This window comes from Dermochelys coriacea, chromosome 14 (genome assembly GCF_009764565.3).
Source record: "Dermochelys coriacea isolate rDerCor1 chromosome 14, rDerCor1.pri.v4, whole genome shotgun sequence".
Taxonomy (NCBI): domain Eukaryota; kingdom Metazoa; phylum Chordata; order Testudines; family Dermochelyidae; genus Dermochelys; species Dermochelys coriacea.
In genome coordinates, this window is record NC_050081.1 from 7919904 (window position 1) to 7980851 (window position 60948).

The 60948-nt window shown below is 44.0% G+C and overlaps 1 protein-coding gene across 5 annotated transcripts; it reads left to right on the top strand.

Moving 5' to 3' along the window:
• Positions 1–17683: 17683 nt before the first annotated feature.
• Positions 17684–47367, top strand: CACNG5 (calcium voltage-gated channel auxiliary subunit gamma 5). Of its 5 annotated transcripts, none has more exons than XM_038372669.2 (7): positions 17684–17974; positions 22767–22849; positions 39196–39431; positions 40814–40900; positions 41792–41932; positions 43218–43363; positions 44551–46997. In XM_038372669.2, exons 3-7 carry the CDS (start codon positions 39236–39238, stop codon positions 44806–44808), a joined length of 828 nt encoding a protein of 275 aa, XP_038228597.1. In that variant the 5' UTR covers positions 17684–17974; positions 22767–22849; positions 39196–39235; the 3' UTR covers positions 44809–46997. The 5 variants fall into 5 exon arrangements, with proteins under 5 accessions (XP_038228597.1, XP_038228595.1, XP_038228600.1 ...); XM_038372670.2 differs by lacking the exon at positions 17684–17974 and adding an exon at positions 19783–20240; XM_038372667.2 differs by lacking the exon at positions 22767–22849 and having other exon boundaries at positions 17690–17974; positions 44551–47367.
• The last annotated feature ends 13581 nt before the right edge of the window (positions 47368–60948 follow it).

Here is a 60948-nt window from a genome sequence, read left to right on the forward strand (position 1 = left end):
CTTCCAGAATGGCATGCACTTGCCTGAAACCATCTGCACTGCATGAAAAGGAATACAGAGCTTATCACAGACCATGTACGATGTTGATTCTTGCTACCCACCACTGTTTAAATTACTGTAAAGTGCAGCTCTTTGACGGGGGCTCAACAGAACTCTGGCTCCTTGAGTTTGGAGCTGGTAGCAGCAGATGAGAGCACATCTAGAAACGCAGTATGGTGAGAATCAGAAAACTATCTTCGGCATCCATAATTAATTTCTGAGGAGCTCTTCTCTCCCCACCCCCGCACCCCAATAATCTCAAGGAAATGTCCATAGTATGCCCCCTCACCTTACAGCTGATAGGGCTTGGGTGCTACCATTTCATCGCTCCTAAATCATATAGGAAGGTCACCCCTGAGTGCCATGATGCATTTCAATCTCCATCTAACCCATGAAGCCAAAATGGAGCCCAGGGATTAAACCTATTTCCCCAGGATGGTAGTATGGTTAAACTGAAATTTCTCCCCTGTGCTGACAGCCAGCAAAAGATCCAGGCACCATTTAAGCCCTCAAAATAGTGGACTCGAGATGTTTAGGACTTGTGCTGACCCCCTGCACGGGGGTGAATTTGATCTGCGGGGAATACTAACCACTAAGTCAGTCTAAGGGTTAGGCTGATATCCTCTATGGCTTTTGAAACAAAATGTAAGGAATAGAAACTTCCAAATGAGGGGCTGAAATTACCTGATTGTCTGTCTCCTTTGGTACATAAGTTCCTCTATATTGTGTACAATGCCAGGCATGCTCAATAAGTAACCAAGCAATACAGAACAAAGCAATTAGACTTACTTTCTTCGAATGTCAGCTGACATAATATTCCCTCCCCCCTCCTCCATCTCACACACACACAGTTTTTTAAACAAGTATACCACATTTTCACACACCATCCACACCACATAAGCAAAAATAAGCTTTAACAAGCACCCAGTTGAATGTATAAAATAGTCACTGGAGGAGATTGCCCAGGAGTAATGATAGACCAGCCTACATTATCAATGGCATCCCTATGGCACTGAGAAATTGGCCTGAAAATCACTGGAAAAAAGATACAAAATCATGGTCATTTTAGTAACCTGCACTGCCCCCACTCTCCACCCACGTGCTATGAGCAATGTGCAGCTAAATAAATATAAACACAGAGTGGGCCCAACTCAGAAAAGTATTTCAAGCATATGGTTACTTGATGTGCTATAAAGGGTTGCTTTCCCAAGCTCAGTTACTACAATCTAATATCGCTGTCTAAAAGTGCAAGTACATCAAAAGAAATGATGCAGGAATGTGAGAAGGAGAAGGGAACTGACAAGTAAAACTGAACAATTTTATTTTATTTTATTTATTTATTTATTTTGGTTTGGTGGCCAAACCAAAAACTCCGCAGAACAAATGGATTTGTTTCAAATAGAAACTGAATTTTTTTTGTTTTTCTCTGTGGGACAAAAAACCGAAAACATTGTCAGGTTGAATGAAATGTTTTGAATGTTGATTTAAACCAATATTTTGTTTTGAAAATGTCCTTTCAAAATAAAACACCCAAAGGGTTCATTTTGACATTTTTGATACGAACCTTATTCGACACTTCAGAAATTTTTTTTCAGGTTTTTTTTCCTATTCAAAACAATTCACAAAATTAAAATTGAATTCACCTAGTTTTGATGCCCTGAAAAATGCATTTTTTGGCAAGTCTACCATTTGCCAGAACAAATGTTGCTCAATTCTAGTGACAAGGACAGGCCCAAGAGCCAATTGGTCTAAAGAAGCCTTGAAGAAGAAAACACTGAAGACTTTCTTTCAAAGCAGGGAGGGCTGAAATAAGGCAGAATTCATGAGGAAATGTGTCAACAGCATCTCCATCTCAGGGGGTTTGCTAGGGTCAAACTCTAGCTGCCACTTCAGTTGTTCATAGCTGGTGATGGAATCAGCTTCTAACATGCCATCTAATGGAAATCTTGCTGCCCAATCCTTCAGGACTGAAGAAGAAGGCTAACTTTCTAAGTGCGATATTGGAGTGAGGAAAAAAACTACAAAATGAAAGCTGCTCAGAGGGGCTTTAAAATCCAAATCTCATCCTCCTTCTTAGCAAGGCCGACAAAAATTCACCTGTCTCTTATCTTGACGCAAACTGCAAAACTAAATGGAGCAGAGTCTGTGATCAATGGGCTTGGTATGAATATAGCCTTCTGCTGAGGAAGCTGAGTCCATCTTAAAGCGCAAAGGCTGATGAGAAATTCAGCTGCCATAACAAGTAAGTATGATCGATTTTTTTTAAATGCCCTTGCACAGAGCGTATGTGTTCCAATTTGTCCAATGGAGGAGTTGTCTATACCTGATAAGGGTGACAGAAAGAACCACATGCTGAAGGCAGATCACTCAGTGGTGAATAGTATATGTAGGGCTGCTTGAAAATATTCTGTCTCAACTGTTTTAGACAAAAAATTGGGTCTTCAAGTAAATGAAGTTTTTCAGACTGTGTCTGCTTTGTACAGAAAATGTTGGGTTTTTTTCACTCAAGACTGAAGAAGCAAAACCCATAATGTTTTTGATTTGGATATACAGCTGCTGTGCATCAGGGGAGTGTAGCTGAGTTCCCTCATGTCCAGTTAGGGTCAGGTTCCTCGGCCAGTCTCTTGGACCCCCCATGATCCACAGTGTCCCCTCATCAGGAAGGGAGGCTGTGTTACAGCGTGGGAAGTATAGTCTGACCAGGGAGCATGAGGCACCCTAATTACAATTCCCAGGAGGCGCTGCGGGAGCGTTTCCAAATAGAAATATTTTAGTGTTTAATTTTTCACCAGAAAGTTAGTATTCCTATCATTTTGGACTGACTGTGTTTTGTTGTTGTTAGCAGGGGTAGTTTTAGCTTTTGTGTGCCGCCTGGGTGGAGAGAGAGATATAATGAACAGCTAGGACAGTAACCTGTACCTGAGTAACGGACCAACATGAAGGGAACTGAGTGAGAAATAATAAATGAGGCTGAACTGCAGAGCCAAGCCACTAAAGGAGATGTGTTCATTTAATTGCTTGGTGCTCATGTGAAATCAAAAGGAACTTCAGTGTAAGAAGCCTCCCTGGAGTATAGCGTAGGCTAGGTACCCTTTGAACACCTTGGGGACACCATGAGCTGTCCCTATTATTAATACTTTGATGCTAAAAATGATTTTCGATTCTGCAACAACCTAATGTAAATGTGTCTTTGGCAGGGGAACTCAAAGATTGCCATAAACATTGATGCATACAACAAAGCAGCAATAACTACTGAAGCTCTCTTTGTCTTCAATATATATGTTGGATTGTTTTTTTTTTTCAATTGAAAGTGCCTCATGCTTTAGACCAGTGAGATTGTTACTTAGTCAAGTATAAAAGTTCAATTTCTTACAGAAAACATATCTCTGATCCATAGGTTTTTTTGGCAGAAAAACAAAAGCAAAAACCAGAATTGTCAGGTGAAAACTGACAAATTTCAATTCAGAAATGTTGCCACAATGCCTCATGGAATTAATATTTCAGGTGCCTCATGCCTCCATTATTCTCTGGGCCAGGCTCTCTGGCCAGACTACATCTCCCACAATTCACTATGGTATACCCTCTTGCTGAGCCACTGTTGATGCATCATAGGATTGCCTATCCATAGTGCATCATGGGAGATACAGTCCAGCTGGGGACATGGCCCATAGAAGGGTAGGGGTGTGTGAAGCACCCAAACTACAACTCTCACGAGGCACTGACAGCATTTCTGAATTAAAAGTTTTCAGGTTCTCCTTGAAACATCTTAATTTTCAGGCTTTCAGGTTCTTGAGAAAAAAGTCAAAATTTTCTACAGAAAGCAGACGCTTTTTGCAAAATAAAAAAAATCTCTGAAAACTCTGTGTTTCCTTGAAAAGTAGTTTAAATGGAAAATTTTCTATCAGCCCTACTGCTAGCATCGGAATATGTATGTTGCATCTTTGTTGGAATATGTATGTTGCATCTATAAATATCAACGGGCCAAATTCTGATAAGCTTACTCATGCTGCTTAGTTCTTTATTTTATGAGCAGTCCCATTTACCTCTGTATAGTAAGGGTATCATCAAGTGTTAGTGGTGAAGAATTACAGAAAGTATAAGAAATAAATATATAAATCATATGAAGAATGGTTCGGGATAGCTTATTTTCTAACATTTTGATGAGGACTCTGTCATTTATTAATCCAAGTTTGCTGGCTTTATCAAGAATATAAGGAGTTTAACTTAATTTTAACCTGAGTACAAAGAATTGCAAGGCCTTTTATGGAATGTATGGCATTTAGTAGCTTCTGCTACTGCACGTCATGGTGGAGTTTGGCTGAGGGCTTGTCTACACTGGGCATCAATGTGCCCTAAGGGGGTGCAAATTCTAAAGTGCACTAACATGTTGCTCATTAATTGGTCTGTGTAGACCCTGCTGGTGTGCAGTAAAGTGCCCTAGTGTTCTTCAACTGATGTAACCCTTCTGCCAGTCAGAGTTGACATCAACAAGGGCCGGGTTCAGTATCTAGAAGTTCCTTTTCAACAATGCAACACAAAACCAGCTCCTACCCAGTGACCTGGGACAACTACACACTGGCCCCTGGGCGCATCTAAGAGGCAGTACTTCCCCTCTCGCAAGCACAGAGTCTGCGTGTAGCAAAAAGCTTTTAGTAAAAGAAGGTGAGTAACTCAGCATTAATTTGGGAAAACACTGCAAATAGTGGTCATAAACATAAACCATGAAAAAAAACCCCATCCCCACCCCCAAGTAAGGTGGGCAGTGTCCTTTTCCCCTCAGGTTCTTAAGTCCAGCAACCCAAAAGTCCCTTTAATGTGCCCATCCCTTTTCTACACCCCATTCACAGTTGCTGTCCTTGATCAGTGCAGCCCCAGAGTTCAGAGGTTCATTTGCAGAGTTCACCTCCTACCCTGGGTGGAGGGGGGGGGGGTAAGGAGGCACTTTACACACTCTGCATCTCGGGCACTTGCTTGCCTCTGTGCTCTTTGTGGGGCTGTGCTCTGGCCCTCTCTGCCAGCCGCCCTACTGGCCGCTCACTGCACCTCTCCACTAGCCACCTTGCTGACCGTGCCTCTCCATCAGCCACCCTGCTGGCTGCTCGCTAAGATGTATTCAGCGCCACCACTTAACACATCTTTCAGTGATTTCAGCTCTGAGTGATTTCTGTTAGTGGGAGAGCCTCACTGCTAGTGCACACTAGGCAGTCTCTTGCATCAGAGACACTGTCCTAAAGTAGGTTTAATACTTAGACCTAGGTATCAGTGATTTCAGCTCTGCAGCATGTAACAAGGCTCTCAATTTAGTCTACATTAGCTCTTTTATTACACAGTGGTGAAAGGAAAGGTCAAATGCGTCTAGGACTCTTAAACAGGGCCTACACCACCAGGTATAAGTACCTGTTCCTACCCTTTCTCAACTCACTGGGCTTTGGAACCCATGTTCCCTGCCTAGCAAGTGCCATTTAGTTGAGGGTGAGTCCCTCCATCAGGGTATGCCAGGTACAGTTCTGCTACCCTCAATTCACACAACAAGGATAACAATGCTTCATTACTCCTGCCCCAATAACAAGGAATCTGAGGATCCAACACTAGCCAAAAGTGATAATTTGGGCAAGCAATCCCATCATGCTGAGCATCTAGGCAGGGTGGGTGTGTCCAGGCAAACAAGATCAGCTCCTAAAGTCCTTTTCCACAGCTCATCACTAGATGTCAGGGGAGAGCTCAATCAGACTCTGCTAACAGTGGTACTGCTTCAAACTGCATCTCATTACAGTGCACTAGGGAACTTTTAACATGCTCCTGCAGGGTCTACCTGGACCAATTAATACATAGTACATTAGTGCACTTTAGAAATCACACCGCTGTAGTATGCATTGCTGCTCCATGTAGACAATCCCTGACTGTAGGTTCCGAGTAATTTCTATGGATACTTGAAATCAAGGAACATATTAAGTGCTTTCAAAATGTTTAAAAGTGGCCATTTAAAAAGTTTGCCTTCAGCCATCATTAGGCCACTCTGTTGCATGAGATAGGAGGAGGAGGAGAAGATGGTGAATTTAAATTGACATAAAACCGATATTTTAAAACCATCGCATTCCAGTTGTATTCCTCATTTCTTATGCTTCAGAATGTAAGTTCCACCTCCCTTTTGCATTGCAGGTGCCTCATTCACTGCAAGAGCACCACCTGCTTCATGGTCTCCCCTTTATTCCAGCAGAGAGAAGCTTGAAGGCATTCATACCCTCAATACACATTGCAGGATGAACCTGCCTGCCAATATCAACCTGACCAACATACTAATGGGGCACGCAATTTAACAACAGAGTCAACTACAGTTCTACCTCTCCCACCCCTTCTCATGCTCTCTTATCTGACCTCTGCTGAATTATGCAGGTGGCAAGTTTGCCCAACAAACCACCATGGGGAATGGAGCATGCCTGAACAGCAGACTCAGCAACTTGTGGCTTGTAGCAGCTTGTAATGAGGCTGGTGCTACTAAGCTTCTTCAATCTTCTTTCATAACACACCAAACAAATTCTAGGTCCCACCATATCAAATAAGTACAAAAGTATATGAGAAAAGTGAAAAGATTAGGCTTCTTACACAAAGCTCAGACCTACCTCTATTGAATCACGCCACCTTGGGCTGTCACCCTAGCATCTACTCCAAGTAATGTTATTTAGAGCTGGTTGTAAAATAAGGTTTTTTTGCTATGGAAATTTTCTTGTTCTCCCTTTCTCTTCCCTCAGGTCCCAGCAGATGTGTGCAGGGCAGATTGTGTGATGGTCTGCCCCTGATCTGGAGTTACAGGGAAGAGCCAATGCAGGCAAGGAATTTGCTGGTCTGCTCATGACGAGAAGTGACCTGAAAAAAGTCAGCCATCCCTGCAGCCAACTCTGGTGAGTGAACTGCTGTTGTTATGGCAGGGCTCACCAGATGGTGCTGTTACACAGTTTTACTAGCGTGTGAGCAAGTTTTTAGTTTTGGAAGAAATGGTTGGTTCTCCATTGCAGTTTTGTTGGCGAAGCAGTGGCTGACAGCAAGGGAGTTTGCTTTCTGCCTTCACCTCTTTCTGAGTAGAATAAATTCTTGAGGCAGAATTGTCTACTGGGAATTGGGCACTGGGGCTTGGGCTGAAATCCCTGAAAGTGGGGAGAGGTCTGTGTGCAGTTGGTGATCGTCAATTTTTCCAAACTGGAGTGCATGTAAAAATAAAATAATTTTCCCTGAGAATATACCCACACTACACGTTGCTGATTTATCCTCTAACTGCCAGCCAAACTGCAAGGCCCCAGCATGATACCACGCTGGCCTAGGGATGACATTATGCTAATATCTAATATATTCAAACTGATGAAAATATTATTTATGCTGCAGATGAGTAGGGCCCTTCTTCCCTTCGGGATACTTGTCCTCCACAATGACAAAAAACATCAAGGGAAATAACATGAAGGAGGAAAAGAGGTTGAACTCAGGGACATGGAAGGCTGGAGAGCATTAGACTCACTGTTCAGAATTATACTTGAAAATTCATCTTTCTCATTTCCTTTACAAAAAATACAGCTATTGCAAGGAGGAATGAATAATGGGATTTAATTTTTACCACAGGGTCGGCAGTACAGTCAGTGGCTTATTTTCAATATCTGTTAATGCCTGGTATGTTTATATTAAAATGGATTTTCTTGGCACATTCACCTGAAGGGATTTTATTGTTATTATTGTTGCTTGTTTCTAGTAGTTCCCAAGATGGTATTAGGTGCTTTCCAGTCAGAAACCAGGCACCTTCCAAGCCCTGAAGAGTTTACATGCTGAAGTCACTCAGACAGACAGGGCTGCTCAGGCTGAAGTTCTCTCTGCTTCTGCATTTATTGCTGAATGTAGGATTGTACCTGGGCTGGTGCCTTCTGATTTACATGTCCCTAGGGTGGGGCGTGTTTTCTTTTCATGCAGACTTTAAAAGGATCCAGGGTGAGGACCTCCAGGAAGGTCACATATGTCTTTGCTGCTCTGGGATGTAGTTTGGGTCAATCTCTATTTAAGTCAGTGCTCGTTAACATATAATGGTCCAACTTCAGACCTGATGTAAACAGAACCACCTCTGTTGAAATCAGGGGAGTTCCCCCCACTTAAATGGGTTCTGAATATGGCAGTAAGGCCAGTTCCAGTTAGCAATAATATTACCAGGATGGCTCCAATTGACTTAAGCTCCAGTCCTGCAAAGATTGAAGCATGTGCTTATCATCGTGCAATGTGAATAATAGTCACATTGATTTCAATGGGACTGCTCCAATATGGAAAGTTAAACCTGTGCCTAACTCTTTGCAGGACTGGGATCTTAGAAATTGGACTAGCCATACAGTGCCAGATTCCCCTCTTACCCTGGTGGGAAAAAATGTTAAAGCAATATATAGTAAAATGCATAGAGGTCAAAAAGAGAGTGATTGACTTGAGGATGCTGACAGCACTGGAAGGTGATAAAGTAATGTAGGATACAGGAACTGATAAATAAAGACAGGCTCCAACCCCTGAGGAGCCCTGAGAAGATGCAAAGTGCTAATTAACCTATCTTCCCAGAGAAATAACTGTGAAGCTGCTCTAATTCCTGCCCAGCATTGTCCTGTAGAAAATGTCTCCTCATGATTCTTCTTCACAAATGTTTTTCTTTTTTAATGAACTGCAAGATTTTTGCTCTGAGAAATGTATGATGAAAGGCCGCTAAGAAAGTGGCCGATGAAGTGAGCTGTAGCTCACGAAAGCTTATGCTCAAATAAACGCTAGTCTCTAAGGTGCCACAAGTCCTCCTTTTCTTTTTTGCGAATACAGACTAACACGGCTGCTACTCTGAAACCTAAGAAAGTGGGGAAGCTGGGACTGCACTTGGCTGTCAATTTGGACTCTGCCCAGGTAGCACAGCCGCCCTGCTTAAATGAAGAAAGAGACTTATTACAGCTCGGCAGCAACACCGGCGTTTGGAACTTGAATCCATGAGGTTGGTGAGAACGAAGACCTGGCACCATCCCTCCAAGGCAATCAGTTTGCTTTACAAACGTTCTTGAATTTAGCCTCACAGGCCTCTGTGAGGAAGGTGTTCTCCCCAGATTGCAAATGAGGAAACTAAGGCACAGCATGATTAAGGGACTTGCCTGAGGTCACGTGATAAGTGGCAGAGCCCGGAATAGAACCTGGGAGTGCTGATTCTTGATCCACTGCTTTGTCCATTAAAGACTCTCACTTGGGGTTGCAAAATAACAAGGTGGACTCCTCCTCCCTGCTGAGAAGACAGGCCTGTGGACGCCCCACCAACCTTTGGATTCCTTTGGTTTTCTGTTCATTCGGGTACAGTAGATCAGGGTTGCCAGACCTTTTCACCTGGGGCCCACCTGTGTAGCTGCAATAGGCACTGAGACCAACTATTAACATGCATCCGTCAGAGAGAGGGGCCCTGTAGTGCGTGCATGGCCCCTCGCCTCAGCAGGGACCAAGACCATCGAGAGGGCGAAGGGGCCAGGCAGATGCCACAGCCAGCCCCCCGCCAATGCCCTCTACCTTTGTGGCCTGCTGAGTGCCTTGAGCTGGTCACCTGGCAGCCCTGCCCCAGTCACCCACCAGCACCTGGCACACCTCACAGATATCTGCTGCCCGGAAACGAGGCAGGTGCTTGGGCCAGGCCTGGCTGTTACCTTGACAGTCCCGATCACGGTGTTGTAGACTTCAGGCAGAAACAGAGCAGCACTGCTGAACCATGATCCCCGGGCACCGACTGCCATGGGTCATGGGGTGCGGCAGCCCAGAGTGGGAATGGCCGTAGGGTTACCATATTTCAAGTTCCCAAATAGAGGACACTGCCGAGGAGAGGAGGAGGGGGAATTGAGGGGGGTACAGTTGGAGGGTGCTGGAGGGAATATTTGGGGAGAGCTGGAAGGGTCTGTGTGTATGTCTACTGGGAGGTGGTATTTGGGGGGTGCTGGAGGGGTGGGTTTATACTGGGAGGGGTGTTTAGGGGCTGTTGGAAGGGTGTGTGTGTACTGGGAGGTGGTATTTGGGGGGTGCTGAAGGGGTGGGTGTGTACTGGGAGCAGGTATTTGGGGGATGCTGGAGGGGGTATCTGTGGCCTTGCTCTCAAAATGGGGGGCAGTGTGGTGCTCTCTGTCATGGTGGCAGGGCAGCAAGTGCAGGCCTGGGATGCAGTGCCAATCCATCAGTCAGCACCTCCCTGTGGGCCTTTCCCTCTCCCCAGGGTGGGGAGCCAGGGCCTGGCCCTGTCACCCCTCCTAGCTGGGCTCTGAGGCCCGTGGCAGAGCAGGAGGCCTGGGTGAGAGACACATGGTGACTCCATTTACAGCCACGAACCCTCCAACCTCCTCCAGCCACCTTGGGAGCCACCGCCTCTTGGGGCTGGCCCCTTCTCCTCGCCCTCCACCCAGTGGCTCTGCTTCACTCTCTGCCACCTGCCAGGGGTGCCATTGCCGGACGCCACTCAACCAACATATAATTTTGGAGGGCAACACCCTCCCCCATCCTCTGCCCAAGCCTGGGGCAGACCCTAGGACTGTGTTGTGGCCCACCTTTAGGCCATGGCCCACAGTTTGAGAACCCCTGCAGTAGATTATTTCTTAATAGCTTTACTTCTGCCTTTCCCCCCCTCGTGTCACACTGTCATTGCATTGGCCCCATATCAACACCCTCATGAGATCAGACTAGTTTTGAAAAAGCTTGACAATGGATAGGCACCTGGTGTGCGGCATTCACAGCATATCATGCTGACCAGCATTGTCTCACTGCTTCTTTCTCTGTCTCCCCGATTCTCTTTTGTCTTATACTTAGACTGTAAACTCTTTGGGTCAATGACTGTTTGTTCTGTGTTTGTACAGTGCCTAACACAATGAGGTCCTGCTCTGTGACTGGGGCTTCTAGGTGTTGCCACAGTACATATAATAAATAACAATAACATCTGTCTGTTTACATTCCATATTAATGGATACCATCTGACCTGCATGTTTGTTGAGGATACTCTGTGTTTTATATCTCTGCCACGCTATCTGGAATGACACAACTGAATGCACCAACCTCAGGGCAGAGGGCAGACACCCCATGCTGATGGCATGTTCTATAATTAGCTTTCACAAACACAGTAACACATGTGAAGTCCTAGATCACTGTCACAATCTTCCCGTGGAGTCAGGGACAGTCCCCCGGCTCTCCAGTCTATCTTGCCACCCAGGCAAGCTGGACTTAGTGATAAATGGTCACTTACACCAAAAATCAGAAAATATTCAGGTTGCTTCCAGTCCCAAGGGACCAGTCACTTCCTCAGATCAATTTGTACCTTAGATCTCACACTAAAAACAACACCTGTAGCCAATCCTGTAATAAACTAACTAAAGGTTTGTTAACTAGGAAAAACAAATGAGTTATTTAGCATACCTATACAAGTGAGTTACAGTCAGTGATTCAAAAGGTGACAGAGTTATAGTAATCTGTCAATTCAAAGTGTCTTACAGGGCATACATGCTGCTTGGCATGGGGATCTCTTTGCTTATGTTTAGGAATCTTTGCCCCTCGGAGTCTAGACAGTATGGAAGAGCTTCAGTTTCTCCTTTCAGGAGTTTTCCCCCTTCAATCCAGAGTCCAAATTGATGGGATGAGTTTATGCGTAGGTCTCTCCTTCCTCCGGGAAAGGGGGGGGGGGTTAAGAATGCAATCAACAAAGTCTCTGTCCTTTGATGCTACACAACATGTCAATGGGCCATAGACGAGCACTTTGCCTTCATCAATGCTTCTTTTCGTGTTTGGTGAGTTACACAATCACAGAGGTTTACAGTGCAAACACTCTGTAACTTTGTACCATGGGTTATAGAGGTTATAAGTGAGATCAATACATGTAGTATCCTACAAGCATTTTATAAAGACTAAACACATTTTTATCAACTTAGCATTATCAAAATAGATAGTGGATGTTCACACACAGTAGGTAAGTAGGACTGGTTTCCAGCTATGCATTTGTAAGTGTTCATTGAGGCCTGGGGCCTTGACATAAGCTGGCACCTGGTCTACCAGTGTCACAATCTTGACATAGAAATATTGCACATATTTTAATAAATTGTTTGTTTTTTGATCTTGACCTGTTTTCGTTAGTCTATTATAAAACCTGATTCTGATTTCACTTCCACCAGAGTAAATCAAGAGTAATCCCGCTTCAGCCAATTGAATTACAATCATATAAAATCCATGCTCTAAATAGACCCCCGTGTGTCCCACTGCTGTCCAGAGTTGTCAGATTTGCAGCATCAAATGTCAAAGCATCTGTTATCAGCAACAAGCTGTCCTATGGGCATATGGTATTTCCAATGAAAAGAATAATTGCCATCAAATGGCCCTCTAGTTTTCAATTTCTTGCCCAGATCATCCCATTTTAGGGACCAGAATACGAGAAAAAATCAGACAGGAGTATTTGCACCTTGAGTACCAAGGGTAGTAAAGTAATGAGTTGCCCAGACTGGAACCCTGAACTTTGAGGATATGCATTTCTGTGTCCAAATATGGATCAGAACTTTGGGCCTTTCTCTATCAAACTCAGTGTTTCTTTATAGTCAAAGGGAGTTCAGACATTGACTTCAATGGGGCCAGGATTTCACCCAAGATGGCTAAATACTTGTTAACATTTGACCATTGCTTGTAAGCAACTCTACATGGAGGGCTTGATTCTCCGCTGGACTGTATTTGTGTCATCATTTGCCCCTGTGCAAACTGAGTGCCAGCAAGGTGTAAAATGCTACAAAATCAGAAGGGTGACATTTTACCTCTGTTTGGCACTGGTGTAAATAGTGACACATGGTGCAGTGCGAGGGAGATTCATGCCCCGTGTGGTGTTAGTCCAAAACTATTTACGTTGAAATCCAAAAAATCAGAATAAGGCCCCAAAGAGGTATTTCTAATTGATCGCATGGCTGCTAGAGACCTCTTATGCCAAATGGTTAATGATGTTATTGTCGAAATACTCCACATACATATTCATACATACATACATACATACAATACATACATATTCATATTGTATTTGAATAATCCTGTGCAGTATCCAGGCAACTATTCCAGTAGATTACTTTTTATTAGAAAATTAGACACTCTTATGTGAAAAAACAAAAACAAAAAAAACACGATCCTCAGTGGCAGGAGGTGCTGGGGGGAGGGGAAGCCCGCTGATCGGCGGAGCCCACCAGTGGGTGCTGAGCACCCACTTTTTTTTTCCTGTGGGTGCTCCAGCCCCGGACCATGTACAGAGGTGGTACCTATGTGCCCATTGACTTAATGGGAGCATAGTTAGGTGAAAGCTGAGCCCATTGGAATCCCCCTTTTAAGCCCATATTCATATTCATTTACTCATGCTAAGTAGTACATTACTCTGATGGATTCAGTGTTACTCCTCAGAGGGTAGGTTCTATTCAGCATGAGAAAGGGAATTATAATCTGGTCCTTAGGCCTGGTCTACACACAGATTCGTAGCAGTTTAACTAGTTTGATTGGGAGCATGATGTTTTTACGGAGCTAGTTATACCAAGACAACCCCTAGTGTGAACACAGCTACACCAGTATAAAGGGACCTGAAACAGAGTGGTCAGCACTCTGATCACTGGATCACCGTTTAAATCACCCCAGAGTAAACCTGAGGGCAAAGCCATGCTTAATCGATCAATTGGGGTTGGGCTGGAAAGACCTGCATGGCTAATTAACCCATTAGCCCAGGAAGTAGAAAGGCACAGTAAGGAAGTGCTTGGAGTTGCGGGGGGACAGGTAGAGAGTGGCAGGCTTTTCAGAGTCACAGCCAGGAGAGAGATCTCAGGAGGAAGATACCTTCTGTCTCCCCACCTCCTTGGCTGAGTTGAGCTAAGGAGCATTTACTGTTGTAAATACAGAGCTGCACAAGTCTGTAAGGGCAGTGCGGAGAGCACAGTAAATAAATTGCACAAGGTGTTTGACCAGAAGAAGATTTCTGAGCGGTTCGTGGCTAGAAAGCAGACCTGTCACAGGACCTTATACCAGTGTGTCTTATTTACCTTCCCATATGGGAATAAAGTCTACTGGTATAAGCACATTTACAGTGGTATAACTGCGTCCAGGCTACAGCCAGTATATCACTTTAACTGGGGCACTCTAGTTATAGGGGGATAACTTTTACGTGTAGACAACTACTGTTTTTCCCCTACTCCTTAATTTACTGGCAGTAAGAGCTCTGCAGATCCTGAAAGGAGTCGCCGCTGCATCTCCTTCAGAGGGAATGTAGACTCTACACTTTTTCAGAGTCCTGGCACGCAATCTTTCTTTCCTATTATTCCAGCAAGTGAAGCTCTTATTTCTGACTGATTAAGTCAATACTATCTCAGTATTCTCCGTATTCTCCAGGGGGATCTGGAATCATTCAACTCTTCTTCCAAATGTAATAGAGTTTTATTTGAGGGATACTGTTATGTTTTGGCTTTGTCTTGTGAAATGATGCAGGGATAAACTAAGAGAGCTAAGGCTGTAAATGGTTTATCCTTAAAGGTCTGGACTATAGCAGAGAAAAACAGGCTGAGGCTATTATTGCATCACCTTAATATTATATGAAAAAACAAATTTCAGGTCGAATCCTGCAAAAACTTGCATACATAAGTAACTTGATGCACATATATTGCCAGTTGGGAGCCCATACAGGTTCAGGTTTCTGCCTGCGTGGATCTGATTGCAGGGCTCTAGTATGTAAAACAGCTCCATATGACTGCGTGAACAATCAGTACTGACATAAAACTCTCATCCTTATATTATACATATGCCCCAAAGTAAAATACAATTAATACTCCTGCGGGAATTCTGTGCCAAAAAATTAAAAATTCTGCGCACAATATAAAATTCTGCAAAATTCTGCATATTTTATTTGTCAAAATAACACAATATAATCACTCTGGTTTCAATTATTTCAGTAATTTATTTAAATTACAATACAATGGATGGAGAATGGGAGTGGGGAGCATTGGAGGAAATCCTCAAACACCCTTGCTTAACAGTAATGTAACTAGGTTTGATGCTTTATTTCTAGTTTATTAGTCAACAAATATATGCAGCCCTATGCTCAGTGTTGCATCATGGGTAACTGAAGAGCAAGTGAGGGCTGGGGAATCAAACTCACAGTTTAAATTGGCTATTGACCATCTCCAGAAAGGTCAGTAGCAAACAGTACCTGGAGCACATTCTGATAGGAAATTTTTTCAGTCCGAAAATTTAGACCAGTTCTAATAACTAACGCACCATAAGCATTTATAAGGCCGTACTGTCCTTTACACCACTCTGGCAATGTAAAGGAGCCTTAACACTTTTACATCTGTTTTATACTCCTGGGAGAATTCACAAAGAGAATGGAAACAATTCACTAAGCAAGCAGGCTGCTACATTCTGCTCTGCCTGATGGGACAGAGCCTGTCCCATGCCCATCTCCTTAGAAACACCCTGAAGCCCTGCCCTTCCATGCTAAGGGTGCTGCAATAGCGAGCGAGAGGGACATAGTGTGTCTCTCTTTCTCACACACAGGACTACACTGCTCCCTCCTCCGCCCCTAGGGGGGTGATATATGTCTCTACTGGCTTCTCCCCGTGCCTGAACCAACCTGCCTGCACTGGTAGGGAGGGGTGTGTGAGTGCTCTTGTGGCTTCCCTTTGCTTCCCCGACAGAAGTCATTTTTCTGTGGGGAAGCAAAGAAATCTGCCAGGTACATGAATTCTGTGCATGCACAGTGATGCAGAATTCCCCCAGGTGCAAATTAGCCAGATCCTCAGCAGATGCAAATCAGCAGAGATCCATTGACCTCAGCCAGTCAACACTAGCTGAGCATCTTATGCCTAATGTATTTTAGATGATCTTTTGTAAAATTACTAAGAGATTGCTAATTGATCATTATCTCCTCAGGCTGCAAGCCTGGATTCTGAACCAAATCACCAGAAATCCATTAAATACTTTGAGGCATGCATGAATAATGCAGTAGAGAAATGGTGAACCAATATTGATTTGAAAGAAGAAGCCAAGGTGATCACCTGCCCTCACACAATAAGTTAATTAATTAATTGCGGCTGTTATTTTTATACTGGGAAATCTCCTCTCTAGTGCCTGATATTGAAAGCTACCAAACTGAATTTATCTTCAGTGTATTGACTCCATGACTATTTAATAAGGGCTCTTGCCTATGCCTGGCATTCTGCTGCCACAATTGCTGAAATAGAAACTTCTAAAGTCACAGTGTTTCGATGCTGAGAGTCCTTTCAAAGAATGAGCTCTCCATTTAGAAATATCAATATGAATCAAAGGCTTAATCCACTAGAGTCTTCATCCATAAACTGGTAACATTTGCTGTAGCTAGGCTGCAGGGACCTGCTGCACAATGACTGTAATTTATTCAGCTTGCTCAGAGATTGGAATTTAGCCTTAGAATCTCTGATACCAATACCACATCTTTTTAGTCATATCCCAAGCATTTGGCCCAGTTGACTGGATTCTATTCCTGGCTCGGCTATGCACCCTCTCTGTGACTTTGGGTGAGTCACTTAGCAACTCTGTGCCTCAGTGGTTTTCAGTGGAGTTACTCTGAATGTGTCCCCTTCTCTCTCTCTCTCTCACTCTCTGTCTCCCTTCTGCACCCTGCGCTTGCACTCTTACCAATCTTAGTGCAAGCATCTTCTCCTCTGCAGCCCCTGAAATAGCCACTCTCCCCCTGTTATCTGTGGTGGTTTTCCTTTGCATTTGTAACTGTGTATGTTTAACCCTGTTACGCATTTTGGGGGCAGGCGGTGCGTGAAAGATGCTTTACCAGGAAAATTGTGCTGTGTCTGGCTGCATCAAGTCAGAGGTTTGTTTCATCCCACCCTTTTCGTGCGTCTTAGAGTATATCTACACTACACCAGCACGGTGCTGCATCTGTGCTACTGTAGTGTAGATGCTTCCTACCTCCATGGAAGGGGTGTTTGTGTTGCTGTGTAGCTGATCCATCTCCCCCAGAGGCAGGAGCTAGGCTGCTGCAAGAATTCTTCTACCACTCTAGCAGCCTCTACACTGGGGGTTAGGTTGGCCTAACTGCATCACAAAGGGTGAAAACTTTTTCCCAGTCCTGAGTGAGGCAGCTCGATTGATCTAATGTTTAAGTGTAGATTTGGCCTTCTACAAAATATCTCGAACAGCTCCGAAACTGGCGGGGGGACACTCACCCAGAGTACAAAGGGAGAAGCTCTTGCTGCCCTAAACAAACTCCTGCCACCAACTGCTGCAGCGTGTTCCTGGGTGCTGCAGGGTTCTGCCCCAGAAGTGGCTGCATCTGTGATGCAAGAAGCGGTCCCTGTGTGAACAGCTGGGAAAGTCTTGCGGGCTGGAAGGAGCTAGCGTGCGCAGGCTGGATTGCCAAGGAGCCCACGGGAATCGGGCACCTACTGCCCTTGGGAATGGGTGGAAGGGGTAACGTGCCCCTCTGGGTCCCCTGCTCGGCGCTGTGGCTCTCGGGAGCAGAGGGAGGGGCCGGAGCAAGCCCCCAGCTCCACGCAGCCTCCCCCTCCATCAATGTCTCCTCGGCGCCTTTTCCGCAGCCCGTTGACCTGGGTGAGTTGTCTGAGGCTGGCCCCAGCCGAGGGAAGCCCTGCAGCGGGGGGAGACCAGTGGGGGGGGGTCAGGGACTCCCCCCCGCAAGTACATGCTGCTACCACCACGTGGTTCCTCTCCCCTCCCTGCCGCGCCCCGCTGGGTCCCTCCCGCCCCTGCAGCGGCGGCGGGGAGGGAGGATAAAAGCCGGCGCGGGAGCCGCAGCGAGCCGCCTCTGAGCGCCTCCCTCCGCCCCTTCTGCGGAGCCGGGGAGCGGGAAGGGGCCGGGAGCCTCGTTAAGTTCAGCGGAGCTCCGATCCCGGGGGTCGCCTGCTGCAGTCCGAAGGTAAGACCCAATTTTCGTTCTCTTAATAGCGGGTGCGTGTGTGCGGGGCACGGGGAAAGGGCCACGGTGCAAACGCCCATCCGCACGCAGGTTTCACTGTCTGAAGGCCGCGGGGTGTTTGAAACGCGCCCACCAGCCCCCGGCAGAAAATCCAAAGCGCGGGGGCCCCTCCGCCTCCTGGTCGGCGGAGATCAGCCCAGGGGGTCTTCAGGGAGAGCATCCTGGGCTACCCTGGGAAGAAAACGCTGCCCGCCTCCCCTGTGCTCATCTGCACAGGGGTCTTCGGAGGGAGCTGGCGGAATGAGGAGCGGCGGGACCTCGCCCTCTTGATCTCAGCAGGGCGGAGAATGGCACTTTGAGTCCATCCTGGAGGCCCAGTTATTCTGGGACTTGGTGTTTGAAATATTTCCCTTGGCTCGATGATCCCGGGCAGCGTCTCTTTGCTCTGGGGTGTGAGCAGAGTCCAGGCTGAAAGCGGATTCTGCTCCGCCTGCACAATGTGCTTCTCCTCCTCTTTCTGGGAAAGCGCAAACTCTTAACGGACTGGTGGGAAGCATGAGCACTGGGGGGGGGGGGGGAGAGCCTCACTAAAGCCACTTCCCTTTCTCTGCCCTTTGCCCAGTGCCCATAGAGCAGCTGAGCCAGGACAAGTGTGTGTGGTGGGGGCGTTGACAGCTGGGGGGGGGGGGGGAAATTGTGATGGGATGGAAAACTGGGGCATATGAAGGAGGTTGAGGCACAACCTGCAGCATCTACTACTCCAGTATGCAGAGACGTAATGGCCAGGCCACCTTTTTGCCTGCCCATGTGCCCATGTGATAGAAGACTTCATCTGAACCACAGCTAACTGTGAAAACCAAATCCACCCGAGAATGAATCGCTGTGTTATAACAGGTGGAACGCTTTTGTCCCCCTCTCTTCCAGCCCTGCCAGTTTGATGAGTGGGAAGGTGTTAGCATGTGACACAGCATCAGGGACAGAGCGATGCGGGAGGAAGGGTGTTGAGAAGCGGTTTAAATATAACACTGTGGGCAAGACAACAGCAGCAGCACCTTGCAACAACAGGCAGCTTCAGTGTGATGGTAACAAATGCAGCGTTATAGAACACGGGCGGCTGGAACATATCGAGAGTGTACAGGGTCCCTGCAGGAAAACACTCCTTTGAGATTAGCAAAAAGAAAAGGAGGACTTGTGGCACCTTGGAGACTAACAAATTTATTAGAGCATAAGCTTTCATGAGCTACAGCACGAAAGCTTATGCTCTAATAAATTTGTTAGTCTCTAAGGTGCCACAAGTACTCCTTTTCTTTTTGCGAATACAGACTAACACAGCTGCTACTCTGAAACCTTTGAGATTAGGTTTCTTCTGTGGCTTTGATAGACGTTAACTACTCAGGCCGATGAGACGCTAATTGCCATGTTGGCCACTGGTTGGCCAGCCATTGTCTAGTAACTACCAAATGCATTGCCATTTCTTCTCATTCTCAGACATGAGTTCATATTTAAAACATCCAGCTATAAAATACTGCATGAAATAGGGCCAGGCTGTAACAAAGAAGGTCAGATGACTGGGGGGTGTGGAGGGGCAATCACAATGGTATGTGATTTATGTTACTTAATTTGATGCATAGCGGGCTGGTTACCCACTCCTGCCCTGTGGGGCTTGAGAGCCAGGGCTGAGGGCAAGAAAAGCTAGACTGATTGGGGAAATGGCCGCAGCTGGGCCTATAAAGGGGCCGCTAGGCTGAAGCTTAGTCAGAGTCTCTCTCTGTGTTCAGAGAGAGAAGGGCCTGGCTGCAGGGACCTGAGGGAGTACCTAGATTAGAGCAGGGCTGAGGGGGAAAGGCCAGGGGAGAAGGGGAGCTCCGGCATGGAAACCCCCAGGCTGTGAGGCCTAGATTAGGGCCTATAAGGTACTGGGGTTGCAAGGGGCAGCCCACGGGTAGACAGAGGTAGCAGGTGCAAACCCCCTCGCCTGTGATGAGTGACTGATACTCTGTAGTCTGCCCCGGGGAGTGGGGCTAAACGATGACTGGCAGTAGCCAAGACTGAGGCTAGGTGAGTGTAGTGGGTGGGGGGTCCCCAGGGAGGGGAGACCCTCAGGGATTGTTGGGGTTTACTGCCAGGGGGCAGCACCCCAGTGGGAGGAGGCACCAGGTCCTGGGAGGGCTTGGGGCCGGTGGTAAGGCAGGACACCAGACGGCAGAGGGCGCTCCAGAGGCTGATGAGCTAATTCCCAAGGACAACCAGTGGGAGGCGCTGCCGGGTGAGTCCGGCTCTATTACAGATGTAAAAGCCAGAAAGCTTAAAGACATTCATCTAAGATAATTTCTTGGGCTGTCCAGGAGGTGTAGTGTTGGTCTGCATATCAAAGCTGATCTTAGGTGAGCCTAGGGCCTCCTATACCTGCCCATGAGAGTCAAACACTTACATGATCTAATTGTTTATTTCCTACTTTTTTTGGTGAAAAAATGATCTCGAATTAATTCATTTTGAGGAAATTCTCTGTGATGCTGAGAGAAAGGGGTGTGATGACTGGATAAAGGCTATTGAAGTCTTATCTCATTGGCTGATACTTTTCAGCAGGCCTAAAGTATAAAGACAGGAGGTGTAGCTTGTTCTAACTGGTCTATGCACAGTGTTTGTGTTGGTATAACTGTGTGTGTTTTTTTGTTTGTTTGTTTTTTAACTTATCCTCGTGTGGACTGTGTATAAAAATGCTTTACATTGGTATAGTTTATTCCTCGTATGAGAAGGGGAATAATCACTTGTATCCGCACTTTTGTACTGGTATAATTTGCACTAAGGGGTTGTACCACGTTGGCTATGCCATTATAGTTAAAGTGGTACAACGTGTGTGTGGACAAGGCCACGTTTGAGAAGTTCTGTGACAGCAGGGCTGTGTAGACTTTAATACATGCTAAACTGATTAAGTTAAAGGTTAGGCTCTCCCCCCACTTTTAATCTCAACCAGTTTAACATAAGTAACAAGCAGTGTGGGGTCTTATCTACACTGAATTGTCAAATGTGTCAGAATGCGTTAGCTAATGCATTCTAACAACATCCCTTTTAACCTAGCCTAGACAGGGCCAGAATACTGAAGTGCCTCCCAACCCTCAGAGTTCTCCTTTTTAATTCTTAACAAAATGAGATGCTGGGCTCTAATTAAAGAAGAGTTGATTTGTAATGAAATAAGAGAGAGCGGCCTCAGAATCTGTACATGTTGTTTTTATGTTTTGTTTTTTTTCCATCCAGCTGTAATTACTTCTTCTTGGTAACTTCTTTCTTCCCTTTAGTTTTAACGCTATCAAAAAGAAGTTCCAGCACCTGGATTGTGCAGTCTTTTATCACACTAAACACTTACAGTCTTCAGTGAGAATTTGGCTGAAGGATTGATCCCAAAAGAGATCGTTTGTGACTTAGACTGGTTAGGAGCTTTAACTCCTGTAGCTGTAGAATTCCATTGATCCTGCAGGATGAATACCATTGAATGACACTGAGTTTCTGTTTAAAAAGAAAAGTGTGCTCCTTCCTTCAGTACAAGTGAAGTGTTAAATCCCTGGGACAATACAACTCTTCCCTCACTTGTTCAACTTGTGTTGGTGGCTCAGTTATTGGAATGTTCCGGTTAATAAACTCCCCCACTAAATTTTAAATCTGTTAATGAGTTTTTTAACTCTCTGCTTTTGTGTTTTTCTCATCCTTTCTCTGTAAATAAGGACATTCATTTGCATTTTCATTTTCTATATCCCAGTCTCATTGGCTTCAACTTGTTAAGCTTGTAAAGTCATTACAAGAAAATAGGAGTTGGTCAGTGATTGGTCAACTCTGCTAACAAAACAATTTGCAATTTATACTGAGTTTCCTTGACTAACAACTTTTGCGCCAGTTTCTCAGCTTAGGTAAATTGTTGAGCTCCACTGAAGTCAATGGAGCTACAACAATCTACGCCAGGTGGGGATTTGGCCCCTTGTCTTTAGAATCTCAGTTCTATCACTTCAACAAAGTCAGCCTGTGCTTCCCAAGTCTATATGGGAAGGGTATGCATGTATTGGATTGTTTTCCTGAGACTTTGCACACTGGGGAGGGAAAAAAAAAGAACTTTCAGATTAATTTAATCACTGTAGAACCAGCAATGCTAACCATCAAAGCTTGTATCTTCCACCAACAGAAGTTGGTCCAAAAAAAGATACTGCCTCATCTGTCTTGTCTCAGAGCTAACACTGATTCACAGCAATAATGAAGTCTTGATATGAAAGAGTGAGGTGCAGTGGGATATAAAAATCTATGGTACTCAGGAAAGTGAGAGGGTTATAGACAACATGCACTGCAGCTGGAGAAGATAATGTGAATCCAAGTGACACCTGACCTGCTTGTTAAATGAAGTCTAAACAAAAATATTAGACCATGTGTTGCCATACGAACAAGTGAACTGAGACATGGAATCTGTCTTTTCTGTAAACAGGGATTATTTAAATCCTCTGGAAGTATTGTGAGCTATAAAAGCTGGTATTTTAGCCATCATGTCAGTTAGCCGGAGAGGGATTTTGCATACAGAGGACTGCTGACTAGTTCAACATTTTGAAAACTCTCAACCCCTTAAGGTTGACATTTTTAGCACCTTTTGCCATCACTTTTTTCAGACCCAGTGGAGACCCCCTTTTTCTAACCTAAATACAATTGAACCATTCTCCAGTGAGCAGCAACGGGGAACTTGTTTGCTTTGTATATAGCTCTTGTCTGGTTTGCCATGATGCTGCCCTCACTAATGCTAACCATTCATTCCCCCCAGCACCGTGCCTTCCTGAGAGATGATTAGCAGTTCTTTCCATCAAAAAGCACAGTGAGGAAACTAAGTACCCCCAGTTTTGGAAGGTGTGTTAAAAGCCAATTTTTTTTAAGTTGCTGTATGTCTTTGTAAGGGGTAACAGTGGGAGCGCATTATCTGACACTCCGAAGAAAGCCCTGCTGAAGGAATATTAACATATTAGCCCTCTTCTAATGAAATGCCTTTTGTTTCCATGTTTTCCTTTTGAATTCACAAAGAACATATTTTGGTTTAATTTTAACAACTAATGTGGTGGTGTATTTTGGGTGGGGCTGCTTCATGCTGTTGCATCGTGACTTATGTTGAACTCAAGTCCACCACAATCACTTTCTACATCAACTGTGCTCTAACTAGGTGAGGAGAATAATGGAATAGCTTCCAGGCCCATAACCTATGCAGCAGGCAAAGGGTACAGTCTGTAGTTGAGGAAGAGGATGAGAAAGTTGCTTTTTACTAATGACTGCTCTTACTTTCATCTTTGGGGCCGGAACTGTCTCTTTTTTGTTCTGTTTGTGCAGTGCCTAGCACAATGTGGTTCTGATACATGACGGGGACTCCTAGGAACAACAATAATAAGTAATAACAATAATCTGCTGCCAATTCCACCAAGGAGCTGATATGGTAGTGAAGGATCTGCTGGTCAGAAGGGACCCTTGTTGCATTCCCTTCCCTCCAGCCACACTCCTTACACAAATAGTGGGGCATGGGATAGAAGCCACTGCACTGGGGGCTGGTCTGCACTGGCAACTGACATCGACGTATCTACATCTTTCGGAGTGTGAAAAATCCACGCTCCTGAGAGACCTAGCTAAGCCAACCTTGAACCCTCAGTGTAGACTGCTGTGGCCTCTCGGGGAGGTGGATTAGCTACAATGATGGGAGAACCTGTCCCTTTGCTGGAGTGAGTGTCTATACTGAAGCGCTACAGTGACGCAGCTGTGCTGCTGCATCCTTTTCAATGTAGACACGTCCTGGGTTGGCACCACGGCTGGTCTTAGCCAGTTAGAGCTCCTTTAGGGCTGCTTTGCACCAGCAGTGTAAATGCCCTCTGGAAGAAATCCCACCCATCTTTCTCATGCACATCTCTCCACTGACTTGAGTGAGAATATTTTGCATGAGCAAGGCTTGGCTCTGGGAGCTTTCTGGGATTGTTTTAAACATGCAGAATAAGAATGAGCAGGTTCCCAAAGAGCCTTTCCCTTTATCTGCCAGTGCTTGATACACAGCTGTCCTGCTTGATGGCCAGGAGTCAGACAAGTTTTTATGTTTATTTCTCCAATTCCTTGTAGCTTTACTGTAACTGTTGAATATATTCATTGAACTGAATGAATCCCCATCTGGCACAGTCCATACCAGGAAACTTGCAGCTTCAGCTTCAACTTTGGAATGTAAGATAAGGAAGGGAAATAACTTATTGACCTATCATAGAATTTGCAATATATTAACAGACTACTATCTACGCATGTATATAGTACATTGTAATACTTTTTTTTGCCACAGAATTGACTGAAATAGAATAAATACTAAGAATCTTTTCATAACCCACACAAATAAGACATAGGTTTAGGGTGACCAGATGTCCCAATATTATCAGGGCCGTCCCAGTATTGGGGGCTCTGTCTTTATATAGGACCCTATTACTTCCCCCCCCACCCCGGTCCCTATTTGTCATGCTTGCTATCTGGTCATCCTGAGTACATGCAATGTTGATCCCTTGATTGCTTTGTCATAGCTTCCCCAGTAGAGTCTATCCACTAGGTGTCAAGGTCCTGCTGCAAAAATGCATGTCCAAAGCCACAAGGTTACATTCAAAAAGGAGGTTGAACTACAATGTGGCATTCACAAAAGCAAACGGGAATTCATTAGTTGACACAGCCATTAGTTAGAAACCCAGGTGCTAGGAAGTAATCACCAATGATGAAAGGAAGAACAATTTGTCTCAAAACAGAGCCAAAACCAGCTGTTACAATCTTAGTTTTCACCTGCTAGTTAGGAAAGAGCGGGAGATGACATCCATAGTAAAAGCCAACGGTGCAATATTAAACGTTCTTCTCCAATTGGCCTTCAGCTCAGTGTGAAAAGTATCTTCTTTAATGAGTTCTTTCCCCCAGTTACAGAGATGGCAAAAGTACTTGTGCCAAATTGTGTCCTTGTTGTATTGGGTTGGCCTGAAGTTTTACATAGTGGATTCACCAGAAACTAGTTATGCATTGATTTCCTGAGGGTTTAGAATTGTGACTCAGCTGATGGAATAATATGTTGAAGTAGAGGAGAGAAGTGTGACCTCAGGTCAGGATTTTCACGTCTTTGGCAAGCAGGGGGAAGGGAGGTGAGCATGCTGTGTATGCCACTTGGCTAGCAGTGAACCACGTTGCAATCCACCTGCATGGCATGGAAGTGCTTGTACAGAGGGTCATGATGTCTAGTAGCTGTAGCACTGGGATCTGGAAGGAGCATTCAGAACGAAAAGCACAAGATGGGAAAGTATCCTTCCATCAATGATTTGCACTTAGCAGGCCAGAGGAGGAGGTGGGAAATTCATCAGCACAAGTGGGATTTAACTGGCCAGAGGAAGGAAAACGGAGAGTAGGGGTAGGAGCAAGATTTCTCGGTGTGATGCCCAATGAAGTCATGTTCATACCAGGCGCTGCAGTAAAGGAGCAAGAAAACGTCAGGCTTGCCAAATGTTCTCGTCACTCTTTTTGCCGAAGTGTCTGCCAGGTGTATGAATGAGATCAGCCCTTGTGTGCCAACAGACCGGCAGAAGGATGGGAACAGATTTGTCTTCACTTCTCACTGGGCTGGAATGATTTGTTTGTGCTAGTTCAGCCCCACAGTTTCTGATCAGCTTGGGTCCCCTCCTCTCTCCACAGCCATTTGCCTGAAATTTAATGACCCTGAAAGGGCAGATTCTTCAGAAATATTGGCATTCAGGTTGTGCCCAAAATTGCTCTTTGTGCTTGAAAAACACCGAGCACAAGGTCTGGGTGGTGACTGGCACTCTTCATGCTAGAGTTGGCCATTGAGGGTTTGCTTTTTTTAAAAATGGGTTTATTTTTGTTATGCGAACTTAACGTTGGGGTTTCTTTGGTTTTTGTTTGCTTTGGGGTGGCACTTGTTGGGATTGACATGCTGTCAGGAGGCTGCAGAGGCTCTTCTGCTGCTCCTCATCTGGAGGGAGGGATACTGAGGCTTGGTGTTCTGGTTGGGTCCCTCTGCAGCCAATGCAGGGGGCTGGAAGGCCTTAACTCACAGCCTGCACCCTCATCAATAACCAGTGCTGGCTGTTCCCTGCAAACTCCTCTTGGATGCTGATGCTGCTCTCCAGGTGAAAGATTCAAGGTGGGTGGGGAGGGCACGGCTTGTTATCCTGTGCAGGTCCCTTTGGGTCTGGTGGGAAGTCTGGACAAAAGCCCTGTCCCTCTATTGCAGATGGTGCTGTGTATTTTGGGGGATGTGAAAATTTCCAAAGTCCACTCCGTTTTAATCATTAATTATTTGCATCAGGGTCGCAGGTAAAGACCTGCACCAAGATTGAGGCTCCGTTGTAGTAGGCACAGTATAGATGGTCCCTGCTCCAAAAAGCTTGCTGTATAAATAGGTAAAACAGAGAAAGAATGGGGGAGGAGCACAAAGAGGGGAAGTGGGTGTGGGAGGTTGTTTTTAGTGTATAAAATTGTAGATGTGTTGGGAATGGCAACAGATTCCTCTGCATTTCTGCAAGGATTTTCTTATTGTGTCTCCTGAGACATTAGCAATTCAGCCCAGGAGATTGTAATGAATCTTGCTGAAGTCATAGGAAGCACAGAGTTTGAATACATCAAAAGAGCCGTGGTACATTCGTCTATCTATGCTTCAAAATCGCACTCAGACAGGATAACCGATGATGGCAATTAGGATGCGTTCCAGGGAAAGTTAATTGGGGACATGAAGCAAAACGAGAGGGAGGAATCCTCACCAAATGAGTCTAGACCCCTGTCATAATCAGGATAATGTTAAGGCTGGGTTTTTAGGGCTGATATTCTATTGCAATCTGAGTGGCCCCATATCCAACTGCTTTAGAAAAGCCGTAAGTAAACAAAGGTTGTACTTGGCTAGTTGATTTTAGTGTAGATGGCTAATGCCCATGAGTTGCTAAGCTGCTTGTCTGAAGTGTGTATACCGAAGTCAGTCTCTGGTTTAATTAGGATACCGTTTCCATGCTCAGTGGGTTTATGGCAAAGCTGGTTTGTAAGTGGTGAAAGGGGGTGTAATTTGCTGTTGGGCTGACTACTAACAGCAGCATCTGCAGGGTACTGCTCCGTGGTAGCAATTGTCTTTAAGGCAGGCTGGCTAGGTCTCAGAGTCCCTCTCTGCACACGCACAAGCTCCACAATGCATTGTCTGCAGCACTCACTGCTCAGAGATGGAGATGGTGCTCTGGGGATTTCTTTTCAGGCTTATCTTGCTTGCTTTCTCTTGTCACATGGAAAGGGAGGCCCACTTTGCAAAATGTAATCCACATCAATGTTCCCAAGCAGGAGCTCCCCATAGTGTGGAGAGAACCCTATCTATTAATCATAAACTGCTCTGTTTTAAAACCCCTGCTACACAGGCGTCTTTACTTGTGTATGCTGCCTGGAATGTAAGAACTGGAGAGAGGAGTGAGGTGGAATTTCTAATTTGGCTCTTGGGGTTGTTCCCACCATCCCCACTTCTGCTTAATTTAATTCCAGCTGTCATGTCACTGTAGTTCTGTCTGTAACTCCCTAGCTGCATCAAGCACTCAAAGAAAAGGGCAGAAAGGGGAAATGTTGGTTGAGAGCCTAATCCTCTTCTTACCTACCAATGCATGTGCTACAAATCAGAATAATCCTGGAGCACGGAGAATCCTTCTCTCTGTGCCTTCTGTAATTAATATCCTTTAATAAGGAGTTATTCTTAGCCTATGTGGGTAAAACTTTGTAGCACAGAGAAATTTCATGGCTTAATGTCTAATTCATGGTTCATATAGGGCTAAGATGGTTGGCACTGTATGAGCATGTGTGATTTTTTTTTTCCACTTCTAGTTCAAACTAAAACATCTTTAAAACTATCTTTGTGTCTGGATACAGAAAAGATGTTCAGGTTTTTAATCTGTCACAATGCATTTTACTACCCTGCTGGAAAAGTTATGAAAGGAGGAGATTTCATCTTTCTCTTTAAATACAAGAAGTGTCTTAAATTTGTGAGACTGAGGATGGATCTCGATCTCCAGTGGCATGAATGATGATTTACACATCTTAAACCTCCAGATGACATTAGTAAAATAATAATGCCTGGCAAGCGTTTGTCTTAAATGCATCCTCTGAGATGGGTGCTATATAGACACAAATTGTGTGAAACACAATTCCTGCCCCAAAGTGCTTACAGTCTAAATAGACAAGTCAAAGGGTAGGAGGGGACAGGCACAGAAAGGTGAAGTGACTTAGCAAAGGTTACACAGCAAGTCAGTGGCAGACCTGGGGATAGAGCCCTGGTCTCCTGGTGCCTAGTCCAGTGTGCTTCCACTAGGGCAATCTGCTTCCATTTATGTTGATTTAGTCTCATGGGATTTTTATTGCCTTCACCTTTCTGGGATGTTGGTATCTCTCTTCTTGTATTAACAGTATTATTTCTCTAGGAAAACAACTCAAAATGATGGGAATTTTGCCATTGAATTCAAGCCGTGATATGTTACACACCCTTCAGAGTTTAAATCCTTCTCCCATGGAAGTCGGTTCCAAAACTCACATTGCCTTAAATGAAAACAGAAGATGGCCTTTAGTGTATGCTTGTGCTATTGATTCACATTTGCAGTCAGTCCTAGTCAATTCTTGCTTATCCTTTGCCATTTTTTTACTGTTAGTTTTTTCTGCCTTAAAATATAATTGTTAGTGTCCCCCTTTGCAGAAATCAAGACAATTTTAACTGTTTGTTATTCCTTTGATCTGGCAAAACAAGGTTTACAACTTTGTCAGACAGGATACTTGAAACTAACAGCTTGCCTCGTTGTCTTTCAGGCCTGTTCTTGGGTATTCTTATCTAGACCTACTCTGTGGTCGTCTTGTTTGCTTCCTTTCCCCCCCCCCCCCCCCCCCCCCCGCATTAAGTTAGGTCAACACAGTCCTACAGACAATTCTAATAACCCACCATAGTTATACATTAACTTTACCTCACTGATCAGGACACATCATAAAATTATTGCCCATCAGTAGCCACAGATTAATATATAGAAATTCCACATTATCACAAAGGCCATATAAGTACCATAGGCACCATAACTGACTTTATCTGGTGCATAAGGAAACAGGGGATCTCTCACTTAGCCAGGGCTCAAACCATTCTGTGCTCTGTAGATCAGCAACATCTTAAATTGCACCTGGAAGCAAATAAGAAGTCAGTACAGTTATGGTAATTTCATCCACTCTGAGGTTAAATCAGAACTGGCCTTGATGTGAAGGTGGCATGTCCAATTACCAGTCTTCTAAACCATCTGCTCCTCCCCACCTTTCACTGAACTACTGTACATTCATACTGTACAGTACTGTACTGCTTTCAGTGTCTCTGTATTAAAATTCTTTAAAGCCTCCTTGTTGAGGCAGACACAGGCAAGTGTGGGTTAACACAAAACGCTGAAGGCAAAATAGGATTGCTAGTTTGTTTGGATTACTAGACTGTGAGCATTTAGAGTATAAAGGGGAAAGAGCTGCCAGTATGATATATACCATGAACAGAGGTCAGTGGACACGTACCATAATCAGTAACAAAGAGCAATGAGAATTCTTCAGCCTAGAGTGAAATTCACAATTGATTCTTCTCCCTTCAGGTTTATCTGCAGACTTTTACGGTGATGAATATTCCTCCTTTGTAAATCTTGCATCCAGAGCTGAGAGTATTAGTGTCTGGATTTTTGAATGGTGCCGTTACTCAGGAATTTACAAAGTAGTACACAGGTAGATGAATATTGTATACAGGCTTTTGTATGCCTGGGCGCTGACTGCATTATGTGAAAGGGCTACCAAAAGAAAGGTGACATCTGTTCTTAATAATTAAGAGTTTATGTAACTAAACTTTGCATTAATAAGAAGTATTCAGAGGTCAGGGAGAACTTTAGATCCCGCTTTTCTTTTGAAGAAAAGATTTGAACAAATTGATTCTATCAAACCACTAGGTCAGAGTCTCACTGTAACATGGACGGACAGCCTCCACCTCCCTTTCAGTTTCTCTGTTTTTCTCAGCCCTTTGTTTTTCATTTTAATCATTTTGACACAGACAACTGAGACCATGAAGCCTCATATGGTCTGGGACCTCCTTACCCAAGAGGCTACTTTCCCCAACAGCTCTGTCCCAACAGCTGCACTTCTGCTGGCTGCTCCTGCAAATTTGAACTCTTGCGAGCCAGATGCAAAGGCATTTCTTGTGGAGGGTCCTAGGCTGTGAAACTTGCCACCTTGGCCAATCCCCTGGACCCTGAGTTTTGCTGACCTTCAAAGTGTGTGGTGGTTCTGCTTGCTGAGAGTCGGCAGGGTATGTTAAATATGAGCTTTCCAGGATTATGTTTTGATCTAGCAACTAATGTGTAAATGATGTCTTGAATATAGGCACATGACCTAAAATGGCATCTATGCAAGCTATTGTCCTGTCCCCCCCCATGTTATTTAGAAGTTACTAGGGCCATTGGAAACCAGTCATAGCCATTGTACGGTGCGCTGTGAATGAGGCTGGGCCTTGTAGTCACTTCACTGCAGAACTTGCATGGGGTGTGTAGTGTAATAGTGTAGGGGAACCACTTGAAGAGGTAAAACAGCCTTCTGGTTAGGGTGCTGGACTAGGAATCAGAAAACCTAGGTTCAGTGCCTGCCTCTGCTAGAGACACCCTATGTGACCTTGGGAATGTTGCTTACCCTTCCTGAGCTTTGGTTCTGCACCTATAATTGTCAAAGTGAAGGCACAGCAGTTCGTCAGTCAAAACAGGACGTTCATCCATCAGAATGGAGTTTGTAGACTGATGCAGACATATACAGTCTTGTCACATTGCTGGTTCCAAGTGAAGGGCAAGCGTGGCTTTTCTACCAGTCAGCACTGCTTGAAACTGGAGAGAAGCGGGGGAGATTTTCAAAGGCACAAAGGGCAGTAAAGTGCTCGCACCCACTGGATGTCAATGGGAGCTGAGCCCTTAACACCCATCTGTGCCTTGAAAATTTCCCTGATAACAGGTAAGAAACTGGCTCCCTCCTTAAGAGTCTATTTTATTTGCTGGGACAGGACCAAAGAACTGAAAAGCCATCTTGGTAGGACACGCTGAGCCAGATGTTTAAAAGCACTCAAGTTGCTGGGTGTCACAATGAGAGTATCTGGGTGCTGTGTACCTTTGAAAACCCAGCTCTTATTTGGGTGTCTAACTGGAGCTAAGCTCTCTTGAAAACCCAGCCCAACAGAAACTAGAACTGTCTGGGTAGCTGCATGCAAGGTCTCCAGGAGGATGAGGCTCCTGAACTGTTCTGCCACCTACAAGGATTAAACCTCCCTTCTCTCAGTGGGGAGTGGGCTCAGAGCATCTTCATGTAGGTCAGTTGACCTTTGTGCCTTCCACTTGGCTGTAAGCTAAGATCTGGAATAAGACGTGATACAAGGCAATCCATGGCTGTGCCTGCTCCCTTGTAGCACCATCCTGTTTGGGTCTGACAAATTCTGACCATGAGTCTGTCTGGCATTATGCTGTGTCCAGTGGTATACTTGCTAATTGTCTTAAAGCAGTGGGGCAAACTGGGACAGTGCTTCCATCGAGTTTGGAGGCCCAGTCCTGATTACTCGGCCTCTCTGCAACTTTGCAAAGTTAAGTTTGGAAAGATCTGTTTATCCTTAACCTCTTCTACGGGCTACATTGTGTCCTGAGGAGGAGACTTTGCTTCTTGAAAGCCCTTTATTTTTAGTCCAATGAAAAAGCTTTGCCACAACTTAGTGGGGAGTTGGTCTTTCAAGTCAGTTGCTTCCTTACCCCATCCTTGCTCTCTTTCTGAACTTGCTGGCTGCTACCTACTTCCTTACTGTTTTCATGCACTTGAAAGCTCACTCAGTGGGTTTTACCTTCCTCTTTTCACTGTGCTCTATTTGTTCCTCTTTATTTTCTCCTTAATCTCTGCTTTTGCTTTAGTGCCTCTCAAATCTAACTCTGGGTGTGTGCGTGTGTGTGCGCGTGCATTTACCTTATAGCCTCAATTCTCTTCTGCTTTCCCTGCCTTGCCCTTGCACTATGCTTTTGAAATCACACAGCCAGGCCACCACATTTGTCCTGCTGCATCCCAGAGTGTGTCCATAAATGAAACATTTTTCTCTTGTCAATGCTCCACTTTGCTGCAAACAGCAGTAAATTGGAGACTGCATTCTAGCAAGTGGTTTCAGCACTAATAGCTGCCGACTTCACTTGATTTCACTTTGCTCTTTCAACTGGGACCTGGGGTTGAAAGGAGGGTCATTTGCCATTGGCACTTGAGGGCTTTAAAGCTTGGATCTATTGCCAGGTCAGTGTTGATCAGCCAGTTGAAATACAGATTTATTTATTTTTCACAACCCAGTTACATAGACAATGGTGGTTGCTCTTGCTCTTGCTTTGGTCTCTCCCCTGCTGCCATGGAGAATTGGGTTCAGAGATCAGGTCCAGAATATTTTATATCTGAGATCTTGGAGAAATGGGTGAGAATTTCAAGCAAGTCACTCGTGAGCTTGGATGAATGGCATTTTGTAACGACACCATGTTAGTTTCAAAGGTTTCTGAAGGGGTCTGTCCTGGAGAGGTACATACACAATTATCATTTGAATGTTTTATGTATAAACCAGGAGGGAAAGCATTAGGATTGAAGATTACGTTCCAGACTTTCTGTATTCTTCCCTGGACTGGTACCAAGAGTGTGGTGAGACTGAAGAAGCGGGGACAGTTCTAAGGTTTGGGATTTCGCAGATCACCAGCGTTAAAAATTAATTCTTCATGCGATTGCATTAGAAACCCAACAATCTCCTCTTTTCGGTGGCCCAATAGATTCATTTAGAGTGAGATTTTTCAAAGGCAGAAAGGGCAACTGCCCAATTCCTACTGAAAGTCAAACCTATCTCCCGTTTGTACCTTTGAAGAATCTCCCTTTTCCAAGCCCCTGCTGATTCACAAGGCATAACAGCAATATTAGTATTCTTGTAGCACCTCAGAGCCCATTGTATTAGGAACTGTACCTAAGACAGAACAAAAAAAAAAAATCTGTCCCTGACCCAAAGAGCTTAAACAGAGGGCACAGGGTGGGGGAAGGGGCAGAGCGAACAATGTGATGGTGGCAAATGTCATGTTACTGCCTCTATCTATCTATATTTTTTTTTCTTTAGTGAGTTTGGGAGGAGCTGGGCTAAAGGGAATGGAGGGTAAGAGGGGTGATGCTGAGGTGAAGAGCCTGTGGGTGAGGTAGAAGGGGAGGGTTAACAGCTGATCAGCACAGGGCAGAGAGTCCAGTCAGAACTGCAGAAAGTTCTCCAAGGGGTCCAAGGGCTCCTGCAGCTTCTGCCCCTGATGGCTGGAGTGTCTGGGTGGCTTCTCTAGTGCTCCCACAGTGTGTGTGTGTGTGTGGGGGGGGGGGGGGACTCCCTTGCACAGTCCTGAGTCTACAGCGGTGCTGGGGAGACAGATGGCTCTGGTTGAGGTCCATTCTCTCCCTCAGTGTCTTGCACAAGTCCACAGAGATCAGCTGTTAAAACCACATCAGAATTGAAATGGGGGAAGATGAGATTAGCAGCAATCAGAATGTCATGCTTTTGAAGTCTGACCTCTCAAGTCAGTGCTAGAAATGTACCAGTAAACCAGTACAAATTCTGCCAGACCAGTATATTTTCCCAAGCACTGGTCCTGGACAAGGGATCAGAAAGAACAATTTGTATTTCCCTGCCCTACATTAAAAAATCACTTCTGATTAGCCTCCATGGACTTTAAGGTGCTCATCACTTCTCAGGACATTTCGATATGGCGAGTTAGCACGCGGCATGCTGGGTGTAAATCTACATTGCTGTCGCATGCTGTGCACGAACGGTGCTTGTGGACCGTGCTGCTGTACGCTCGTGTGCTTTGCACACTGCTGTTTCAAACGGCAATAGGTCAGAGCACAGAAGTAGGTTCTACATGGACAGTTAGTGTGCAGCATGCTACAGCAATGCAGATTTACACCCCAGCTTGCCACGTGCTAACTCACTGTATAGTCAGGCCCTGTGTTGACAGTCATAGATTCATAGATACTAAGGTCAGAAGGGACCATTCTGATCATCTAGTCCGACCTCCTGCACAGCGCAGGCCACAGAATCTCACCCACCCACTCTTACAAAAAACCTCACCTATGTCTGAGCTATTGAAGTCCTTAAATCATGGTTTAAAGACTTCAAGGAGCAGAGAAGCCTCCCTCAAGTCACCCATGCCCCATGCTACAGAGGAAGGCAAAAACCTCCAGGGCCTCTCCAATCTGCCCTGGAGGAAAATTCCTTCCCGACCCCAAATATGGCGATCAACTAAACCCTGAGCATATGGGCAAGATTCACCAGCCAGATACTACAGAAAATTCTTTCCTTTCAGATCCCATCCATCTAATATCCCATCTCAGGGGATTAGTCCTATTTACCCTGAATATTTAAAGATCAATTACTTACCAAAATCCCATGATCCCATCATACCATCTCCTCCATAAACTTATTGAGTAGAATCTTAAAACCAGATAGATCTTTTGCTTCCCTTGGAAGGCTATTCCAAAACTTCACTCCTCTGATGGTTGGAAACTTTCGTCTAATTTCAAGTCTAAACTTCCTGGTGGCCAGTTTATACCCGTTTGTTCTTGTGTCCACATTGGTGCTGAGCTTAAATAATTCCTTTCCCTCTCCGGTATTTATCCCTCTGATATATTTATAGAGAGCAATCATATCTCCCTTCAACCTTCTTTTAATTAGGCTAAACAAGCCAAGCTCCTTAGGTGAAGTCTCACCAGTGCCTTGTAAATGGTACTAAAACCTCCTTATCCCTACTGGAAATGCCTCTCCTGATGCATCCCAAAACCGCATTAGCTTTTTTCACAGCCATATCACATTGGCAGCTCATAATCATCCTGTGATCAACCAATAGTCCAAGGTCCTTCTCCTCTTCCGTTACTTCTAATTGATGCGTCCCCATCTTGTAACTAAAATTCTTATTAATCCCTAAATGCATAACCTTACACTTCTCACTATTAAATTTCATCCTATTACTATTACTCCAGTTTACAAGGTCATCCAGATCCTCCTGTATAACATCCCGATCCTTCTCTGAATTGGCAATAGCTCCCAGCTTTGTATCATCTGCAAACTTTATTAGCACACTCCCACTTTTTGTGCCAAGGTCGTCGGTTTTGGGACCAATCTTATTTAATCCACTGGTAACCTCCCTCCAACCTGACAGTTCGCCTTTCAGTAGGACCTGTTGCAGTCTCCCCTTTAACCAATTCCTTATCCACCTTTTGATGTTCATATTGATCCCCATCTTCTCCAATTTAACTAATAATTCCCCATGTGGCACGGTATCAAATGCCTTACTGAAATCTAGGTAAATTAGATCCACTGCATTTCCTTTATCTAAAAAATCTCCTGTTGATGATACACGAACAAGGAACAGAATCCAGCTCCCATCGTTGTTTTGGCTCAGAAGTATTAACAGGAGTGTAAAACAGTAAACTCTTTTCTTTTAGACACGGTAGTCAGAAAATATGACTCAATGTGGACCCAGGGAATAGAACTGTTGAACAGGAAGGTGCCATATTTGTGTAGTCACTTTTCTGATCACAACAGTTCCTTAGGGGATGAGGAAATATTCTCAAAGGGGCAAAATCTTTTTCCTCAGTTATTAAATGATTTTGGCTCTCAAGCCACAGAGAAGAGTTTGGTCAGTAGGAACAGGGTAGAGGTGATTAAATGAAAGGGTTATAGGTGTTTTTGGAGTAAGAATCTCCTCTTTTCCCCATAACCACCCATCCCTACTTGGCTTTGGCCCACTAATGCATCAGAAAAAGTGTCTTGGTGTTCCTGCACACGTACAACATGTATCTTGCTGATGATGATCTCTGTAGGGGTATAGTCAACTTCAAGGCTGTCATTTCATATGCTGCTCTGTAGTGTGGGTGTCTGGCAAGTAATGGGCACACAATTTCAGGCTTGATAGCTCCCGATGTTTGAATGAAAGAAGCAATCTCTATTTTGTATCTTTATGGTGTTGCTGATAGAATGTAAAACCCCGTAGTCACCAGTGGCAAATATTGAACGTAAGGGTTTCCCAGGAGCTGAAAAAAACATTTAAAAAAAAAAAAGACTCTCTTCATCAAAGCCACAGGCAAGGGTAATACCATGTTGTGACAGGGTCTTGGCTGGGCCACATTCTTCAAGTGACAGCACTTTTTGTAGCTTGCATCAGCATCTTGTGTGCACAGTCTATCTAATGTCAGTGTAGAAAGAGCCAGTGCCTTAATACTGCTTTGTGGCTGGTATCTTCCTCTGATCCTGGAGGAGGAAAATAGTTTTTTGACTGTGGTAGGCATTTCTGAGAATCCAAGGATATTTCTTCCCAAGATTCAGTTATCTCCTTTGCCCTTAGTTTTAATGTATAGGAATAGGGTAAAAAGAAAAGGAGTACTTGTGGCACCTTAGAGACTAACAAATTTGTTAGAGCATAAGCTTTCGTGAGCTACAGCTCACTTCATCGGATGCATTTGGTGGAAAAAACAGATTTTCCACCAAATGCATCCAATGAAGTGAGCTGTAGCTCACGAAAGCTTATGCTCTTCACCAAATTGTAGTGCTCAATAAGAACCAAACATGCTTGGGAAAGGCTCAGATTGTGTCTTTGTAAAAGCAGTAAACAGATCTAGCTACCTGATTCCCACCACGAAGCTACAATCTCTTTAGCAAAACCTTCATTGCTTCTCATTTCTCTAACCTGTCATTTGCTGCAGCTTTTCTTCTGTTTTAGTTATGCTTTTGCCCTGTGGCACAGAGCCCTTAGTGCCTTATCAGGGAGCAGTGAACTTTTTTGAACACAAGAATGACCATACTGGGTCAGACCCATGGTCCATCTAGCCCAGCATTCTGTCTTCCGACAGTGGCCCATGCCTGGGGCTTCAGAGGGAATAAACAGAACAGGGAAATTTGTTGAATGATTCATGCCCTGTTGTCCAGTCCCAACATCTGGCAGTCAGAGGCTTAGGGGCACCCAGAGCATGGGATTGCACCCCTGATCATCTTGGCTAATGGTCATTGATGGACCTATCCTCCATTATCCTCAATTATCTAATTCTTTTTTGAACCTAGTTATACTTTTGGCCTTCACAACGTCCTCTGGCAATCACTTTCACAGGTTGACTGTGTGTTGTGTGAAGTACTTGCTTTGATTTGTGTTAAACCTGCTGCCTATTAATTTCATTGGGTGACCCCCCATTTCTTGTGTTATGCGAAAGGGTAAATAACACTTCCTTAGTCACTTTCTCCACCCCATTCATGATTTTGTAGACCTCTTTCATATCCCGTCTTGGTCGTCTCTTTTCCAAGATGAACAGTTCCAATCTTTTTAATCCCTCCCCATATGGAAGTTGTTCCATACCTCTGATCATTTTTGTTGCCCTTCTCTGTACCTTTTCCAGTTCTAATATCCCTTTTCTGAGAGGGGGTAACCAGAACTGCATGCTTTACTGAAGGTGTGGGCATACTGTGGATTTATATAGTGGCATTATGATATTTTCTGTCTTATCAATCCCTTTCCTAATGGTTCCTAACATTCTGATAGCTTTTTTTGACTCCTCCTATTTAATATGAGTGGATGTTTTCAGAGAATTATCTACAATGACTCCAAGATCTCTTTATTGAGTGGTAACAGCTAATTTAGACCCTATCATTTTGTATGTATAGATGGGATTATGTTTTTCAATGTGCATTACTTTGCATTTATTAACATTTGAATTTCATTTGCCGTTTTGTTGCCCAGTCACCCAGTTTTGTGAGATCCCTTTGTAATGCTTCACAGACTGCTTTGAACTTAAATGTCTTGGAGAATTTTGTATCATCTGCAAACTTTGCCACCTCACTATTTACCCCCTTTTCCAGATCATTTACGAATATGTTGAACAGCACTGGTCCCAGTACAGATCCTTGGGGGGCCCACACTACCTCTCCACTGTGAAAACTGATCATGTATTCCTACCCCTTGTTTCCTGCCTTTTAACCAGTGATTGATCCATGGGAGGACCATTCCTCTTATCCCATGACTGCTTACTTTGCTTAAGAGCCTTTGGTAAAACTTTTTAATAAATAAAATGATGAGCTTTGGTAAATTCTTGTCAATTTATAATGTCATCTGGAAGGCCAACTGAGAACGATTGAATTCCGCAAATTAGCGAGTAAGTGAACAAACACAATAAAAAGGTAAATAAAGTGAGGCTAATGCATAGCACAATATACTTCATTCATTTATCTAGCGAATGTCATTTAGTGTATGGTCCATGGTGCATTTAGTAAAATAATGAACTGTTAATATGAGAATTCAGTCTAGCCCCCTGATGCCAAATCGTTTCTCACGGGAGTGGAGAGACAAAAATTCACACAGAAGAATGGCTCAGTGTGTATGTTGCTAAGTGCAGATCATGGTGGTTCTCCAGTGTGCATGGGTTTGTAATGTGTTTGGGATCCTTGTGGATGAAAGGCTCTAGATAAATGTAAGGTGTTATTTAGGCCTTGATCTGCAAAGACTTACACCGATGCTTCACTTTACACATTGTGCGTAGTCCCATTGACTTCATGGTATTAATTCCAACTCCTAAATATGAGCATGTGTGTAAAACTCTGCAGGATTTGGACTTTAGATTGCAAGATTTCTGGGACAGGAAATGTGTCTTACTATGTATCTGTAGCTTAAAAACACTTACCTACCCTCACAGGAGAGTTGGGAGGATAAAGATTTGTGAGGTCTTCGGCCACAGAAGTACCTAAGATGGGGCCCCAATTTTGGTTTTAGCATGTAGGTAACTCAGTAACACCACTGATAAATAATACCAACCCCATAGTGTGTGTGCGTGTACATCCCTAGGGTGGGATGTGTATATCCCAGGGGCAGTGTGTTCAGCAAGTCCATGCACATTTGGGGGGTAAAACTGTGTGACAGTTGGGTAGCATTTGGTTCAAATGCTCTGTCTGGGGAGTTTGTGATTTTTTTTTTTTTAATGCTTTATTTCAGCTTGACCTAAATAAGCACAAAAGGGGAGGGCGAAGCTTCTTGTCACTTAGACCCTAAAGAAAGCAACGTTGGAAATGGATTAGCAGGGGCTGTAGCACAGCAAATCATGCCATCTTTTCTCCCCTCCAGCTATTCCTTATTGCCATCTCGAACCCTGGTGCTTTTTGGAATGAGCGCGTGCAGCAGGAAGGCTCTGACTCTGCTCAGCAGTGTGTTTGCTGTATGTGGTTTGGGGCTCTTAGGAATTGCTGTTAGCACCGACTACTGGCTTTACCTGGAGGAAGGAATCATCCTGCCCCACAATCAGACCACTGAAATCAAAATGTCGCTGCACTCTGGTCTCTGGAGGGTCTGCTTTTTGGCAGGTATGGTGCTTTGTACAAAAACTGTTGTGATTTCCACATCATCGTCAATGAGGGAGCTTTGCCCAGTAAAGCAACAGGCCGGGAGCCGGGGATTTTAGTTGCCTTTCCTGTCTTTGCTGGAGATGTTCTGCACAAATCTTGGGCAAGCCACTTAACCCCTTCTTTGCCTTTGTTTCTCCAGTTGCACAGGGGGTTTTAGGTGGTATAATTCCTTGCGCATCAATTGTAACTTTACAATCTGCCCTGAATGAATGGTGGGCTGCTCAGGAGCACAGCAGGGAAGGAATTAGAGTCACAGTTCTCTCCCTAGTTCTCCCCATACTCCAGCAGGAAGTAACCAGTTACTGGATGTGGAATGGAGGGGCTAAATCGAGGGGTCCATTGTTCTTTGCTCCTGCCCACCCACTTTCTGGCCACCTGTACAGTGGGGAGTAGCAGCCCGTTGGAGGTTGCTTCCCCCTCCCCCCAGTGCAGTGACCTGTGATGCAAGTAGCCTGCGTAGGGAAGCTGAGAGTTCTCCCTTGCATGGTGCTATGAGGTCACAGTTCTGCTCTTTTTGTTTATACAGTAAAATGGTTTGCTATGCGGAGGTGTCAGGCGCTTTAGAAAGGTGAAGAATAATTATCATCTGTCTAATCCCACCCCCCCCCCCGCAGTTTGTTGAGGAGGGTTGCAAGGCCAGCGTAACCCAAATAATTTTCCTAAGGGGACCAAGCCAGTGGCAGAGCTAGGGGTCATCCAGATGTCCCCAATTCACATTTCTGTGCTTTTTACCCACCAGACAATCCATTTTGATTGTTCATGTGTTTTGTATCAAATGTTAAACCTTTGTTTGCCTCATCAGAAGGCATCCGAAGCCAAACCCTCTCTAGCTAACTTGCATGGTCTGTCAAAATCCCCCCACATTGCCCATTAGCTTTCAGAGCTTTCTCCTATTCACGAACAGCTGTTTACATGCAGATTGTTTGAAAATGCACTGTCATACTCCAGCCACCTGCCCAGTTTTTCACCCAGTAATGTTACCATGTACTTCTCATACCTTGAGCTTTGTTTGTTTTTTGTTTTTCCATTTCCACTGCCCTCCAATAAATGTTCTGAATGGCCAGCACAATGCGAATTTAGTATTTGATACATGAAACCAGCTCACAGTACTCCCTTAGCTATTACTCTTTTGCCAGGGACATTTTAAAAAGCCAGTCCCTCAAGGATACGGTAGCTAGCAGGCATCCTTCTTCAGCACCACACACTAACAGTTATGACTCAAAGAGCCCAGAAAAGCAAGTTTATTTTGCATGCACTGAAATTCATTTAAAAAAAAATCCTTATATTAAAGAAAACACTTTAATTAAATGACAGCCTGAATCAGACTCTTCTCCTTGCAGGTGAGGAGCGTGGCCGGTGTTTTACTATAGAATATGTCATGCCCATGAACGTCCAGCTGACGTCTGAGTCGACAATCAATGTTCTAAGTAGGTAGTTTATTCACGTTTGTTTGTTTGTTTGTTTGTTGTATCATTCATTCTTTACATCCTGTTAAAGTAACAACAGGTTACTAGGAATATCTTCAGAACTCAGGGAGGCTTCTGATTCCCTGTTAATGCTGTATTGTAACTTAACGTACAACTGGGTGCTTATGTACAACTACACTTGGTAAAATGCCAGACATGTTGAGAAGTGTCTGATTTTGTCTCCCCCTTATGCTGGGACACTCACAGCGGCTACAAGCCAGGCCCTGCATCCTGTTGCTGGAGTGGTCAAAGCAGGTGGCTTTTTTTTTTTTTTTTTTTTTAATAGATGAGTTTACATTCTCTCCCCACTGGTGACAAGAGCTGGTACAAATACAGCACATGCAGACTGGGGCATTGCACACTGATTTAGATCCCTGTGGGGTGGGATGAGTTAAGGATGGAATGTCGCAGCTCTCCCTGTAAAGTCCTATGTTTTTGTTTTTGCCACTTCTAAGTGTGAACCTTAACCATGCTTGGTACATTTTTGTGATAATAAATCCAAGTGTTTCGTGAAAAGACTTGTGATGCTACCACAAAAAATATTGGATGTGCATTTGTAATGCTTCAGGTAGAAACCACTCGGAATACAAACATTAACAGATGTATTCTCAGCCAGGCATAATTGCACCTTCAGTAAACTCCTTATCAAAGAAAGTTGGGTGTGTTGGTTTGGGGGTGGGTGCCAGCATGCACATGAGACTCAAAGAGAGAACAGGAAAGGAAAAACAGAGATCTATAGAATGCAACAAATTGGAAACATAAAGGAACTGGCCTGGTCAATTTAGCCCAGGTCTGCTGTTATACAGGAGGGCCTAACCCTGTTCTCCTCTTTCTTCCCCCTTTTACAATCAGAGATGATTCGTTCTGCTACTCCTTTCCCTTTGGTCAGCCTCTTTTTCATGTTCATCGGGTTTATACTGAGCAATATTGGACACATTCGGCCTCACAGAACCATCCTGGCCTTTGTATCAGGAATCTTCTTCATTCTGTCTGGTGAGTTTTATTGGAATTATCTTAACATTGCACTTGGTGTCTCCTCTGCTTTCGTTTCCTCTGAAGGCCCTTGTACTTCGTGGGGGGGGGGGAGGATGGGAAGAATAGCCATATAAACCCACAGATCTGTACACTGCAATAACGCTGTGTTAAATCCTTACTTTGGGCTATGTTGTGCCATAGTATTTTTAAGCAGAACTCCTCATTGCAATCAATGGTGAGGTGGCACATTATGGCTAGACCTGGTCACAAAATTATCAACCCCCTCCCCCTTTTTTTAATGAAAAATGGCTTTCCAACAAAATGGAAATTTTGTGAAAAATTACCTTTTCCATCAAAAATGCTTGAGCTTTCATCCAGCGCTTGATGTGAAAATATTCATAGGGAAACAAAAATTCCCAACCAGCTTTAATTATGATCTCTTCATCTGATCTGTGGTATGATACCATGCAGTCTCTTAGCCTGGCACCATATATTAGCCTCAACCTCAGGAATTCCAGACTTATTGAGCCTAAGAACATCAATATTAATATTTACATCTCATAAGATACATCTGGGAATAATGGTGAAAAAAATAATTAACCCGAAAACGATCTTTCGTAGTTCTGATAAATCCGTCTTTCCTTGTTTTACTTCTCTCACCACGGCTTTTTTCCCCCACAGGCCTCAAGAATGAGGATTTTCTTTTTTGTAGTTTTCAGCATTCTCCAAGAATAGATTTTATCTGCTTGTTTCGGTAACTTAGGGGGCTCTTAACTTTGTCTCCAAGTCTATTCGGTGCAATATATAAATGGTAGCCCTTTAATAGCCTATTTTGGGACTGCAGTGGTATAATGAGACGTAGGAGTTTGCATCCACAATTTATCACTCCCATAAGATTGGACTCTTTTTTTAAACAACCAAGGCCCCTCATTTCTTATGGTAAGTCAGTCACAGAGGATGTTTAAAATTTTAAAATAGTCAGCTGGGATCTTTCTACATGAGACAAGTGACTGTTTTATTCATTGCATTAGAGGAGTGTTAAACATGCAGCTGTGACAGCTGAGCTTTAAAGCATTTTCGTACACGGATCACTTTGTAGTTCAGAAGAGTCTAGCTTAAGAATGTAATGGTCTGACTAAAATGACATAAATGCGTTGATCAGTTAAATGGGGGAGAAGTCTGTTTCCCCAATTCTTTGAAATGCAACCTACATATTTCAAATTTTCTTTTAAAGGAAGAACCCCCGTGAGCTGCTTTGTGTCTTTACTGAAGAACATTTCCTTCTGTCATTCTCCCTTCCCAGGTTTATCTCTGGTTGTGGGGCTGGTGCTGTACATATCCAGCATTAACGACGAGATGCTGAACCAGACCAAGGACTCGGAGACTTACTTCAGTTATAAATACGGATGGTCGTTTGCTTTCTCCGCTATCTCTTTCCTTCTCACAGAGGTACTTGTCAGTTGTGAGCTTTCTAGACTGCCTATAAGGACACATCTATATTGCCCCACAACTTGAACTGCAGAGATATTACTAGCAGTGTGCTCCAAAGGGCCGCACTGTAACTCCCCAGGGTGAATGTTAACTAAAAGGTTCCTAGTCCACATTAACGTAGTCCTCTTCAGACAGGACTCCATTAATGCAAAATAGGAATCTTTTATTCACACCCACAGTGTCCACGGGGGGGAGTTACAGTGCAGCACTTTCGTGCTCACTGCTGTTCACACCCCTGTAGTCCATATAGACATAACCTTAGAAACATGGTCTCTTCTCAGGAGTTAAAATATTGATTGTTGGGCCAAACCATCAGGAACTGGTTGTTATGAAAAGGAGGAGTGTGGTGGGGTTTGTAAGGGCAAGACTCTTTAGGAACCTCTAATCGTTAATAGACATCTATATGGAATAACTGACAAATGGGCCGATCCTGGTGCTGTCAACTGAGCCTGTGTCTCCTGCCAACCAGTGCAAACCCTGAATGCAGTGGTCAAAGTAGGTTGAATCAGGAGCACCTTGATGACGGGTGTATTGTTATCCCCATGTTACAGATGGGGAAGCAGAGGCAGAAGTGACTTACCCAAGTCTGGAGGCCATTTGAACTGGTTTGTCCTCCTTTTGGATGATTTGTTCCCTGTCTGGTCCAAGCAAATCTGGGCATGGTTTTGTCCGGTATTGGACAGGGGACTCCATTTTTAAAAGCAAAGTCATGTCGGCGGGGGCAAGGCGGCACACTCTTAAAGATGGCACCCCCTTGTGAAGCACTGTACGTGAGAGGCCGTGCCGTGGGGGGGGGTGGATTCCTCAAAATGGTGTTCCCCTGTGCAGCGTAACCTCACACATGCTGTGTGTGAGAGGCCATGCCAGTGGGAGCAGCGTCACGCTGGTCCTGAAAATACTGGAATGGCCACCCTATAACCAATGTCTTCCCGCAAGTCATTTGCAGAGCAAGGGAATGAAACTAGGTCTCCAGGCACCCAGTCTGATGCCCTACCCACTAGTCCCTGCTACTTTCATAACTACACAGTCTTGTTTGTCCATGGCAATGCCAATACAGCTCCTGAGTATCCATTCATTCATTTAGAATTGAATCAACCCAGTTCCCTACCCTGTGAGTAGCATTTGTTTCATTTTCTCCCTTTCAGAGTGCTGGTGTGATGTCAGTCTATCTGTTCATGAAACGATACACTGCCGAGGAGATCTACAGACCCCATCCTGGCTTCTACCACCCCCGTCTTAGCAACTGCTCTGATTACTCAGGGCAATTCTTGCACCCTGATGCCTGGGTGCGTGGACGCAGCCCCTCAGATATTTCCAGCGATGCATCTCTCCAGATGAACAGTAACTACCCTGCCCTGCTCAAATGTCCTGATTACGATCAAATGTCCTCCTCCCCATGTTGAATGGCAATTAACCCCATTGCCTACTTGGGATTAAGAGGAAGCAGCTGTTGTGTCATGACTCAGTTTATCATTTTTAGGACACTCTTTCAGGACTATTCTCTATTTATATGATCATAAATGGTGTTAATCATTGCCTAGAGCACGTGGTAGTTAGTTTGTTTGGGGTTTTTTTAAATGATACTTACCCTGCATATATAAATACATCTAAGGTCCTGATCCCCAAGCCATTCCACACCCCAAACAAGTAGTATCTTTGAATGTGGAATAGATCCAGGATGGGGCTTAGAGAGGGTTTGATATCAAAGAACCCCCAGTAGCAAAAATGCATTTTGTGATAGGTGGCATAAGCTTGTGTGTTTGTATCATTTTGCTGTAGATTTATTGGCATGAACGGTACATGTAAACTTCTAAGTAATGGTATTAATTAGAAAAGTACAAATTGCATCTTGATTTGACATTCACAATGATGGATCATCGTTGCTGTGAATCATTTCTAAGTAGGCCATAATGATCAATAGCCATCCCTCCCAACTATCCCTTGGGGATTTTCAGAGGTCTAAAATTAAGTTAGGTTCCCATTGACTTTCTATGAGAGCCAAGACAGTCATTTAGGGCCTTTGGCAAATCACATCCAAAACCATTCATGTTAGATCTCCCTCCAATATGACCATGAAAATGTTTTTGACATTGGAAAGCAAATTCTTGAAACAAAGGGTCAGATTTTCTCTGCTGGTATAAACTCTGTGGAAGTCAGTGGTGCTCTACTGATTTCCCACAACTGAAGAGCTGGCCCAAATTTTATATTTTACAGAAAATGGTATACAAGCTTGATTAATTTTGCTGTGTACCTTAGTTAGGGACCTTGTCATTCATGAAAAAGTCAATGTTATTACACTTTTTGGTCTTGGAGGACTGAGAGCTACCAGGAGGTGAATATCAGTCCATTTCTAAATTAAGTTTGGGGAACTGAAGGTGAAAATCTATATACAGTACTGTTGTAAAAAACCACAAGATTACTGAAAGAACTGTCAGAATGTATGGTTTCTACTCTTGTTGTTTTACTGCCTCAGAAAATGTCAGCATCAGAAAATCCTGCAGGTGTTTTTTGTATATTATATTTTAATTTAAAGTTTGATTGTACTAAATGTAATGCACTGACTTTCAACCTCATCACAATGTATTTGTAATGACCCTTTTACTATTTTATCATTATTTACAAAATATTCCAAAATATGATCCCAGTTCTGTATCAGGATCCAATCGCAAAGACCCCTGTGCCCACTGAGTTCTGTGAGGCCCCTGCACAGATATATGGGTCTGGGCTTGCCAATCTGATGCAGTATCAGGGCTAATTTTGTCCACCTACTCCAGATAAGAAACTTGTATATTGTCTCCTTTAATCCTGGATAATTTGCTTCGTTTTAAACCAGGGCATCATTTTGTACACTCCAGAATGTGTAAATAAGGTTATATTTATCTGTAAGTTTTTATATTCTCTCCCTTAAGGCATCTGTTTTTCATTTTAAAAATAATTTATATATTTATGTGATTTATTTTTTAGGCATATTTAAGCATTAAAAAACAACAATAGAACCCTTAAATTAGAGTTTGATATTCATTACTTATAAATAGAAAATGACCTGCTCAGCCCAAATGAAGGGTTTAAAAGCTGAGCTTCTCTTAATATGTGGTGTTGCAATGTGCAAATATATACAGGCCTGCAAACGCATATGCCGGTTGTCAGGAAAACATCCCTTTTCAGAACCGTTATTAAGCATGTGCTTAAATTCCATCCAAGTCCCATTGGATGGGACTTCATGTGCTAGTGTACTTTTGAATAGACATAGACTTAAGCACATACTTAAGTGCTGTCATGAATCAAGGCCACAAGTAATCTAATAGAAGTCAATGGGACTACTCATGTGATAGTTTTCTGTGTGTATAAGTGTTTGCAGGGCCAGGCTTTATTAGGGGGCCAGGCTATAATCGGGTAGAGTAATGATTCATGCCTTTGCCATTTTGCCAACTGTTCAGTTTTCAGACTTTAATTTTCAATCTTGTGAATGTTTGGTTAGCCTCGCAGTGTGCAGAGAGCATTTAGACTAGAACTGTTTTTACCAAGACAATGTTTATAAATTGATTAAATACGTTTGATGGTATTTACAGCTTAGATTCTTTTTTCCAGTTAACCAAGAACAGTGCGTGATGGGAAATTTATTTTTTTATTTTAATAATAATCTCCAAAAAAAAAAAAGCTGTGTCCACGTTGGTTAAAATAAGTGCCAGTTGAATAATACTACATGGGAATTGTCTGAAACCAATGGTCATCAGTTTCAGAAGTGATCTGCCATGCAGTAGATTCTCCAGTTTACTTTTGATTCGCTCCAACTCCTTTGTCTTGGAACCTAGCAGCTGCTGGTTTTTTTTTTTTTTTTTTTTTTTTTTTTTTTGTTACCTGATCCTGGTAAAGAATAATGGGGCAGGAGAGGAGGAAAGAAACCATCATTATTACAAAGGAGTCTCTTCCATCTAAGCAGCTTAAAGCCCAGAATAAATCAAGGATGAAAATTGTCAAAGTAACTTGTGTGGATCATTTTGCTTCCAAATGAAGTTTAAGTTCAGTGAAGGTGCAAAAATTCCTCCTCAAAGGCTAGATTAGAAGACAAACAAAATCTGTCTAGGTTCCACTCTGCTGTGCAGATCCTAAAAACTTTAGTTTCAAGGTGCGTGGGCATCTCGGGTGGCTTTGGAGAAAGATTTTATTTACAGAAGCCTCAAGAGCAAATTGCTTCCCATCAGCCATAATTCTTCAGCCCAATTTTAAAAGTGACTGGAGAGTCTGAAAGCAGATTCTCCTAAATGTCCAGTGACACAGGCCTATGCTCATCCCTCCTCCATATTCCAGTCCAGCTCCTATAGAAGTCTTTCTGTTGGCTTCAGTGGGAGCTGTTTCAGGCTCCTACATCTATTTGCCCCCATTTCCCTAGTCTCAAGGTCCACTGCGCTGCTCATTTTCAAGAGGGGATTGGTGCTGTATATGCAAGTCCCTTAAGCACATGCTTATCTTTAAGCATGCGGGTAGTCTCACTTAAATTCAGTGGGACTACTCGCATTAACAATAAAATGAACAGAGGGAGGCACATGGGCACCCTGCAGGAGATGCCGAGCAAGTGTGCTAAGTTTGGCTGAATGTGTGTCAGATCTGTGACTTGGGAGAGCTGTCTCCCATGGAACGTATGCAAGAACTGCACAAGCCTTAATGTGCCAGTCAGAAAGCTTTACAACCAGTGTCCCAGCATGTCAACAACAGCCAACTCCCATCAGCATGGGGTACGCGGACCTGTTTGCTTTCACAGATCTGGCTGAAAGAGTTGCTTCATTCTCAATTGCTGAGTGTGATGCTGTCTCTTGCTGATGGCTGAAAAGCTGTCACTTTTGCATCCTCTACTGCTATGGTCATTGTATATTCCTGGCACCTTAGACTAACAAATTTATTTGAGCATAAGCTTTCGTGAGCTACAGCTCATGAAAGCTTATGCTCAAATTTGTTTAGTCTCTAAGGTGCCATAAGTACTCCTTTTTTCTTTTTGCGGACACAGACTAACACGGCTGCTACTCTGAAACCTGTATACTCCTGGTCAATCCTGTGCTCTCCAGGGCTGTTTAAATCCTGCATTAGACAATAGTGTTTTTTTTTCTTTCACCTGCCACCAGTCTCCCACTCAACACACCCAAATGAATCTCGGCAGTTTGGGAGACAGAGGTGGAGTTCATGACATTGGGCGGCTGATGAGGAACACGTGATAAGTGAAGAACTAGCACGTGGGAGGTGAGTGAGCCTGGAGTCTGGTTACGAGATGGAGCTTTGGGACTGAACAACACTGATGCCACTTGAGAATACCCATCAAGTGAAGACTAGTGTCTCCTTTTACCATAATCCCCTTTGTACACTTATAGAAGTGACAGGTGGTGCCTTTCTGTAAGATTAGTGCAAGGCTTGGGTGAGTGGAGAAACGAGGACCTTTCAGCTTCTCGTCTCATGATCCACCCCAGGCCTTCCCCCCAGCCCACCAAAGAAATACATCACTTGTCATGTCTTATTGCTTAATTATTGCCAAGCTGTCAAGTTACATGTAGATCGGACTTGGACGTCATGGAAACAGAGGAATAAGGATGGTTTAATTTCTCTGTTTGTAAATTAGCTGGGAATACCCTGGAAGCTTTATAAAATGAGATTCGGCTCTGAACAGAAGAGGCTCGTTAGATGCTGCCAGCTAAGTTTGATTTATCAGATATAAGTAACATAAAATGTACATGAAGGAGCTGATCTGACTGGGCCTCCTCAGCTACCATTGAGGTTGAGGGGAGCTGAGAGTCCTCAGCACCTGGCTGGATCAGGCTTTTAGGAGCTATTCTGATTTCCTAGTCCTACCTTTCTACGTAAGCTACAGGGGAACGCAAATGTCACCGAAACAGTGGCAGCTCAGCTAAGATATACAGCATCTAGCTCCGACGCTTATGTGGCCTCCATCACTGCAGTATCTGAGCACCTCCCAACCTTTCATGTAGTTATCCTCCTAATGCCCCATTTTACAGATGGAGAATCAAGGCACAGAAAGACTGAGTGACTTGCCCAAGGTCACACGGGGCAGGGGAGGAGGGCTGTGAGTGGGGATGCTGGAGACTGAAGCAAAGTTTGAGGCTAATCCTGGACCCTCCTTCCTCCCCTTCACTAACTCAGACATCTTTAACTGCCCTGTTACAGCAAAGGTGACTAAGAAGATTGTGGTGAAGCAACTTTGGTGATACCTCTAGTTACCTTGATCCTAGTCAATCCAGTTTCAGGCCTGGATGAGGTACAGAAACCGTGCTGGTTGTGTTGGCTGATGATGAATCCTGGACACTCCACCTGCCCTGAGTGGAGGGCTGGGGGGGCCTGAGAGCAGCCGCTGGCCCAAGTCCCCACTCCACAGGGTGCACCACCCAGGGCAGGTGGAGGGTCTGGGGCTCCCCACAGCAGCCCAGGCTCCCTAGGTGCCTCTTGCTACTGCCCAGCTCCAGCTTCTGGCCTGGCCAAGGGCAGGGCCTCGGGAGGGAGAGGAGGAGCAGGGGGTGAGGCCTCATGGCGGCTGCGGCCGGGGGGGGGGGTGTCTCGCCTCAGCCCCTTCTGCCGGGAATAGGTTGGTGCTGCCCCTGAGCCTTGGGCAGGCGCAGAATAGTGCCACAGGGACTCCAGGACAAATGCTGCCCTGGAGTCATTCAGCCCAGGACCGGGACTTGAACTCTGCATTTTGGGGCTGACCTGCCCAATTTGGGATGGAGAGTCACCCTAGTCACAGATGATTGTAGGCAGGTCTACATCTGGGAGGAGAGGTGGGAATGCAAGTGCCCTGGGGGCATTCAGGAGCTGGCCGGGATCTAGCAAGACCCAAATTGCTGACCTGTGTGACAAAAGGCCAAATCCTCCTTTGGACAAGAGGCTGATGGAACTGCTGCCTTTTCTTCTGCTTGTTCCCCCCACAGCAAACAAGCATCATCTGCATTTTTTTAATGGAGTCACACCAGTGTAGCAGAACGGAGAATCAGATCCTGTTATATTTTGTTATATGACCTATGTTATATAGTGTTATGGTTGAGAGTTCTTGTACAGCTATATTTTAACTGTTTTAAGGATTTTATTCAGCTTGTGTATTAATCTTTCACCATGTCTATGGCTCCCATGGGCTCTGTGATCCTTCAGTTTAAACAAAGAAGGATATAAATGTGTCTTCTCTCCGATGATAGTTTATTAGTTATTTAGAAGAAGCCATATCTCTATGGTGTGACGTTTCTTCCTAAACAAGCAAAATGTGTCATTTTCAGAAAACCTTCTTCTGGTATTATAAGATCTTGCTCTGGGATTTTTTTCTTTTTTCTATCCCAATAACAGCTATGAAATGAAAGTTTCAGATTCAGTCTGTGAAGGATTGACAATTCACACATACAATAAATAAAAAAAAGACACCTTTTTTTTTTTTTCTCTCCCTCTGGTCCTATAATAGGGATGTTGGGCCTTTTTCAGATTGTATTGCAGCATCATTTGTTGTCTGGGGTTTATTTTTTTCTGTTGTTTCATGTCCCTGGGAATAATACAAGGTCTTTGAAGAGTCTTTCTTGAATTTGTCTTTATGCAAATTGGCTGAACTGAAACTGGACTGTGTATGCTGAAGTCATATGAAACAGAATGGCTCTTTGTGACACTCTTACTAGGGAAGCTGAGTGTTCACCTCCGGGATACAGCAATGTGTGTAAATGGACATATTCCATTCATATGGCAGCAGACCTAAACACATTTTAACTCTGGGGCCATTTTTCCTCTGTAGACTTGTAGTTTCTTTTTATTCATCTGGGCTTTCCTTAATACACTGTTGGGTCTCTCGTTGAAGTCAGTGGTAAAACTTCCTTGACTTTAATGAGAGCAGTATCGGGTCCAGTGCGTACAGTCCCACAAAGTAACATTACCCACAGTGAGGTACAGCCACTCTTCTCTCCTGATTACAGAACTCAGATGTAAGAGTGGTATTTTTGTAGTGCCTGCCACAGAGGCACATAGGCCCCTGCAGAGTCAGGGAAGCTCATAGAGCTATATCCAGCGCTAATTCCCAATTGCAGCATCTCTGCTTCCCCCCGCACATACGGCAACGAACCATAAAAATAGAATATCCAGAGGAACATGCCGTGAGTCCGCCCCTGCATTCATCAGATAACTCAGTGGAGTTATCTACCAGGGCCTCCAAGGATTGTACTGGCCCAATCCAAACCCCACTGAAGTCAATAGGAGCCCTTCCGTTGACTCTAGTCAACTTTGTATTAGCAAAGGCCCTGATTCAGCAAAGCATTTAAATGCATGCCTAAATCACAATGATTTCAGTGTTAGAGTATGCATTGCTAAAGGGGGTAACTCACATGGGTGTGCACCAGATGTCTGAATCCAGTGAAACTCACAGAAGGCATAAAAGGCCAAAATCTGCTTTTGTTTCAACTGGCATAAATCTGGAGTAATTCCACTGATGGGACCAGAGTAACTTCATATTTACACCAACGTAACTAAGGGCAGATATAGCCCTGGATGCTTGCTAACAGCTTAATTCAAAGCTCCAGCCAAACACTGTTTCTGCTTTTTATGCTAATACAGCCTTGCTAGGTCTGTGACCACCAATTCTCTCTGTTTTATTAAACTTCCCAAGACAGGGAAGACTTTTTATTCTTAATAGATGGAAGCTGCTTTTCAATTAAAAGGTAAAACACAGGATGATAGTGTGTTGTCAGAGTAATTTTCTGGTGGTACATGTTAAATAAATAATACATTTGGTCCAATGGGGAGTTTTCAAACTTTGTGTGATTTGTATTGTACTGACATTTAGGCACCATTCTGCATGTGAAACCAAATAATGTGTAAGGATTTTTTAGATTGTCAGCCTCTCCATTTTATTGCTTTCAAGAGAACGTATGTGTATGAATAATTCACCTATGATGAGTATTGTTTTGAAAACAGACAGTGCAACATTCCAGGTTATTCCCCGATAATTCATCAGTACCAATATTATCTGCTGAGAATCTTGCAGCTGTGCTGACAGGCAGCTGTTTTGAATCTTTAATTCAGGCAGTGCACATCAAATGCATTTTTTAAAAAGGAATCCATCATGTGAATGGGGTGGGGGGGGAGGGATGGTCTTTTGTGACTTGTCTGCATTCAGGGTTGCACCAGTGTAATATTTTAAATGGATTTAGTTAAAACCAATGCAAAAAACGACACTCTTATTTCAGTTTAAACCAGATTTATTTCAGTTTATCTTAAGTTGATTAGGAACAGGTTTAAACTAAACTGAAATAAACACACGCACACTGGTTTTACTAAACCAGTTTATTTAAACTGGCGCAAGTTTGTGTGTCAACATAGTCTAAGGCCCCTAATTCAGTGCTCTGGTCCTAATCAGCAAAGCACCTAAGCATGTGTTTCAGTCCCACTGACATCAGGGGGAATTAGACGAAACTCTGCTGCTGTAGTGCTTCAGTGTAGACAGTCCCACTGCAGATGGGAGGAGTTCTTCCATCACTGCAGGTAATCCACCTCCCCAAGAGACAGTAGCTAGGTTGATGGAAGAATTTTTCCATCCACTGAGCGCTGTCTACACCGGGGTTATATAAGCTTACTTACGTCTCTCAAGGGTGTGCATTTTTCACACCTCCGAGAGGTGTAGCTATGCAGATGTAACTTTTCAGTCCAGATGAGCCCTTAGGCAAGTGTTTAAAGTTCAGCACGGTTAAATATTTTGCTGAATATGGATGGGCTTAAAAACATGCTTAAATGCTTTGTTCAGCTTGGGCCTCTCTATAACAGTTGAACTGAAGCTGACAAAAAATAAGTGCACTTATTCATGACCACAAGTTTCTTTGCAGCTTTGATACATCTTTATAATGAGACATCTGTCTTTTAAAAAATTAACATGGAGGTGCAAAGAGGTGAAGTGATTTGCCCAATGTCACTCATTAAGGCAGTGTCAGAGGTAAGACTGTAATTCAGAAGTCCTAACTCCCAGTCCCATGCTCTGACTGCTAAACAGGATGTCTAGAGAGGCCCAGAAACTTGATACTCCCTGGACTGCCTGCTTTCCCTGAAGCCCTGAGGCCATGGCTTTTCCATCCTCAGCTGGATCCCAGGGGTTTAATATTAAATATTAATTCCTGGAGAGATTCCTCTGAAGGTTGGCCAGAGGATGCTGTTGCACTGAATAGATCTTCAATGCTCCAAAATCTGCAGAGTCTATGCAAAGTGGTTTCTGCACGGTTCCAGGGAGAGGGTTCCTTACTCCTAAGATATTTAAGATCACTTGGGTTTTTCTGCTTATTTCAACCCCTTGGCCGAAGGAATTGGCAAGGGTGACCCGGCCTGAAATCCATAGTGATAATCAGAGTGCTTTTGTATGCATTTCCCAAACCCAACGTGTCACAGTCACACTAAGCGTAATGACTGTTAGACACTCAACAGCTCAGTATAAGCTTCAAAACTTATGCCAAAATAGATGAGCAGCTTGGTGTTTACAAGCAGATCACAAAGCTCAGCCAGTCAACTGAGGATCAGAGATCAGACACACAGTTTAATTCATCCTCAGCTATTGCTTTCAGAGGCTTTGAAGCAACAGTGCAGAAAAGCTATAGCAAAAGCATTAGTTACACATCATACCATACTAATTCACAAGATCTATTTTATAGAGCCTCCTCCGCCATCTTGTGGTACCAGCTAAAATAAGGCAGCTCACCTCCAGGTCACCAGCCCCAACTATGGTGTAAATGAGAGAGTGGTCCATTCTGGGGACCAGAGAGTGGTTCCCTTCTGTTGGCTTTTCAGTATCAAGAGCCCAAGTCTCTGAGTTGCTGAATGCCTTGGCAGTCACAATGGAAGTGGAGGGTTCATGGCATTGTTCAAGAAGGTCCTGCTCCTGTTAAAGGACAGGATTGTGACCTACACAGAATACAGTGGAGTAAGGGACACCGGGTGTCTCATTATTCCCGTGTGTAGGCTATCAGCATTGTGGGTCACAACACTGAGAGGAGAGCAGCCTTCGGCAAGCTGCAACACCTCCTCCCATGCAGGTGTGCATGGAGTGGGTGGGCAGAGGCAGCAGCTGAGTGGAGCCTTGGATCTGCTCCCTAACATCTCATGTAGCTGAACGGAGGCCAGGTCTACCTTTAAAAACTAGATCGACCTAGCTATGTTGTTCAGGGCTGTGAAAAATGTCATTCCCTGTATGACATAATTAAATCAACCTAACCCCTGGTATAGGTGCTGATAGGTTGACAGAAGGATTCTTCTCTTGACCTAGCTACCAACTCTTGGAGAGGTGGATTAAGTAAAAACCCCTTCCATCCACGTAGGAAGTGTCTCCACTGTGCAGCTACAACCATGGATCTCCAACTGTGCTGCTGTGGCACTTGTAGTATAGATATGGCCTAAGCTAGCCTGGTGGTGTAGATAATTTGCTGCTAATATAGATTGAGGGCGGACCTGGAGGCACGAGAGAGAAATGAAGGGACTGTGACTTTAAGCAGCACAGTTCTTCCCCTGGTCTGCTCCAAGGACTGTGCATCGACACGCTACCCTCTACTCAGGGCAGATTGTGATAGAATTTCACTCAAAGTCAATAGCAAAACTTCTTCAACAGGTGCACAAGTGGGGCCCGGTCATAGTAAGCTCTTTGGGATAGGGACTTGTTTTCTGAAATCAACATGCACAACTCTACTGCCACGAGGCTGATGCTGCTACCCCTCTGGGTAGCACCAATGATGTGTTATGAGTGATAGACTCTGGCCCCATATAAATAACCAAGGATAATGTTCTGCTGTTATATGGTGTCAAGCACAGCACAATTAGAGAGCACATAGTATGGAATCAGAGTAGCAGCCGTGTTAGTCTGTATTCGCAAAAAGAAAAGGAGTACTTGTGGCACCTTAGAGACTAACAAATTTATTAGAGCATAAGCTTTCGTGAGCTACAGCTCACTTCATCGGATGCATTTGGTGGAAAAAACAGAGGAGAGATTTATATACACACACACAGAGAACATGAAACAATGGGTTTATCATACACACTGTAAGGAGAGTGATCACTTAAGATAAGCCATCACCAACAGCAGGGGGGGAAGGAGGAAAACCTTTCATGGTGACAAGCAGGTAGGCTAATTCCCGCAGTTAACAAGAATATCAGAGGAACAGTGGGGGGTGGGGTGGGGTGGGAGGGAGAAATACCATGGGGAAATAGTTTTACTTTGTGTAATGACTCATCCATTCCCAGTCTCTATTCAAGCCTAAGTTAATTGTATCCAGTTTGCAAATTAATTCCAATTCAGCAGTCTCTCGTTGGAGTCTGTTTTTGAAGCTTTTTTGTTGAAGTATAGCCACTCTTAGGTCTGTGATCGAGTGACCAGAGAGATTGAAGTGTTCTCCAACTGGTTTTTGAATGTTATAATTCTTGACGTCTGATTTGTGTCCATTCATTCTTTTACGTAGAGACTGTCCAGTTTGGCCAATGTACATGGCAGAGGGGCATTGCTGGCACATGATGGCATATATCACATTGGTAGATGCGCAGGTGAACGAGCCTCTGATAGTGTGGCTGATGTGATTAGGTCCTATGATGGTATCCCCTGAATAGATATGTGGACAGAGTTGGCAACGGGCTTTGTTGCAAGGATAGGTTCCTGGGTTAGTGGTTCTGTTGTGTGGTGTGTGGTTGCTGGTGAGTATTTGCTTCAGATTGGGGGGCTGTCTGTAAGCAAGGACTGGTCTGTCTCCCAAGATCTGAGAGAGCGATGGCTCGTCCTTCAGGATAGGTTGTAGATCCTTGATGATGCGTTGGAGAGGTTTTAGTTGGGGGCTGAAGGTGATGGCTAGTGGCGTTCTGTTGTTTTCTTTGTTGGGCCTGTCCTGTAGTAGGTGACTTCTGGGTACTCTTCTGGCTCTGTCAATCTGTTTCTTCACTTCAGCAGGTGGGTATTGTAGTTGTAGGAATGCATGATAGAGATCTTGTAGGTGTTTGTCTCTGTCTGAGGGGTTGGAGCAAATGCGGTTATATCGTAGCGCTTGGCTGTAGACAATGGATCGAGTGGTATGATCTGGATGAAAGCTAGAGGCATGTAGGTAGGAATAGCGGTCAGTAGGTTTCCAATATAGGGTGGTGTTTATGTGACCATCGCTTATTAGCACCGTAGTGTCCAGGAAGTGGATCTCTTGTGTGGACTGGTCCAGGCTGAGGTTGATGGTGGGATGGAAATTGTTGAAATCATGGTGGAATTCCTCAAGAGCTTCTTTTCCATGGGTCCAGATGATGAAGATGTCATCAATGTAGCGCAAGTAGAGTAGGGGCATTAGGGGACGAGAGCTGAGGAAACGTTGTTCTAAGTCAGCCATAAAAATGTTGGCATACTGTGGGGCCATGCGGGTACCCATCGCAGTGCCGCTGATTTGAAGGTATACATTGTCACCAAATGTGAAATAGTTATGGGTCAGGACAAAGTCACAAAGTTCTGCCACCAGGTTAGCCGTGACAGTATTGGGGATACTGTTCCTGACGGCTTGTAGTCCATCTTTGTGTGGAATGTTGGTGTAGAGGCTTCTACATCCATAGTGGCTAGGATGGTGTTTTTAGGAAGATCACCAATGGACTGTAGTTTCCTCAGGAAATCGGTGGTGTCTCGAAGATAGCTGGGAGTGCTGGTAACGAAGGGCCTGAGGAGGGAGTCTACATAGCCAGACAATCCTGCTGTCAGGGTGCCAATGCCTGAGATGATGGGGCGTCCAGGATTTCCAGGTTTATGGATCTTGGGTAGCAGATAGAATACCCCAGGTCGGGGCTCCAGGGGTGTGTCTGTGCGGATTTGTTCTTGTGCTTTTTCAGGGAGTTTCTTGAGCAAATGCTGTAGTTTCTTTTGGTAACTCTCAGTGGGATCAGAGGGTAATGGCTTGTAGAAAGTGGTGTTGGAGAGCTGCCTAGTAGCCTCTTGTTCATACTCCGACCTATTCATGATGACGACAGCACCTCCTTTGTCAGCCTTTTTGATTATGATGTCAGAGTTGTTTCTGAGGCTGTGGATGGCACTGTGTTCTGCATGGCTGAGGTTATGGGGTAAGCGATGCTGCTTTTCCACAATTTCAGCTCGTGCACGTCGGCGGAAGCAGTCTATGTAGAAATCCAGGCTGCTGTTTCGACCTTCAGGAGGAGTCCACCCAGAATCCTTCTGTTTGTAGTGTTGGCAGGAAGGTCTCTGTGGGTTAATATGTTGGTCAGAGGTGTGTTGGAAATATTCCTTGAGTCTGAGACGTCGAAAATAGGATTCTAGGTCACCACAGAACTGTATCATGTTCGTGGGGGTGGAGGGGCAAAAGGAGAGGCCCCGAGATAGTACAGATTCTTCCGCTGGGCTAAGAGTATAGTTGGATAGATTAACAATATTGCTGGGTGGGTTACGGGAACCATTGTTGTGGCCCCTTGTGGCATATAGTAGTTTAGATAGCTTAGTGTCCTTTTTCTTTTGTAGAGAATCAAAGTGTGTTTTGTAAATGGCTTGTCTAGTTTTTGTAAAGTCCAGCCACGAGGAAGTTTGTGTGGAAGGTTGGTTCTTTATGAGAGTATCCAGTTTTGAGAGCTCATTCTTAATCTTTCCCTGTTTGCTGTAGAGGATGTTGATCAGGTGGTTCCGCAGTTTCCCTGAGAGTGTGTGGAATGTCATGCAGCTGCAATTAACATTGGATTTATGTAAATGTACTACTTTAAAACTAGACCCATTCAGGCTGGAGTGAAATCTGATTTCTGCTTATACTTTAAAAGGGAATGACATGGTTTATTACTCTGCTTTTTGGGAGTTCTGCATGCTCCTTTTGGGGTGGTTTGTGAATTTAAAAAAAGGCTTCATGTTTATGCAGGACAATAGCATTACATATTATTTATTATTATTCATAATTTAGATAAATAGCAAAATAATCTCAGCTACTGCAGAACTTATACAGAGAAACCTTCATCAAATCATTTATTTCCATATAAATTATGTACTGTCAAAGCCAGTCTGCAGCATTTGGAGGTTAAAGGCTCCAGCATGGAAATGCAAAATCTGAAAATTCTGTCAATGAGCAAGTGATTATTAAAAAAAAATAAAAAAAACCCATAGCAGACTGACAGGCATGGATTTTTCACTGATGGGTTCAATATCTCTGCCTGACTCAAAATAGTTGAAATAAAATAAAAAATAATAAAAATGTGAACACTTTTTTCATCTTTTCGGGAAAAGTAGGTCATATCCCCCAGTGGGTTATGCTTTATTCATGTAAATACATTTTTGCAATTAGAAATACAAAAAAAAGACATTTGTGTCAACACAGACATGAAGCGAACTGGGTCAGGCTGGCTCAGGTAATTCTGGGGATATCTCAAGGATCCGGTAGACCTGTTGAATAAACCATTTCCTATTGTTTTACTTTGTCCTCTGATTGACCTGAAAGATGGTCCATTTTTAGAGACTCTGTCCTGTCTCTCCCCTGTTGTGAGTTGGTAACTTATCTCTAAACAGTCTCTTTTCCTCTGATTCCCTCATTAACAACTCTACTTTCTTCCCTGGTGCGGCTTCCTCTGCCTTCAGCCAAAAGCACTGCCCCATCCACCAGCAATTCCTCCCAAGAATCCTACGTACCCTGCTCCTAGGGCCAGATTTTCAAGCGCTCAGCACAGAAGCAGGGCCAGGTTTTCAGAAGCACTCAGCATCCAGCAGTTCCCATTGTGACACCTATAGCAGGTGCTAAGCACTTCTGACAATTCCAGTAGAGATGCCAGGAATCCCTTCTCCTTGGCCCAGTGCCACTCAGGTTTCTCAGTTGAAAACCTTGGAAAATTGCTAGTCTCCAAGGCACCATACCATGTACCTAGGCTTTGTTCAGTATCAGAAATCTCAAGGGAAAAATGCATCTGAAACTGTTTCAGCTCTTTCTAGCAAGCACGATTTAGCACTCAGTCTGCTGCTGGTGGGTGCTAGAGCAGAGCAGACAGCCCTACATTTGAGGAGAAAAACATGAAAATGCTTAAAACTCTCCAGTTTGAGCTGCAGTATAAGAATAATTATGGCTGCTATTTTAAGAAGTCGTTTGATAATGTTAAAATGACGACAGCCTGAGATTAGACCATTGCAATCTACGCTCTCGTTGGGTTTCTTTTTTTCCCCATTCTCTGTGGCATATTTGCATTTTCCCAGGCGTGTTTAAAATTCTCTTCTTAAATGGCTCTTCAGCAAGCCAGGAATTTCAATGTAAAGATTGTTGCACACTTTTGCTTCATCATGGAAAGAAAATGTCAAGGCCAAATATATGCCCTAACGGGATTGTTGGCTTTTGATATCTATATCTATACTGTGTGCGGATAGACATACACGCAGCCATATACAGCTAGAGATGTGCATATGTACATAATATATAAAAAAAATCTATAATATGACTCTGAATTCACATTTTAATCATACACAGTATTAAAAGTACGAGTAGGTATTATATTGTTATTAGATTCCTAATATTTCACCTGTCCTGCATGGTGATTTGCAGTGAGTTCCTCTTATACAGACTTTCTCTTCCTTCAAGTGGAATTTCAAGGGTCCAGGTCTGCAAGTTACTGATAATAGCAATAACTGGAGCAGCTGTAAGAGGCTCTGACTGAGCTGCATCAGAGTCCTCAGCCTGCGAAGGCCTAGATATGAAGCCCCCCCAACCCGCAAAAAAAAATTTAAAAAGAGTTTAACACAAAGGGCAGAGGAGTGACACTGTGAAAGAATGTGGGGTATTCTTCAACATCAGTGCATTTTCCCATAACTTAACTTCCAATACACAGATACAGAAAGTTCATAAATCAGGTTGCCCCCCATTCAAGAAAGAACTTAAACATGTTGATTTACGTCTTATTGACTTATAAGCAGTCATAGATAGGGATGCTTTCCTGAATTGGAGCCTATGTGTGGGACAATGGTAGATCTGGGTCTAAAATGTAGGCAGATACTCATAGTAAGAGGAGTGATTGGAGCTTATGTGGCCCAGATCACCATAATATCTGAGCATTGGTCAGAGATGCATGCGAGAAATGTTGTCCTAATATCCTTTCTTCTCTTTTTGCAATACTGACCTCCTTTAAATGTATCAGGCACCACTGGAAGATTTTTTGGCAGTCAGCATTATTCTTTTTTTGTCCACAACATGCTTTTTGTACCCAATTAAATAGACTGAGAGTCACTTTTCTCCACCAGAGCATTTAGAAAACAAGATGCTGTGACGATTAAATGCAGTTTAAAAGAATATTAAAAATGGATCTCTACGCCTGTCCCATTTACTTGAAGTTCTCGGTTTTTGTAAGATGTCAGGAACGATACCTGAAAATGAATTAGGTTTAATCCAGCTCAGAATAACAATTAAAGCTTGGAATGGTCAAGGTCCCTTTAAACAGATCAATTAAAAGATTGGCTTGTAAAGAGCTTGTGCATTTTCTTTTCCTTATTTAAAATAGCAAGACTGAAGGGCATTAGCCTAGCCAGTCTGTGAAACATTCAAGATGGGATTTTTCAGAGGTGCTGAGGAAAG

What these genes read in the sequence shown, in the direction of transcription:
- CACNG5 (XM_038372669.2), top strand. Translation starts at nt 39,236, where the DNA reads ATGAGCGCGTGCAGCAGGAAGGCTCTGACTCTGCTCAGCAGTGTGTTT. An exon ending in GAGGGTCTGCTTTTTGGCAG is followed by an intron (nt 39,432 to 40,813) that starts GTATGGTGCTTT and finishes TTCTCCTTGCAG; the next exon opens with GTGAGGAGCGTGGCCGGTGT. An exon ending in GTCGACAATCAATGTTCTAA is followed by an intron (nt 40,901 to 41,791) that starts GTAGGTAGTTTA and finishes TTTTACAATCAG; the next exon opens with AGATGATTCGTTCTGCTACT.